We start from the raw sequence: 72,089 nt of genomic DNA on the forward strand, positions 1-72,089 counted from the left end.
TCATACTAGTAAGACTCATAGGATAAAGATATATATGCAAGTGGGTTCAGTCAACTCCTTAAAACTTAATGCACAAATATAATTTAAACTGTAGAAAAGTAGGGGTTATGCACCGGAGCTTGCCTGGGTAAGAGATATTAAAAAGTTAGTATCAGCATCTTCAGATCATCCACATCATCTGAAAAGAAAACCCATTGCATCATCTTCTGGGGAGAATACAATTACACCATCTTCGGATTCCCAATCATCCTTTGATCGATCCGTTGATCCATCATCGTACCTATATGATATGCATGTGATGCAATGCAAAGATGTAATTAATCAATTGCCATCGTGACTCATAAAATACGATGTACGCCTCTCCAGTTAACGAGCTAGTTCTAACGACAACCGTACTTAGGCTACATATACACATTGTCAGTTAAGACATATTTCCCAACAATTCTTTTAGTTATATAACCGAAGTCGTTTCTTTACCCTATTCCATCAATTTAACCTTTATCCGCAATAGGACATCATTATCTAATTAGCAGCTAGTTATTCCGGAGCTACAACAATTACAGTGAGTAACTAATATTGCTAGGAGCCTACTATACAAATTTAAGATTTAACACTATTGCCAATTTATCCGAACAATTCCTACAAGTTATCTCTTTACAATACTACGTATCCTAAGTTAATCATATAGCTCCTAAGATTATTATCAAACTATGTGAATAAAATCTACTAATAGGTAGCTCATGATTTTAGGAACTCAACAAAACTGGTTTCATAATTTTTGGACAACTATACAAATTTATATTGATTGTACAAGTTCACTTTATAAACTAAATTAGAAATTGCTCCTTAAATCGAAAAGGGCCGGTGCAACTAAATTGGCCCAGCCGTGGTGGGGCGCTAGCGGCCCAGCAGCGGCAGCCATAGGCCAACCCAGGCGCGGGAGCACAATGGCCTAGCGGAGGCAGGACCAGTCGGCCCAGGCGACACGTGGCATCGGCCCAGCAGCGGAGAGCGGGGCAGTGGCCTAGGCGGGCGCGCGGCCCAGCCATTGAGACAAGGCACGACACATATGCGAAATGGCCCCTGAACTTTCCATAAATTACAAAAAGGTCCAACTGCTATTTCGTACACCCACTGACAAGTTCATCTACCCCCCCCCCCCCCTCGGCTTCCACCTCGATCAAGTTTTCTCACCTTCGCTTTCATTCCCCAAAAGCAGAGGACGGAACAGGGGAGCTCCGGCCGGGGCTGCACGGCGACGGCGGAAAACCGACCACGGGGCAGCGGTGGGCCCGGCCATGTAAGCAGGCACCAGTGGCATGGCCAACGATGGCCCACAGCACCCTGGCCACTCACGCGCACGGCAACAGATTAGCCGGCGGAGACACGTGCGGCTCCGATGATGGGAGGCAAACGGCGGTGGTCGAGCTCGGCGTGGGTGGACCGACGATGCGCTGCGGCACGGCACCAGCGACGTGGCCACGTTCGGCATGGGCGCGCAGGACTTGGTCCAGCGCGGTGGTGCTGGAGGCTCGGGCGCGCGGGCACAGAGGGTGCGGTAGCGCGGCACGACGTGCATGGGTGCGCGGGGACGAAGAAAAGGAGGAGGAGGACATGGCGGAACCGGTGGTGCGACACTTTGGCGGGAGACGCGCGTGGACCGAGAGCACGCACGCGCTATGGTGCTACGGTCCTGAGCGGCCGTGGGGCTCTGGCGCGCTCACGCGGGGAGGACCGGCGCCGGGTGGCGAGGACGCAGCGACGACGGTGAATGGAAGGCACGGCTCTGCGGCGTGGACAACGGCTAGCGAGGCGCGGCCTCACGACAGCATCGGCACGTGCGACTACAGGCGTAGCCATGGCAGGACGCTGTCACTATGGAGCTGCGGGGAAGGCGCGAGGAGGTGCACAGACCGGTAGAGCTCCGGGTATGGGCACTGCGGGCTCGCGGGCACGGATGATGCGGTTGGCTTCGAGGTGACGAGGTGCTACGGCCCGGCGTGGCAGCGGGACGCGGCAGCGAGGCGTAGTAGCGGGGCAACAACGTAGCAAGGAGGGGCGCCGGTGCGCGGCAACGAGGCGCCTATGCTCGCGTGACGAAGGTGGAATAGAGAGGGCAGTGTTGTGGCATGGAGTCGTGGTGGTTGCGTGCGCTCGCGCGTGATGGCCAGCGACGGCGCTCCTGGCTTCTGACGCGGCAAGGACAGGGAGTGCGGGCAAGAACCGAGGAGGGGAAAAACACATGATGCTCAGTGGGTAAGACGGCACCGGCGCTGGTGGCTCTGGCGAAGGAAAAGGAAATAGAGCAGTCGAGGCAGTCAGTGGCATTGATAGCCCTGCCGAAAAAGACGCGACGAAGCAGGCACATACAAACAAAGCAGGTCACAGACGAGTGAGGACAGACAGAGACAAGCCGCAGCAGGCAGACACAAGCTGAGACAAGCAAGGCAACCAAGCTCAGAGACATTTATGACGTCGCAGAGTGAAACAACAGAACAAACAGCAAGAGAGGGAAAGCAAACAAATCAGTATACGGCAGCAGCAGCCCGGCCCACCATAATTATGGCAATCATCAGAGAAAGGACGCGATGGAGAAGGAGCGGTGGCCCGACGACGGAAGTCAACGATGCGGCGCGACGCTAATAAATTAGTTGATTGATTTCAAACAAGGGGGAACGCACTACTGACTACAAGCGACGGAGCAAGGCAGGAATACGTCCCGTCATCGCTGTGGAGCCATTCGCTCGTAAGTCAAAACTAAACCAAAAATTTTCAAAATAAACACCTAAGCATATATATATATACATCGTTCAACTTATTAACGGATTTTATTTTATTTATAAAAGTTGCTTTTCATGCTTAACCTAATGGAACATACCCTTCGCTGGCATCATCGTTCATCATTCCTAAATATTTCCACGCACTGCGTAATTTAACTTGGGTGTTGATTCGAGTCCACAAAATCTGGGTCACCGGATTCACTTATCGCATCAAGTATATTTTAAATCGAAAATCTGAGAAACCCGTTTTTGGAAATTTTACTTAGGTCTAAATCGCGGTGCTAAATAAGATCGTAACACCGGGGTGTTACAGAGATGGCGCTGCAGGGGCCACATGTCAGACCATGTCCACAACACCCCCTCCCTTCCGAGTTTGGTGCCACACACTCGCCCTCTTCCCTATCGTGCAGGGGTGAAGGTGATAGATCCATCGTGGCATGATCTAGCAGTCAACATGATATCACTATAGGGACGAATAGAGCATGTGGGCCTCATGTAGCTCATTATTTTTTCCCAGCCAAAAACTCCTCAAACAATGATCATTTGAAATAATCTATAAAAATAAGCTCAATACTCTTCTCACTTTAGTAGTTTAGTGCGATTTATTGTCATACCATTTGATCATATTGTTTCCTTTAATATACACTTCTAAAGCCTTTGGTTACTTTTACAAATATATGCTTCAAGGGTGACTCTTCTAGCATCTATTTTATGTTGAATATTATATGGGTTTAGGCCCATATTTTATTTAATAAATCAATTAATTCTGGGCCCATATTAAATGCTGTGGTATAATATAGTTTTAGTCCCATATGAGATTTTGACTGATTATTGACTCAACTTAAATAGGCTACACACGTGTGCACCTATAGAGAAGTTGAAAGAGACCAAAGGCGTGCCACGCGCGAGCGCGTCGCCGAGGCGAGGCAAGCATGACGAGCGATGCATTGCGTGTCGTGTCATGTCGAGCACAGGTGTGGGTTGGTTTTGCCACTTGGGTTGGCTAAGGAAGAGAAAGGGGTACAGGCGCTAATGTGGAGGAGTTACTTACGGGTCTCCGGCATAACCTTCCCTCCCATCTCCCTGTTGCCTTATAGCCATACCACACTTTCCTCCTGTCAAGTTGCATCCAAGTACTCCCCGTCACATCCTCTGCGCGCACGGAGTGTGGGAGAGCAGGCCTTCGGAACCGGTGTTCTCATCAGGACACCTGCTCGGGTGTGTGCAGGCGATCAGATTTTTGGGGAGCGTCTCTGTGACTACTCACCATCTTCTTCATCTCCTCGGATTGGCTTCTTCATCTCCTTCCTGGTGGTGCCTCTTCTTCCTCGGATCATCTCCTCTCTGGTGGTGCCTCTTCTTCCTCGGATCGGCTTCGTCTATTTCCTGGTGGACGTTCCAGGGATGGCACTGCGTACAACTTCCTGCACCAACTGTGGTCCGTGACTTCAAGCAACTCACCATGAGTGAGTCTAGAGCCACCGGTGCCATGAGCATGGTTCCCTCCGCAGGGTACATCTCTATTCTCAAATTGGTTAAGTTCAATCTCTTTTTCGCTATGATCAGTATGATGTTCATTAACACATTTGCTGCTAATCTGAGTAGTAGTAAAATCACACACGTGCACATATTTGTCATCACAATTTTGCCATTATTTTTCTAGATTAATTTTAACATGAAATTGCCAAAATTCCTAACAATCCAAAAACCTGATATTAGGCAATTTTTTATTAGTGGTTTTCCTGCTGCTTTGAAGCCAAATGATTTTGATGGAACAAATTACAAGATATGGCTTGCTAAGATGGTGTTGTGGTTAACTGCTATGAACTGTTGTCACGTCGCACAGGGGAAGCCTAAATAATTTACTCCTAAGGAGGAGCAAAAGTTCTAGGCAGCCGATAACCTGTTTCGAGGCGTCATGAGTAGTGTACTTCATAGCAAGTATGAGAACAACTACATCACTCGCACGATAGGCAAGGATTTATAGGATGCACTTGATGCAAAGTTTGGTGTTTCTGATGCCGGTAGCGAGCTGTACATCATGGAGCAGCTGTTTGACTATAAAATGGTTGACAACCGTTCTATGGTCGAGCAAGCTCATGAGATACAGGCACTGGCTAAGGAACTCGAATAGTTTCCATGTGTGTTGCCTGACAAGTTTGTGGCCGACGGTATTATCGCTAAGCAGCCACCTTCTTGGAAGAATTTTGCTACCTCCCTAAAACACAAGAGACAAGAGTTTAGTGTGACTGAGCTTATTGGGTCTCTTGATGTTGAGGAGAGGGCGAGAGCAAAAGATGTGACAGAACCGCCCAATTTATACAAGATCAAGTACGGTTGTCCCCGCTAACACGTTGACACACCCATACTTTCACTCATATAAACCCGGTAGTCCGCCGAGTGTCCTGAAAGACCTCGGTAAATCAACATTACAACCAAGATCGCGTGATTAAGCAAATACACATCACATACATCGGGTTGCAGCGGAAATAATATTACAAAGGAGTTAACAAATAGTAGTACAAGTTTGGGGTTTCAAAACCGCTTAGTGAAAACAACATAGCTTTCAAATGATTACATTAATATAAGTTCCAAATATATTGCTAGTATAGTGACATCATCCGACAAAAGCATATAGATGAGAAGTAAGTATAGAATCACCGAGCCCACCGGTGGTTAGCCACCATCAACAACAGGTCGAGAACATCACCTGCAACAAGGTGGGATAAACCCTGAGTACTCGAATGTACTCAGCCAGACTTAACCGTCGTAAACCAGAAATAAAGTGACACCAAGGATTATGCAAGGCTTTCTTTAGTGGGCTAGCTGACTTATTTGTGAAAAGCATAAGCTATCATGAAGAAACCATTTTAAGTACTTTGCATCATCTTTATTATGACCTATCCATCTAGGTAAGCACCTGTACTATAGCAATCACTTGATTAACCAATAACATCCAGTTACCAATTTAGATTTAGCATATCCCATACCATCCAGATAACCATCATTGTTCCATAATAATTACTACGATGAAGTAACTCGAGTCAAGTGCTCACTATCCAGGAGCGATGGCGATTCGAATCGATTCCTAACCAGCTGGTGATTTATTCCTTACACAAACCTCACTCACCCGCTAAAGTGAGATATTGATCACCGAGTCAACTTTCCAGGAATCTCGAGTTTGCCAGGAACCACATGTACCCGGGGGCCGACCGACTGCACTTTGGTCTTATCATCTCGCCCCCGTGTCCTACCACACCTGCTCCGGCACAGTGCGTTGCGGGCAATCTACTCGGCCCGAAAAATCTCCCAGCTTCGCGGTCGGAAGGTACTTTATCCGGCCAGCTAAATGTAAGGCATGCGTTCAACATGACTCGAGGCCCAACAACGGTCGGTCCTTAATCGACACAGACGGAAACTAACAGCACCCCAGAACCCTGTCTGGTTGCCTCCAACTTTTTCCGTCCGGTCTCCAATTATCCATCACACATGGTTAATTCCAGGATATCATTCTTTCCATAGCTAAATTCTTTCAGTAACCACCTATAATGTAGGTGACCGGATATCACCGATCGCTACCGGTCTAAGCAAGGCTAAGCAGTTATTCGATCCTGACCTAACAGGGTAAAAAGGTAATAAGGTAGGCAAGGATAGTAATAAATGCATCAACGGTTTCAATCAACTCCTACAACTTAATGCAACAATATATAACTCATATATAGAAAGAATTGCTTTTATAAATTAGGAGACTTATAATGCTCCGGGGCTTGCCTGGGATCCGACACAAGTCAGTTCAGTTAGCTTGCACCATCCTGGTGACATCTCAGATCCTAGCACTCGCTTAGTTCTTCCATCTTCGGGACAGATACTCCATACATCGTCTTCGGATCCGGCTCCAACATCACGTCCTTCACATGGTTCATCTAGCGTACCTAAATGAGATGCAAGATGCATGTGTATGAATATGAAGAATAGTACCATGAGACGCATCACAAATAGCAAGCAAGACAAGCATCGTTTACACTAAACACACTTAAGTACTTTGCGATGCTTAACTTAACATCACACAATCTATCATGCTAAGATAACAAAGAATATTATACATGGCACATAAGTCTCACAAGATCTCAGGTGTATTTAACTTAATTACCAAGGACGTGAACCACACTTAGCAACATGCAAAGCAAGTCAAGGTGAAGCAACAACTATAACCGGAATATGCCAATTTCTGGACTTGCAAACAGCAGCTTCATAAATCAATCATATCTGGAGTTTTATAAATCCAAATGATATGAAACAAGACATTCTGGAAAGATTAGGAAATTATCTACATTTCATCTTTAATCTTCTCAGCATGATTCTCAAGTTAACTAAGTCAAATATACCCATTTACAGAGACTGGTCTACAATTGACAGAAAGCAGCCATTTCTGAAACCCAACTTTAAACAGCTGTAACTCTTAAACTACTTGGCCAAATGACACCAAATTTTAATAGAAGCTAGATACATGAATTATCTACAACTTTTGTATAAACAAGTTTCACAACAAAGCACATTATCATGAAGAACTTTGCTAAGTTCCCAGATCTGTCCATAAACCACATCGGCAAGAAAATAATTATTAACTTATGTTGCAAATACATAATTGGGCAAAACCAACTTTACCAACATGTCACACATGACTAAAGAACACCAGAAAACCTAGTGTCCATGACCAAATAAATTCTTTTAATGCATTTCTTAATTTACTTTAGATAATAAGGTGACTTAATGAACATATACCAAAAGTGCACCATAACTTCTACAAAAATTACAGTGGCTCACATATCCTCTCAATAGTCTACTGTACAAATTTCACTCCATTTGGATATGTATAGCAACCTCTATGAAAAAGACAAGTTGCTAAAGCAAGAATTTATGTGAGAGCAAGATAACCCAATAACTCACTCATACTTCATCCAATACTCATGAAATTTTTACCACACATCAACTATCACATGAGTAGCATGCCACAAAAATTTCACTTCATTTGGAGCCCTAGATCTACAGTTATGAAAAATAACAAATTCAACTAGCATTACAACCTTACTGCACAAATCTATTTTTACCGCAAAATATTTAAACTAAAACATGCCATATTATAGATCCACTGCATAGACAATTTCACAAGGATTCCAAAAAGTCCTCATTTACTATTTTACGAATTTTCTACGATTTACTATGAATTTCCAAAGTTCCTGCAAAATAATTACAAACCAGTCCTACGGCACTATTCACCTGAGTCTATGACAATGCAGATAGGACCCTGAACTTCGTCGAATTGTCGTATGACGTCCCTGGCGGGATTTTGAACAGGGAGGTCGTCGGAGCTCGCGTAATCCGGCCGGAGAAGGCACGTCGTCGGCGGCTGAGGGGCGGGGGAGCACTAGGGGGCCCTTGCGCACCCGCGGGGCTGCTCGGCTCGACCCGAGGTGGCCCACGGCGGCTTGGCCACGCGCGGGCAGCGGCTACAGCGGCGGCGACCGGAGCTTCCACGGCCACGGTGGCGGTTTGCGACGGCGAGCACGAGCGCGGCGTGAAGGAGATGGCGGCGAAGCTTAGGGCGGTGCTTGTGGGGAGTGAGGAGACTGGGAGCGGCGGGAACGGCAGCGGTGGCATGAGCTTCGCGACGGCGTCCATGGCGGCCGCGTTCCGGAGCGCGCGCAGCACCAGAGAGCGAGGGAAGGAGAGTGGGGAGGCGAGTGAGTGCTCGGGCAGCTCGGGCGTTCGCATTTGGAGGCGCAGGGGCAGGGCAGCGCGTGGCACGAGGTAGGACGCGCGTCGGCCATGGCAGGACGTGCTCTGGTGCATGGCGTCCACGGAGACAAACTATCGAGCACGTGGCGCGCGCGATGGAGCCCGACTTGGAGTCCGTTTTTGGGCTAGCTCTGCTCCGAACTGGGCTATGGGCCTTGAAGCAAAAGTCTTCATCTTCTGATGCTCTACAAACTTGATTAAGGGTTCTCGGCCATTAGGCTGTTGGATTAGCAGATAATTAGTACTAAACTTGATAGTGTCAGTGATTTGACAGCGACAAGCAAACATCCAAAATTGATGGTCGAAATGAAATGCAACTGGTGCCATCTTCTTGTATGTTCTTCCCCATCATGTAAGCTCCAACTTTTACATTTGGATCAACTGAAGTTGCTTAGCAAAATTTGGAGAACGCGGAATGCCAATAGTGATGACAATGGATTCCAGACTCAGAAATTTTTCTAAGTGCTGAAATCAGCAGCAAATTTGATCTTGTGACCTTGATTTGACTTACTTCCAAGCTGATCTAGCTCTTAGTCCAAAAACAAAGTTTGTTCTACTCTACCCAATCTTCAACTTTTATTTAAGGTGCAACTCCATGCAAGCACTGTAAGTGGTTGGTCAACATAGGTCAAAGTATCGTCACTATAAAGCTTAAATTAGAGTTATTGACCGATTGAGGCATTTTCTTGACTTCTCCTCAACATGAACCTTTCATGACTTTTGTTGTAGAGTTCATCTAGAGTCATTTGGGCAAGGTTGCAAGATTTGGTTGACGATCAAGAATTCCATTCGCTTTATAAAATTATTCAAGCAAGGACATAACTCGTCATTTCATGTGACTTCTTGATTCCAAACTTCACGAAACTTTTCCATGGATCAATATAGATGGGTATTGATGTGAGACACATGACGATATTCCAATCACACCACCCAAGCATATATCTTGAAAAGGGGTCTATAGGCGAGCACAGGTGCAATATCCAAATTTAGGTTGGGGCTCGTTTCTATAGGTTTGACATCTTCATCATCACTTAATATACCATGTTTTAGCTCAAACCCATTGCTTAACTGGTGGCAAACACCTAGGGTGTTACAGCCCTCCCCCTTAAAGGAATCGCGTCCCGAGATTCGATGCGAAAGACTTTTAAGGGAAGAGAAACATGTCATCCAGTTTCCAACATCAGTGATAGCATTAGGCTACTTAACTTCGGAGCATCAGAGAGGCTAATTTGGTCCTGACACTTTCTGATACTTGCTCTTCGTCGTAAGCTATTGTCTGAAGAATTTCCTTCTTCGGCCTTCATGAAATATTGTTACTTTGGGAGGAATCCAAGATAGCAATGTCCTACGTACTTCGTCCTTGATGTACGAAGAGCGATACAAACGTAGACTAAATACTTGCAGCATCTACTTCCCAAGTGGATACAGCACATACCATATGGACTTTGCACTAGATGATAATCTTCTGAAGGATACTCATTGCAATGGTTCCATGTGTGCAGTTCTCTTTCTCTGATAACCATATTGTATGGTCTGAGTCTGCTGAGTGAGTGGTAAATGTAATAGCTGACTCTGTCGGCTCAACATTCTCGATGATCATTCCTTAGGGAGCCTTCGTATCCAAGTTACAACAGTGATCTGGGTTGAATCTGATGCAACCTCTTGGGTAAAAACACACATAAGGTATCAAAGGCATGTCCACATTGGAGAACCATTGACGTAGAAGGATGTTAGCGAGGCTTGGAGGACAATACAAGTTGCAAGTAATCACAAAACTAGGGACTAGTTCACTACCAAGCAGGTTGAGCGCAATTTGCCTTCGTGGTGCAGTTGCACAACAAGTTGGGTTGACTTGCATCGTAGCAAAACCAGCCTTCTTACTACATTTGTCTTCGAGACTTCCATTCCAAGGCCAATCAATTTCTCAAAAACCACAGTCCGAAAACCCACGGTTTGACACCTCTCCAATTACTTTCGAATTGCAAGGGCATAATTTGACTTCTAGAACACTTTGACTGCTTACGCATTGCTGATCTAAGAGGGCAAAGGCAAGGCACATAGGGGTGCAATTAGTCTTCTCAAGGGTATGGAGGGTTGTCTAATCAGCAATACACCTACAAGTTGTAATTTCTTGGCATGAATTATAAACACAACCGTTTAATGCAAATGATGATCGCAGTCACAGCGAAATTGCAGATTCTGTACCCTTTTGTTTTCTATTCATATCTCACAAACTACTGCTCCAATATGCACAAATTTTTGTGGACATGTAGATCCATGGGTCTTCTAACTACTCACCAAAATTCAACTCAAATGGGCACCGTTTGACCATCCAAACAATTCATAAACCAAAACTGCTGTGTTTGAAAATGGCAGCAAACCAAGCCGACAAGATATCTCTCTAATCCGATGTTTTACTCAACCAATACTCAAACTAACTTAAGACATTGAAGGGTCCTAAGCAATGAATGAGATCACCAAGTTTGGGGTCAATCCAACTTTGTTTGAGTCACTAATCGCCGGCTTGAAGATAACCGGTTTAGTACCATAAAATCTGGATATATTTTGTGTTCTCCCTTTTCTTTGCTTTCACACGTTGAGGTGTGTGTTTTGCACTCTCTAACCTTTCTCATAGCAGTAGCAGCCTTTCTCTAGCTAAGGATGGAGGCTAGAGTTTTCCTCACATGCTTCTCTGGTAATACTTCAACCATTGTTCTAGACACCAACTAGACTATGCACAAGCATTGGACTTGTGGGCTGTTTTCACAGGGCACAAAGCATTAGTCCACCTGTAGGGCATTCCTTCATAGACAAGGAACCATTCCTATATATCCTTCAACACTTCATCCAATAGAGTCCGGGCATATGTGTAATTGGCACCTTGGGGCACAAAGATGCTGACTAAAAACTAGGGACGTGCTTTTGCTAGCTCCTACCTAGCCGATACAACGTCTTGTACTATATACGTGATCGTCCAAGATGGAATTGACTGGATAGCACATTTAGAGAAGAAGTAGCACTTGCATTGGGGGCCAGGCTTGCTGTTTCCTTGATCAACATTGTTCCGTGAAATCTGGCCTTCATAGTTACCAATTAGTTGTTACCTATCTGAAGACTAACTTTCTTACTGGTAACAAATCAGTTGTCCCTCAACACTAAAAATGTTCCAAATCTTCACTCTTGATAATAAAATTTGTGGTCGAAGCCTACAGATGGTCGCCATTGAAGTCAGCAGAAAGGGGTCACACCAAAGAAGGTCGGTTGATCACCTTGCACATAAAGGTCAAGACTTGGACAGGAAGCTCATGAGCACTAGGTGACCTACTACAACACACAATATCCTAGTCCATTTACCTTCCGACTGATAACTTGTTCAACCTTAAGTGTGGTGCACCTTTCTGATCCAATGAAAATGACATAAGTTGCTCACTAGATGATCGACGTCATTACAGGGACAGTCACGTCGAGCAGAGTCACTTGTCTACCACCTCTTGCAGTCTATTTATGTTCTGTTAGTGACCTGTTCTTCAAAGGTTAACCGTTGGATGACTTCACAAGGGAGTCCTATTGCATCTAGTTCGACATATAGATCGCTTGACATAATAAGAAGAGATAACCAAGGAAGAGCTCACGTGAAAATAACATGTCGGTGTAGTTCTGTAATGGATCATGACTAGAAACCTTGATACCAGCGCGTGCCGAGTAGCACAACCTTGTGTGCGCGCCCACAGGAGGCTCTCGGTTTCGTCGCGGCACCATGGATCGCTAATCGTGGCACCATTACTGAACATATAACCTACAAGAAATCTCACATGGCACAAATTGGGTTGCATAGGAGCAAGCACTATGCGAAGGAGGGATAGCAAACAAAGGTAGTCACAAGGTTAGGAGTCAACAAGCAGGGGATCCGAAAATCAAAACACAACGCAAGAAAGCATAGCTTAATTGCCAAAGACAACTGAGCAGGGGACTTCTTGCCAAATTTCCATATACGTCTTGTGTCCACCAAGTGATTACCAAAACTTGGACGTGGTTCTAGGATAGCGCTCTTCAACACTCGTATGCTTACCGAGGACAAAAGGGTGACAACTACGGCACTACCTAGATAACGAGCATCCACATCTACATCATGGTCTTAAGCAAGCATTTCGAAACACTGAATCCAATTAGCTTAAGCGACTATTACTAAGCACAAAGCTCGTACATAATAAGCAGTCACCTATAGTAACACTACTACACCTAAACATGCGAACCTGGTGGTAAGGTACTATTATCTTTTATCTCCTTTCTACTGAGTAGGTGGATATCTCTACAAAACAAGTTTTACCTACATTTAGCAATTTAGTTTTCAAAGAGGTGAACTTTTACTAACTATTAACTTGTCATCTATTTCCTTTGGAAGCAAACATACAAGGCAAAGCTAATCACATCCTATCTTCAAGCACAACTATTCAAGCAACATGGTACCATGCATTTTGTCTAGCTTCACACAGAGAAGATAGTAACATCACATTGATCACAAGTTACTTAGTATTAGAACAAGGTGAGGGAAGCATTTTTATGCACAAGCAAAATCATGATGCATGCTCGTCCTATTCGTCCTCACGAAATTGCCAGCCTAAGGTGGCAATCACATTCTATGTCGGTGGCATAACACGTACTCTCTCGATATATAGCTAGTCGTCAGCTACATTCAATCTACGCATTCGTGGTTAGCGTACCTGCAGGCAAATTCATTGCAGCCCATCCCCACAAGAGATAAATAAGCGCACAATGAAAACAGTAAACTAAGATACTCTCCATATATACATCCCTAGATGTATATACTTCGATATCCATAGCTACCCGACAGATCTACCCACAATTAAGTACCTTCATATATACATGTGTGTAACATGTAAATATTTCAGTAACCACAGCTAACTCTCCCCTAGACCGACAGTTGGACGGTCATACTCTCACAACTCACACTTACCTGGGCGTAGAGGCAATTGATCCATACATTACCATTCAAACGAATGGCATCCATACAATAGCACGCCGTATGGACGACGAAAGTAAAAATTTCGATAAAGTACATCCCCCAAAGTTAGTACTTAGATAGCCACCTAATAGTCCTTAACTGGGCATAAAGGAAGATGTCGCTAGCATAGTTTTGCAAATAAGTTTTGACAAATTTGCCTGTAGCTAAAGTTTTAGTTAAAATAGACCTTTTAAAACCAAAACTTAGCTTTTAAAACTATGTACCTGACAGTATTATGCTTAATCTCGCTCTGATACCAGCTGTGACAGAACCGCCCAATTTATACAAGATCAAGTACGGTTGTCCCCGCTAACACGTTGACACACCCATACTTTCACTCATATAAACCCGGTAGTCCGCCGAGTGTCCTGAAAGACCTCGGTAAATCAACATTACAACCAAGATCGCGTGATTAAGCAAATACACATCACATACATCGGGTTGCAGCGGAAATAATATTACAAAGGAGTTAACAAATAGTAGTACAAGTTTGGGGTTTCAAAACCGCTTAGTGAAAACAACATAGCTTTCAAATGATTACATTAATATAAGTTCCAAATATATTGCTAGTATAGTGACATCATCCGACAAAAGCATATAGATGAGAAGTAAGTATAGAATCACCGAGCCCACCGGTGGTTAGCCACCATCAACAACAGGTCGAGAACATCACCTGCAACAAGGTGGGATAAACCCTGAGTACTCGAATGTACTCAGCCAGACTTAACCGTCGTAAACCAGAAATAAAGTGACACCAAGGATTATGCAAGGCTTTCTTTAGTGGGCTAGCTGACTTATTTGTGAAAAGCATAAGCTATCATGAAGAAACCATTTTAAGTACTTTGCATCATCTTTATTATGACCTATCCATCTAGGTAAGCACCTGTACTATAGCAATCACTTGATTAACCAATAACATCCAGTTACCAATTTAGATTTAGCATATCCCATACCATCCAGATAACCATCATTGTTCCATAATAATTACTACGATGAAGTAACTCGAGTCAAGTGCTCACTATCCAGGAGCGATGGCGATTCGAATCGATTCCTAACCAGCTGGTGATTTATTCCTTACACAAACCTCACTCACCCGCTAAAGTGAGATATTAATCACCGAGTCAACTTTCCAGGAATCTCGAGTTTGCCAGGAACCACATGTACCCGGGGGCCGACCGACTGCACTTTGGTCTTATCATCTCGCCCCCGTGTCCTACCACACCTGCTCCGGCACAGTGCGTTGCGGGCAATCTACTCGGCCCGAAAAATCTCCCAGCTTCGCGGTCGGAAGGTACTTTATCCGGCCAGCTAAATGTAAGGCATGCGTTCAACATGACTCGAGGCCCAACAACGGTCGGTCCTTAATCGACACAGACGGAAACTAACAGCACCCCAGAACCCTGTCTGGTTGCCTCCAACTTTTTCCGTCCGGTCTCCAATTATCCATCACACATGGTTAATTCCAGGATATCATTCTTTCCATAGCTAAATTCTTTCAGTAACCACCTATAATGTAGGTGACCGGATATCACCGATCGCTACCGGTCTAAGCAAGGCTAAGCAGTTATTCGATCCTGACCTAACAGGGTAAAAAGGTAATAAGGTAGGCAAGGATAGTAATAAATGCATCAACGGTTTCAATCAACTCCTACAACTTAATGCAACAATATATAACTCATATATAGAAAGAATTGCTTTTATAAATTAGGAGACTTATAATGCTCCGGGGCTTGCCTGGGATCCGACACAAGTCAGTTCAGTTAGCTTGCACCATCCTGGTGACATCTCAGATCCTAGCACTCGCTTAGTTCTTCCATCTTCGGGACAGATACTCCATACATCGTCTTCGGATCCGGCTCCAACATCACGTCCTTCACATGGTTCATCTAGCGTACCTAAATGAGATGCAAGATGCATGTGTATGAATATGAAGAATAGTACCATGAGACGCATCACAAATAGCAAGCAAGACAAGCATCGTTTACACTAAACACACTTAAGTACTTTGCGATGCTTAACTTAACATCACACAATCTATCATGCTAAGATAACAAAGAATATTATACATGGCACATAAGTCTCACAAGATCTCAGGTGTATTTAACTTAATTACCAAGGACGTGAACCACACTTAGCAACATGCAAAGCAAGTCAAGGTGAAGCAACAACTATAACCGGAATATGCCAATTTCTGGACTTGCAAACAGCAGCTTCATAAATCAATCATATCTGGAGTTTTATAAATCCAAATGATATGAAACAAGACATTCTGGAAAGATTAGGAAATTATCTACATTTCATCTTTAATCTTCTCAGCATGATTCTCAAGTTAACTAAGTCAAATATACCCATTTACAGAGACTGGTCTACAATTGACAGAAAGCAGCCATTTCTGAAACCCAACTTTAAACAGCTGTAACTCTTAAACTACTTGGCCAAATGACACCAAATTTTAATAGAAGCTAGATACATGAATTATCTACAACTTTTGTATAAACAAGTTTCACAACAAAGCACATTATCATGAAGAACTTTGCTAAGTTCCCAGATCTGTCCATAAACCACATCGGCAAGAAAATAATTATTAACTTATGTTGCAAATACATAATTGGGCAAAACCAACTTTACCAACATGTCACACATGACTAAAGAACACCAGAAAACCTAGTGTCCATGACCAAATAAATTCTTTTAATGCATTTCTTAATTTACTTTAGATAATAAGGTGACTTAATGAACATATACCAAAAGTGCACCATAACTTCTACAAAAATTACAGTGGCTCACATATCCTCTCAATAGTCTACTGTACAAATTTCACTCCATTTGGATATGTATAGCAACCTCTATGAAAAAGACAAGTTGCTAAAGCAAGAATTTATGTGAGAGCAAGATAACCCAATAACTCACTCATACTTCATCCAATACTCATGAAATTTTTACCACACATCAACTATCACATGAGTAGCATGCCACAAAAATTTCACTTCATTTGGAGCCCTAGATCTACAGTTATGAAAAATAACAAATTCAACTAGCATTACAACCTTACTGCACAAATCTATTTTTACCGCAAAATATTTAAACTAAAACATGCCATATTATAGATCCACTGCATAGACAATTTCACAAGGATTCCAAAAAGTCCTCATTTACTATTTTACGAATTTTCTACGATTTACTATGAATTTCCAAAGTTCCTGCAAAATAATTACAAACCAGTCCTACGGCACTATTCACCTGAGTCTATGACAATGCAGATAGGACCCTGAACTTCGTCGAATTGTCGTATGACGTCCCTGGCGGGATTTTGAACAGGGAGGTCGTCGGAGCTCGCGTAATCCGGCCGGAGAAGGCACGTCGTCGGCGGCTGAGGGGCGGGGGAGCACTAGGGGGCCCTTGCGCACCCGCGGGGCTGCTCGGCTCGACCCGAGGTGGCCCACGGCGGCTTGGCCACGCGCGGGCAGCGGCTACAGCGGCGGCGACCGGAGCTTCCACGGCCACGGTGGCGGTTTGCGACGGCGAGCACGAGCGCGGCGTGAAGGAGATGGCGGCGAAGCTTAGGGCGGTGCTTGTGGGGAGTGAGGAGACTGGGAGCGGCGGGAACGGCAGCGGTGGCATGAGCTTCGCGACGGCGTCCATGGCGGCCGCGTTCCGGAGCGCGCGCAGCACCAGAGAGCGAGGGAAGGAGAGTGGGGAGGCGAGTGAGTGCTCGGGCAGCTCGGGCGTTCGCATTTGGAGGCGCAGGGGCAGGGCAGCGCGTGGCACGAGGTAGGACGCGCGTCGGCCATGGCAGGACGTGCTCTGGTGCATGGCGTCCACGGAGACAAACTATCGAGCACGTGGCGCGCGCGATGGAGCCCGACTTGGAGTCCGTTTTTGGGCTAGCTCTGCTCCGAACTGGGCTATGGGCCTTGAAGCAAAAGTCTTCATCTTCTGATGCTCTACAAACTTGATTAAGGGTTCTCGGCCATTAGGCTGTTGGATTAGCAGATAATTAGTACTAAACTTGATAGTGTCAGTGATTTGACAGCGACAAGCAAACATCCAAAATTGATGGTCGAAATGAAATGCAACTGGTGCCATCTTCTTGTATGTTCTTCCCCATCATGTAAGCTCCAACTTTTACATTTGGATCAACTGAAGTTGCTTAGCAAAATTTGGAGAACGCGGAATGCCAATAGTGATGACAATGGATTCCAGACTTAGAAATTTTTCTAAGTGCTGAAATCAGCAGCAAATTTGATCTTGTGACCTTGATTTGACTTACTTCCAAGCTGATCTAGCTCTTAGTCCAAAAACAAAGTTTGTTCTACTCTACCCAATCTTCAACTTTTATTTAAGGTGCAACTCCATGCAAGCACTGTAAGTGGTTGGTCAACATAGGTCAAAGTATCGTCACTATAAAGCTTAAATTAGAGTTATTGACCGATTGAGGCATTTTCTTGACTTCTCCTCAACATGAACCTTTCATGACTTTTGTTGTAGAGTTCATCTAGAGTCATTTGGGCAAGGTTGCAAGATTTGGTTGACGATCAAGAATTCCATTCGCTTTATAAAATTATTCAAGCAAGGACATAACTCGTCATTTCATGTGACTTCTTGATTCCAAACTTCACGAAACTTTTCCATGGATCAATATAGATGGGTATTGATGTGAGACACATGACGATATTCCAATCACACCACCCAAGCATATATCTTGAAAAGGGGTCTATAGGCGAGCACAGGTGCAATATCCAAATTTAGGTTGGGGCTCGTTTCTATAGGTTTGACATCTTCATCATCACTTAATATACCATGTTTTAGCTCAAACCCATTGCTTAACTGGTGGCAAACACCTGGGGTGTTACAAAAGACATGCGTGGGAAAGGCATTGAGTCTTCTAGTGCCAATATGGTGCAAAAGAAAAATTCAAATGCATCTCTAATAAGAAGAAGAAGAACAAGCAAGAGAGCAACTCAAAGCCTAAACAAACAATCACTTTTAAGAAGAAAAAGAACAACAAAGATGGTGGTTGCTTTGTTTGCGGGAGTGACGAGCATTGGGCGAGTTCATGCCCAGACCACAAATTTAAGCAAGAGATGAAATATGAAAACATGGTTGTTAGCGAGGCTGAAGGTGAAACATCTGGGTATGGTAATTATTTACCTACCGTTCTTTCAGTTTGTCATTCGCCTGAGTGGTGGATGGACACTGGGGCTAATATTCATGTGTATGCTGATGCTTCTTTGTTTTCTTCTTATTAGGTCGGCGGGACTGGCACCTTGCTGATGGGGAATGGGTCCCATGCGCATGTTCTTGGTGTTGGTACGGTCATTCTAAGGTTCACTTTGGGAAATACAGTGCTGCTAAAAAACGTGCAGCATATCTTCTCCATAAAAAAGAATCTGGTTAGCGGCTCTCAATGTTGTTGAGATGGTTATAAAATTATCTTCGAGGCCAATAAATGTGTACTATCAAAGTATGGAACTTTTGTTGGTAAAGGTTATGATTGCGGAGGCTTGTTCCGCTTATCCTTGCGTGATGTGTGTAATAAGACTGTGAACAATGCTATTATCCCTGATGAGTCAAATATTTGGCATTCACGTCTTTGTCATGTTAATTTTGGTTGTATATCGCGACATGCAACTCTGAATTTAGTCCCGAAATTTAGTTTGGTCAAAGATTCTAAGTGCCATGTATGTGTGCAATCTAAGCAACCTCGTAAGCCTCACAAGGCTACGGAGGCGAGGAACTTGGTGTCATTAGAACTAGTCCATTCCGATCTATGTGAGATGAATGGAGAGTTGACTAAAGGTGGTAAAAGATACTTCATGACTTTTATAGATGATTGTACAAGATTTTGCTATGTGTACCTATTAAAAATAAAGGATGAAGCGTTGCATTATTTTAAGATCTATAAAGCTGAAGTAGAAAATCAACTTGAGAGGAAAGTTAAACGATTAAAGTCTAATCGTGGTGGAGAATACTTTTTAAGTGAATTTTCTAAATTCTGTGTAGAATATGGAATTATTCATGAGAGGACACTGCCATATTCACCATAGTCTAATGGGATTACCGAAAGAAAGAACCGCACTCTAACTGAGTTGGTTAACGCCATGTTGGAGACAGCGGGTATATCTAAGGAATGGTGGGGTGAGGCTATATTGACAGTGTGTCATGTCCTGAATAGAGTTCCTACAAAGAATAAAGAAATCACACCATTTGAGGAATGGGAAACGAAAAGATTAAATCTCACATATTTGCGCACTTGGGGTTGTTTGGCCAAAGTGAATGTACCAATTAACAAAAAGCACAAACTTGGACCTAAAACTGTTGATTGTGCTTTCCTTAGTTATGCTATTCACAGCGTTGGATATAAATTCTTAATTATAAATTTTGGGGTACCTGACATGCATGTTGGTACTATCATGGAGTCCAGAGACGCTACATTTTTTGAAAGTGAATTTCCTATGAAAAATGCAACTAGCATAACTAGTCATGAATCTATAATTCTCCATGAGCAATTTATTCTGATAGAACATTATGAGAAACCCCATGTGCACAATCCTGAGGAGGATGACATTGTAGTCACTCAAAAGAGTAAGCAACAACGGACTGCAAAGTCTTTTGGTGATGACTACATTGTACACCTTGTGGATGATATACCAAGAACCATAGAAGAGGCATATTCCTCTCCTGATGCTGACTTGTGGAAGGAAATAGTACAGAGTAAGATGGATTCAATTATGTCTAATGGAACTTGGGAAATTGTTAAACGTCCTTATGGATGTAAACCAATAGGATGCAAATGGGTGTTCAAGAAAAAGCTTAGGCCTGATGGTACACTTGAGAGGTACGAGACAAGGCTTGTGGCCAAGGGTTATACCCTAAAAGAAGGTGAAGATTTCTTTGATGCTTATTCACCTATTGCTCGATTGACCACTGTTGGCATTTCTTAGCATCACTCTTTACTAGGTTGTCATCCCTATCATAATGCCAGAAATGCGTGGTTGGTAATTATTAATGACACATGTAAACTTTAGAGAAAATTATATATATATTAAATTATTCGTAAGCACATAAATAATATACCATTGTAGCATTTCATCCGGGAGTATACCAAGTATCGTTATTTATATTTTATCCATAGGGAGGAGCTATGGAGTTATGTTGGCATAGAGATATTGACAAATATATATACTTATGATAAAATCACTCTCATGCTATGGCAGGGGTAAGTCAAGGGATGAATAAATGATAAGTGTAAGGTAATAATGGTATTCTAGATATAAAAATAGAGACTCATAAAATGTAGTATGGCTAAATAGGAGATTCGTTAAGAGCAAAAGATTCCTAAGTCATTCCTTATTTACTAAGTCTTTTGTATACCCAAGTATATACACTCTTATCTAGAGTATAACTAACTTTGGATCTATGCATAAGGAACATTACTAAGGAAGATCAAGAACAGAGCTTGTCTCCCTTTGCAACCGCGTTCTACTTGCTCTACAAACGGGGAGTGGACTACAAAGGACTCAACGGGAGTGTCACATCCGCGATCTACCATATGACCCAGAGTGCTGAATGCATCCACAGGCAAACAATATCTAAGCACCATGCTTACATAATGTTGACCACTTAACTCACTCAAGTACTGAACTAAGAGGTTTGTTAATATATGCATAAATTCATCATCAATCGTAATTATATCAAGCATATAACTAGAGCAAACTAGGAACATAATAAATAGCAACATAATATTGAAGTAGCACAAAGTTATAAATATAGAGATACAATGGCTATACCAGTCTCTAGATAGCAGATCTGAAATCCTGAGCAATAGCCCACACTCTTCTTGAACCTTGCTAGCTAGCCTATACTAGAACTTTGAAAAATTGGAGCTCTACCCTCTTCTCTTTGGAAACCCTAATTACTGGTCTGATCTTGACTTATTGCAGCGTACTCTGGAGGGGGGCAGGGGTTGATTATATATGCCAGAGCGTCCAATGTGAGCCCTCGGATCAAACCGACTTGAATAAACAACATAGATGAAATCCTTAAGGCGGTGGAGAACCGACGTAGCAACAGGGCTGATAGGTGGGGCCCACAATAGCTGAGCGGCCTCTACGTGGGGCCGAGTGGCCCTACCTATCACCCTCTCATCCTCTGCTTTGGTGACGTGGCTTTTAGAGTCCTCTGGAACCTTCTAGAGTTAGTTTTACAGCGGATAAGCGCAATTTAATTTGACGTTTTGATCCCCCTTAACGATTTTCTGAAATAACCCTACTAAAAACACAGATTCACCAAAACTCATGGAAATTGTCAGTTTAAACCCCTAAGTCTATGTTGATGATCATTTTTATGCATTATTTCAAGTTATATTGAAGTTTATAATGAATGATAACTACCGTCAACAACCACAATTCGAGTGTTACTTTCTCTAGCTGTCTCTCATGGTCTTATCATTCATCAGATTAATGTAAAGGCGGCTTTCCTAAACAGAGAGTTAGAGGAGGAGATCTATATGGATTAGCCTAATGAATTTGTAGCAAATGGTCAAGAGGGCATGGTGTGTAAATTATTGAAATCCTTATATGGCCTGAAATAAGCTTCTAAGTAGTGGCATGAGAAGTTTGACAGAACATTGACATATGCTGGCTTTGTTGTGAATGAAGCTGACACATGTGTGTACTATCGATATGGTGGAGCGAAGGAGTGATCTTGTGTTTATATGTTGATGACATACTGATCTTTGGAACCAACCTTAATGGGATTAAGGAGGTTAAAGACCTTTTGTCTAATAATTTTGAGATGAAAGACTTGGAAGAAGCTGATGTTATTCTTAATGTCAAGCTGCTAAGAGAAGGCAATGGTGGGATTACACTTTCACAATCTCACCATGTGAAAAAGGTATTGAATCGCTTTGGGTTTAGTGACTGTCAACCTGCTCCTACGCCTTATGATCCTAGTGTGCTATTAAGGAAAAATCGAAGAATAGTAAGGGATTAATTGAGATACTCACAAATTATTAGTTCGCTTATATATCTGGCTAGCGCTACGAGGTCTATTATCTCATTTGCTATGAGCAAACTAAGCTGGTTTGTGTCAAACCCGGGAGATAATCATTGGTGTGCTCTTGAGAGAGTACTGCACTATCTCAAAGGTACTATGAGCTATGGCATTCACTATACCAATACCCGAAGATACTAGAGGGTTTCTGTGATGCTAACTAGATATCTGATACTGATGAGCTTTATGTCACAAGCGGATATGTGTTCTTGCTTGGAGGTGGCACTGTTTCCTAAAAGTCTTGCAAGCAGACTGTTTTAACAAAGTCAACTATGTAAGCAGAACTCACAGCATTAGACACCACTGGCGCTGAGGCCGAGTGGCTTTGTGAACTCTTTATGTATTTACCGGTGGTAGAGAAACATATACCAGCTATTTCTATGAACTATGACAACCAAACTGTGATAACTAAGGTAAACAGTTCTAAGGATAACATGAAGTCCACAAGGCATGTTAAGCGGAGATTAAAATCTATCAGAAATTTGAGAAACTCCGAAGTGATAGCGTTGGACTATGTCCACACATCTAAAAATCTGGCAGATCAATTCACTAATGGACTATCACATAATGTGATAGATAGTGCTTCGAGTGAAATGGGCTTGAGACCTACGTGAAATCTATCATGGTGGTAACCTGTTCTATGTGATCGGAGATCCTCTGAATTAGGATGGTGAAACAAGCCAGGGGTAGGCTGTGAGAAAAGACCCTTAACTAAACACATGTCAGATGCAATTCTTTCCTTTTTTGTAAGGCAGGTTGGTTTTATACCTTGATGTGTTTCAAAGTGGCTTGTTGAAGCAAAAATGTTGTCCTACATAACATCTTTTGAGAAACACACCTATATAAGTTCGACTGCTAGTCACAGTCTATGAGATTTGGGTGATCTCTAGATACTCATGAATGGGCCAGAAGTATGACTTATATGCTCCAACCAGAGAGGATGCTTTTTGCAACCTAGTATCATTAAAGGGCCAGGGTGAAACTTATTTCGCACAAAGCTGTCAATTCAAGGTATAGTCCATTATATAGTTGAGTAAGCGTAACCTTTGCTCTAGGTGGAAGTTCAACTTAACAGTTTCTATCGAAACACTGCTATATCAAATGACAGAGAGAATTAAGAGCATTTCTTATGCGCCCTAGAATTTGGTGGGGATTGTTGAATATTATATGGGTTTATGCCCATATTTTATTTAATAAATCAATTAATTCTAGGCCCATATTAAATGTTGTGGTACAGTATAGTTTTAGTCCCGTATGAAATTTTGACTGATTGTTCACTCAACTTAAATAGGCTACACACGTGTGCACCTATAGAAAAGTTGAAAGAGACCAAATGCGTGTCACGTGCGCACGCACGCCGCCGCCACCACCGAGCGGAGCAAGCGATGCGATGAGAGGGTTGGTTTTGCCACTTGGGTTGGCTAAGGAAGAGGAAGGGGTACAGGCGCGCCATACACTACGGTGGTGATTACTTGTAATCACTTTGACTCTTCGTCTCGCCGATCTCTCTGGCATAAGCTTCCCTCCCGTCTCCCTATTGCCTTACGGCCATACCACACTTTCCTCCTGTCGAGTTGCATCTGAGTACTCCCCGTCCCATCCTCTGCGCGCACGGAGTGTGAGAGCAGGCCTCCAGAACCGGTGCTCGTATCAGGACACCTGCTCAAGTATGTGTAGGCGATCAAGTTTTTGGGGGAGCGTCTCCACGACTGCTCGCTGTCTTCTTCATCTCCTCGGATTGGCTTCTTCATCTCCTTTCTGGTGGTGCCTCTTCTTTCTCGGATCGGGTTCGTCTACTTCCCAGTGGACATTCGAGGGACGACACTGCGTATATCTTCCTGCACCAACTATGGTCCGTGACTTCGAGTAACTCACCATGAGTGAGTCTAGAGCCTTGAGCATGGGTTCCTCCGTAGGGTATATCTCTATTCTCAAATTGGTTAAGTTCAATCTCTTTTTCACCATGATCAGTATAATGTTTATGAACACATTTGCTACTAATATGAGTAGTAGTAAAATCACACACGTACACATATTTGTCATCATAATTTTACTATTATTTTTCTAAATTAATTTTAACATAACATTTTATGGCCCCGTTCGGCTTGCTGAAACTTAGCTGAATTGGTTGAAAACACTGTTCTGGCTGAATTGTTGTGAGAGAAAAACATTATTCTGGCTAAAAAAATAAGCTGAATAGTGCGGATTATAAGGTAAGCCGAACGGGGCCTATACCTGCAGCCAGGGATCCGAAGGAGGCCGACATCATCTCCTTCAGCATGCATGTGAATTCGAAATTCGAGAATGCTCTAGGGCTTACCACTACCGGAAACAGTCAATTTGCCGAGTGTTTATTTGTTTGCCGAGTGTATTCCCTCGGACACTCGGCGAATAAATTCTTTGCCGAGTGCTATCCTAAAAACACTCGGCAAAAAAAAAACACTCGGCAAAAATGGGAGTTTGCCGAGTGTCAAATAAAATACACTCGGTAAATAGAGGATTTGACGAGTGTTACGAAAAAACACTCGGCAAAGGAAGGTTCGTCGTGTGTCTTAAAATTAACACTCGGCAAAGTTAAAAAATAAATAAATAAACGCCCACAATAAAAACCCTCTCCTCCCAGCCCTTCTCGTCCCGCCCGCCCCTCCCATCCCGCACCCACCCAGCGCCCCTCCTCCACCGCCCCCTCCCTCGCTCCCTCCCCTCCTCCTTCGCCGCCCCTCCCTCCCTCCCCTCCTCCCGCCGCGCCGGCGGCCGGCCCCTCTCTCCCTCCCCTCCTCCTCTGCCGCCCCCTCTCTCCCTCCCCTCCTCCCGCAGCGCCGAGGGCCGGCCCCTCCCTCCCTCCCCTCCTCTCGCCGCACTGGATCCGGCCCCTCCCCTCCCTCCCCTTCTTCTTCCCCGCCGGCGGCCGCCGGATCCGGCCCCTCCCCTCCCTCCCCTTCTTCTTCCCCGCCGGCGGCCGCTGGATCCGGCCCCTCCCCTCCCCTTCTTCTTCCCCACCGGCGGCCGGCGGATCCGACCCCTCCCCTCCCTCCCTCCCCTTCTTCTTCACGGCGATGGCGCAGGGCGGCTCGGCCCCTCCCGGCGATGCGTCGTGCGCCCAGCGGCGGGGGGCCGCGCGCGCGACTGCGACGGCCCTACAACGGCGGTGCCTCCCGAGCCCGAGCAACGGCGGCGGATCCGGCTTGGGCATGGCGTGGCGCCCTCTCTCCTTCCTCTGGCGGCGGATCCGGTGGAGGCATTCGCGGATCTAGTGGTGGAGCGGCGGTTCTGGCTCGGGCGCCCTCTCTCCTTCCTCTGGCGACGGATCGGGTGGAGACGCTCGTGGATCTGGTGGTGGAGCGGCGGATCCGGCTCTGGCGCGGTGGTGGTGGCTGGCGCACCCTAGGCGTGGATGGCGGCGGCGGAGCTGGTGGTGTGGGCGTGGATGGCGGCCTGCCTTTTATTTTTTTATTTTTGAAAAAAAAAGTTTGCCGAGTGTTTTTTTTTTTGCACTCGGCAAAGTCTTTGCCGAGTGTCCGACAAAAAACACTCGGCAAACATGCGTTTGTCGTTAAAGGGTTTGCCGAGTGTCTGTGTCTTCACCGAGTGCCCCCAGCACTTAGCAAAGCTGGCGGATCCTGTAGTGTACGGACCAACAATACACAAATCAGATTCCTTTAGAAACTTGCCTGGTCATGAAGCACCACCATGCAGTGACCAGGGATGGATATGGGCCTCAAAAAATCCGATTATCCCTATTAAATTTTTCGGGCCAATTCAATCTGGCCTAGGTGTGGCCGCTGGCCAAGTACAGCCCAACAAATGTCAAACAGCCTGCACCCGCTCGTCTCTCACTCTCCTCGTCCTCTCCTCAACTCTCCTCGCGCTCTCGTCCCTGGCAAACGTTGGCGGCGTTTAAATCGACAAGCGACGCGGACAAATCTACTGTGGGCACGGCTAATAAATCGACCGGTGGCCACTCGATTGGCAAGCAGCAGCAGCACGCTAGCATGGCCAAATCAAGCAATGGGGCAGCGCCAGCGCGGCTGCTGGACGCCTGGACTACGGAGGCTGGCCATGGCCCACGGCTGGAGGAGAGCACAGCAGCCAACAGTCTAGCTCTAGCCTTCCATGCTTGCAGCAGGTATAAGTTTAATGGTACAATACTTATTTAACAATAACAATTGTTCTTACTTCATTCACACTTATTTAATAATAACAATTGGCTAGAACGACATGTGAAGATCATAATCAAAATATCATTTTGTTTAATGGTAAAATATATGCATAATACTTTTTTCTTCGGTTACAACACACAAATGATAGGGATGGCAACGGGTTTATACCCAAGGGTATCACCTACCAATGCCCATCAGAATTTTTCATACCGCAAGAAACTCATGCCCATATATATGGGTGCAATTTTGTGCATATACCTATGCCCATGCGTGTAACGGGTACTCATGCGTTGTTCATGTTCGAGAAGGATGTAACACATGTATTAAACTATGACTATATACGAAATAGACAAATAGTAGAACAACAAATATGTGATAAATGTAATAGAAAAATGGTATATATGCTGCTCCTTTATATGACACTAGGAGGTGTGCTAGTTGGACCATGTTTTCGAATGTATTAGGTTGAAAGATGGCTTTGAATTATACATGCATATCGAATATACGTGCCCATGGTTTTACAAGTTCGGATAGAGCGTAACCATACCGTATCCATGGTCCCAATGGGTATGGATTTTTTTCTCTTATTAACATAGGTAAGTAAATTAGCCTACACGTATGCCCTCATACAGTAAAAGCTCATTGAATTTTGGGTCGTGGGTACCATTGTCATTCCTAAATGACAAAAACTAGTATTTCATCAGTTCCAAATTATCGCATTCTGTCTTTTCTAAATATATAGCTTTTACAATATATGTAGACATAATCTATATCTACATACTTCCTTCCGTTCTAAATTATAAGTTATTCCAACTTTCTTAGAGAGTCAAAGCATCTCAAATTTGATTAAAATTGTAGATAAAAACTACAAGATTAATGACATCAAATAGGTATACTATGAAAATGTAATTAATGAAAAATCTAATGTTACTTATTTGTTATCATAAATGTCATTATTGTATTATATAAATTTGGTCAAACTTGGGATTTTTTTGACTCTCAAAGAAAGTTGAAATAATTTATAATTTGGGATGAAAGGAGTACATAGAAAAAAAAAACTACGCACTACCCTCTGTTCTAAATTATAAGTCGCTTTAACTTTTTTAGTCCATTAGTTTTGTGATGTATCTAGATATAATATATGTCTAGATACATAGCAAAATTCATGTAGGGTGAGTCTAAACGTTCATATACAACTTTTCTGATTTACTAGGGCGCCACTAAGATGTGTTGTATTAAACTTTTTTCTCTACATTAATATAAAGACGTATAAATCTTTTACGTGAAAAAATAACTTATAATTTAGAATAGAGAGAGTATTTAAAAAAGCTAAAATGATTTACGTATAATTTAACTTACAACTTTGAGACGGAGGGACTATAAATAAACATGGTCAACTGAAGGCACCCGCTGCTCTGGATTTACTTTTACAACCTGGCTGCTCCAGGGCATGTCCCATCTGTCAGACGGTCAAACCGGGTCGGCACGATCCGGGAGGCGCCGCGGGGAGGGGGGGTGACGAACGGCGCTCGGGTGCTGGTGGTTGGGCAGTAGGCAAGGCCGTACGCGGAAGAAACCGCGGCAGCCTGCCCAGCGCAAGAAAAAGGCGGAACCGAACGGAAGCAATCAAAGCCAGCCGCGGCGCTCTCTTGCCAAGTCCCAACCGAGAGGTGAAAGCGTCGTCCCGTCCCCATTTCGCCGCCGACCCCCGCAAAGCAGAAGGCTTTTGCTTTGCGCGTCCTCCCAGTCCGCGGCTAGCGGTCCCCTCTTTCCTACCGAGCTCGCCGGCGTTCCCCTTTCTGCTGCTGCCGGTGGTGGTATGGCTCTCCTCCTTGCCCTTTTGATTTGGAATCGTTATTGGGCTCCTGTTGTGGGGAATTTGGGCGTCGATTGAAGCTAAACCTGTCCAGGTTGCGGGGGATCCTGGCTTGTGATTGGCCGAGTTGAATGGAGTCAGTCGAGATTGATTCCAATGAGAGCTCTGCGACGTATGAGTCCCCTGTAGGGGTTTGGTCTTGTCTTTATACATTTTGCGGTGGCAAGTTATCTTTTGCTACCTCCTTGCGCATAGGTTCAACTCAGAACGTCGGCCTAGATTACTGAGCTAATTAGGTGTTCCGAATTCGTTTGCTGTTTGGTGGGTAACCTAGGATAATCAGCGACGAACTGTAGATGAACTTTTTGTTCAGCGACGAGTCATGATGATACTGGAAAGCAAAATCTATTGGGATCTTGCCCCAGAGTACAGGTAGGCAGGATTCCGTGAAAAAAGTGATGATGTATACCTCCTAACTTCTTCTACTCCTAATAACCTTATCTTGGTTCATCTGCAAGAAAAAAAAACTAATCATGGTTTGTCAAGAAGAAACAGATTGGTGCTCCAATTTGTAGCCTCAGAATGCAATTTTGCCTCCAGAACAATACTAGTCTCCGTGCTCTTTTCATAACCTAGGCTAGCACAGGAACTAGCACATAGTTAAATTTCATTATCCATGAGAGATGGACATCAAATTTTCTGTGGCATCATCATGGCTCCTTGTGCCTCAAGCGCAATATCAGTGCCTCTACTGTACATATATAGTTATACATCTGGGAGGCCATTGTCATCCTGTACATGAAGATTTAAGTATTACATACATGGAACATCACTGTAAGTCCATATGGATAATTGGTTATACACCATATGTTAAAAGCATGCTGAAATACTTGGGAATGGATGCAAACTGTGCTTGAGGAGAAAGATATTTGAGATGCCATCAGACATCTCTGACATTTGAGTACTGTAGATAAGTGTGGGCACAAACAAGTTATGCAAATCATTGTTCCTCTGCCAACAACACCATGTACATAGTAATAAACATTTTACAGTAAACTTCATTCAGCTAGGCCTCTCTCATTTTCTCTGCATATGCTTTTCAATTCCCTTTCCTTTTGTGTGTGTGTGTGTGTGTGTGCGCGCGCGCCTCTCCATTGAAGTTATATAATTTTTCAGCCTACACTTTGTAGGTTCTGTTTCCTTGATATTAATAGTTGTACATGTAAATTGCATTTGCATGTTTCTTTCTTTTTTTTTAGATATTCAATTTCTTTGAACTCTTCAAGATGTTTTGTAACACATTTAGCGTATCAATATTACTATAAAATTGTTTATCCTGGCAACTACTAGGTTGGAGATGACACATATGTTTCCAAGGGAAGGTGCCTCATCTAGCTCAACCTCAATGAGCAGCCAGAGGAGTGAAACTGATGATGATAGGATGATTGCAATGGTTCTCTCCGAAGAATATACCAAGTTAGATGGTGCTATGGCCAAGCGTCTTACTAATTTATCATCGATTCCTGTAAGATGTCTCACGAATTTTATGTTACTTGTATTTTCCTTTGCCTTTTCCTTTTCTTCCCTGCACAGAAGGCTATTTGTTTTATAGGCACACACTGTCTTCATTTCTGGTACCGATAAATTGATTAAAGAAAGTTAACATCACTGGCTTCTTATCTGGTACTCATTTTTATCTGTACATGTGTAGCATGTTCCCCGGATTAACACATACTTCCCGACATATAATGATGCCACTATGGACCATTATCGCCTTCTTGATAGGTAACATTTCATGAACTATAGTTTCCTTTATCTGCCTAAACATTCACATTATTTTGTTAGGAAGTAGATTGCTCATTTTTCATGAAGGTGTTTCAGTATTTTTGCCTTATTTTGCAATCATTAACTTCTTCATGTTTATTTGTTTACATTGGTTGACTCCATCCTCTTATTACTAATATTTTAAACATCTGGAGATCTCTGTCCTTGACAATGTACAATTTTTCTCGCTCAAACGAATCTTTAGCTATTGAGTTAAAGCCTTAAAGCACAAGGCTTTGTGTTAAATTTTGTTTTGGGGTTGTACCTGGGATGTCGGGAAGAAATTAAAGGAAACAATAAATTGACATGCAAGCTGTGGGAGATTCAACTTAGGATGTGCTTCCCACCATTTATCTCCATCTTCTAAAACATATAAATTGGATCTGTTTCTTTCTAAAATTTTCATTTCCCTGGGTATTCTGCATTTTCAAACAATATTTAGCGATATCTTTACTATGCACATTGTAGATATGGAAGTTCAGTCTCTTGTACCTTGCGCCTGTTTTGTTTATAGATGAAACATCAACATGTGTTCACAATTAAGTGTTCTTTGTAGGCTAAATGCATACGGCTTGTTTGAGGTGAGAGTATCTGGTGATGGAAATTGTCAGGTACACCAACTTCTTGTGCCCATTCAATTTCTTTGATACAGCAACAACAATAACAAAGACTTATATTGTCCTAAGCAATTTCTCAGGCCCATTCTATTTATTCGATGAAATTAGACAATCTTGTTAAACTCTTGATCATATGTTCATGTGGTTGTGTTTTGTTCATGTAGTTTCGTGCACTCTCGGACCAACTATATAGATCACCTGATTATCACAAGCATGTTCGAAAGGAGATTGTAAAGCAGGTTTGTCAATCACCTGGCATTATTAGAAGTACCATTTTTTAATTTATGTTACCAATTTCATTTACCTTTTTGTTATTTTTTATCTGTCTTAACTATATTATTATGTTTTTTTCATGGTTTGAAGTATTATAAAAAACATTTTTTGGGTCATTATTGATCTGATACTTCCTTTTCTGCGAAGCAAACCTGCATGCTTACATGTACTTAACATCATAATCATTTTTAGGATGAAGAGAAAGTTGTATCACTCATCCAGTAAGGACGCATGAATAAATGGAAGTGGTATTAACTGTGTTAGTTCAACCAGCTTTTTAACAGGGATAATAACAGTACAGGAAAACCCCAAAACATCATCTATCTGAGAACAAAACCAGCAAATTAAAACATCTTCTATCTAAAAAAGAACAGAGGAAGTATTCAGAAATATAATTTTCTCACCATTGGTCTGATGATTTTCTTTCCTGAGAGGCCTGCATGCTTATATGTGCTGTTTTTCTCATTTTGCAGCTCAAGGAATGTAACTCCTTATATGAAGGTTACGTTCCAATGAAATACAAACATTATTGCAAAAAAATGAAAAAGTATGTATTTTGCTAATATTAACTTTGCCGCTTCATAATAGAAGTCCCTGAATTTGTGTTTTTCTGACTGTGGTGTCATTGAAAACTATCTTCTCCAGGTCTGGTGAATGGGGTGACCATGTCACACTACAAGCAGCTGCAGACAAGGTTAATTCTCTTTTTTATGCTATGTTTCTAACATCATTTGCTCTACTGAATTTTCATGCAACTTATGGCATCATTGCAACACATTTAGCCATTGCGCTACTATGCAAATGATTGCTTTTATTTTCGTATCTTACTGAAATACAAAACAAAGATAACATATGTTGTCTATGGTATAGCCTTAGAATAGAACCTTAATGATCTTGTATTGTTGCAGTGCATTTAAATTCATCATATATCAATTCATATTTGCATTGTGCTTCACTAAAATCACCATACTTCTGAGGCAAACACATACTCATAGTTTTCTACTCTATAAGGGCAGTCTATGTTCATATTTACTGTTGAATATGAGTTGCCTGGAGTCTGGAGAAAGAATATGTCTAATTTTTTCATGTACTTTTGGCAGTTTGCTGCAAAGATATGTCTTCTTACATCATTCAGAGATACCTGTTTTGTTGAAATTGTTCCTCAATATCAAGCTCCACAGAGAGGTAAGGTTCCTTTGTTATACTTATTAGTGACTACTAGCAGATCAGCTAAATAGAAAACTCTGCATACTGTTCAGTCCACACTGAGCAATATGCTATTTCAGCATTATTATTAGTTTATGCATTAACCTTCATGATCACTGCACACTTCGCTAAACATAGGTGGACATAAAAGTTATGTAGCTATGTTTACTGACCCTAAAATCCTATGCCTTTTCAGAGATTTGGCTGAGTTTCTGGTCAGAAGTTCACTATAACTCACTGTACGATGCTCGAGGTCAGAACCACATATACTTAACATAACTTGCTTATGGAAAGTCTGAAATACATTAATGTGATGTCTTGCTATGTATACCCATCTTTTAAGAAAAGGAAGTACTTGTTGCTGTGCAGATCTCCCTAGCAAATATAAGCCTAGAAAGAAGCACTGGTTGTTTTAATATCAATGCGGGAGTTTGCTTCATACTGGTGGAATCATATTGCTTAGACCGTTTAGACCACCGTCCCCCGGTGGCAGCCTGGACATTAGCTCCTTGTGGCTTTATACCCTATATAGCTCTGCATCAATGATCCATTGTGTTGCTCGGTACAGCTACAGCATGATCCAGGCATGGAGCACTAGATACAGTTACAATGCTGAACCTGAGCCTTGTGAATAGATACTCCTTTACTGACATATACAGGTTGATTGTAATACCCTGTCCTATTCGTTCATTGTTATATTCTTTACTTATACAGCTACATATTAGTGCTCTTCATCAGTTCATTATTCACTTCATTTTTGGAAGAATTCATCATTGCATTCTTGGCCCAAATGATGTTTCAAAAAAAAAAATCTTGGCCCAAATGTTAATTGCCTTTTGCTGACACGTTTTATGGTGCATGGCTTGTCTGCCTGAATCTGTTTATCATATTTCATGTCTGGACTGGGTGTACACAGCAGTTGTGGTACAGCCTGCCAAGTGGTGTAAACCCTGAGTGACTGATTCTAATGCTTTACAGTAGGTATATGAAGTAGTAGTCACTTGTTATTATTGGATTATTATCGCTACTCGAAATGTTTGTTGTCTGTACTACGAGTGGCGTCTTTCAATGGGGATTTTTGGCACTTGGCCTGGTGTTGTTTAGACTTGAGCTATGTTTAGGGTGGTGAAATACATGAAACAGGGAACAATTAACTGCACTATAAACATACGATACCCATCGCCAATGCTGGGAAGCAGGTGTCTGTCCACCTTGGACGCTCCATTGTGGGCTGCGACGCTAGTCCAACTACCCCTTCAAATCTGTCCAGGAGTTTTTCAAAAAAAAAAAAAAGAATCAGTCTTCCTGCCTCGTGGCCCTCTTTCTTCCCCACCGCATCGCACCCCGCGCGCAGCGCTGGGCAGCGTGACTACTCGCCGGACACCAGCGCAGCCGTGCGCCCCCACTGCCTCCTCGCTGCTTTGACCTGGCGTCGCGCCGCCCTCCTTGCCCACCTGTTGCACCGCCCACGCTTGCTGCCCTGCGCCCCGAACCGGAGGACCACCGGCTCCTTGAACTCAGTGTGGCAGCGAGGACCATAGGCTGCTCTTCTTCCGAGATCCGTCTATCGCCTCCTTAAACTCGATGTGGGCGCCATCTTCTCCGCTTCTCGCCCTGGGCCGCTGCGTCCAGTGAACTCCACATGCTGACGAGCCTCCATTCTGCCAAGTAGCAAGGAGATGTTGCGCTGAAAGCACATGTTGCAAGCATGTGTTCCAAGTGTTTCAGATATTTCAGAGGTATGTTGCAAAATGTTTCATACATATGGTGCGATGGTTGTGCATGTATGTTGCAAGCTTCGGCTCTCAATGTTTCATCTGTTTTTTCAGACGTATGTTGCAAGTTTGTTTATTTGTGTGTTGGATATGTTTCACAATGGTTTTCAAGTGTTTTCATGTGTTTTTACAAGTGTTTCAGATACATGTTTTAATTGTTTCATCTGCCTTCAGACGTATTTTGAAAGTATTACATCTGAATGTTTTAAAAGATCGTGTGTTGCATCTCCCTCCTCGCTTTTTGCTGCCTCGCCTCGGTGCCTCCTCCCGGCGCCGGCTGGCATCCGCCATCCCTTCCCCCTCCTCTCGATGCTGGCAACGTTCGGGGTGGTGCAGGCCCCGCGTGAGCGTGGGAAATAGCTGCAGATGCGGGCGTCTAGACACCCTGAACGTCCGGGCGCTAGCTAGCCCGTTTTTTTTTTTCCAAGGAAGCAGTTTTCCCTTCTCAGAGGCTTCTAAGCATATTTCCTTCCGCATACGGCTATTTTCTCAGACTTCTAAACCAAAGAGGCGGGCCTTCCGAACGAACAACAGGCCATAGCCTGAGAGTCATGGTCCGTTTAGCAGAGGAAAAAACAGCCCAAGTAAACGATAGGCCTTCTCCAGTCGATGTCCCACAGATATAAACCGATAGCCCAGCAGGCAGCCCACGACTAGAGTTCTCTGCCTCACGTACATCAGCAGCGAGCCGCCGGCGCGAACATTGTCGTTCGCCGCTTGGTTCTGCCGCTCTCTACTTCTCGTAATCTCGTTTCTATCCATATCCATCCCAACAACCCCACTCTCTCCTCTAGGCCTATTTGAAAAACAAGAATTTTACGAGAATTATGTAAACATTTTCAATAAATCAATTTAATTTCACAGAAAATATAGGCTATAAATTTTTTCCACGTTCTAAACAGGCCCTTAATTGGAATTACAAACTTCCATGAAAATTTCTAATGTTTTGAAACATGGTTTTTTTTTTTGTTTTCTGTTTTTTCTCTATGAAAATAAAATAATTTCTGTACAATTACTTTCATAGTTCTAATGAATTTCTTGCATTATAGTTCTCCCCTGCCCCCCGTTTTTTTTTTGGTGGCGGGCGGGCTGTTGCAGCTGCCAGACGTTATGACTACAGTGATTGCAAGAGCAAGAGAGAAGGAAAAGCTAAGGCCTTGTTTTGGATACAAAGTGTTTTTGGAGTTATAGAAAATACCATAGTTTTGTGATTTTTTTTTATTTTAGAGTGCCATAAAGTGTTTGGTTGCAACAAACTTTATGGTTTTAAATACCATGGTATTGTTAAAACTGTAGTTTTTTGTGTTTTAAAAACTCCACTCTATACCTCTTTTTCCTAAACCACGGTTTTTGCACATCAATATTTCTAAAACTACAATTTCTTCATACTATAGTTTCTTAATACTACAACATTCGAACAAGACCGTAGCTAGAGCCGCTGTTTTTATGCAGCCAACACCCCCGATATTACAAACGTCAGGGGTTATATTGGTGGATGGCAGTGATAGGCTACTGGGCCAACCTCTCCGTGCCGTCGAATTTGAGGAACGAATATACAAGGAGCAAGCAAGTCAAAGACGAAATATTAGGGAGTTGCAAAGCTCAGTAGTCTGACATTGCTTCCGTTTGCAGTTACCAATGTGGTCAATATGGACTAACTGAACAAGATAATGAAATTTGAGAAGAAACTTCCCTCGTTGTTCTAAGGTATGTTTTGTTTAAGTAGCGAGATGATTCATTATCTTGTCACTTTTTTTTGCTTTGTGAAAACTAACGAATTATCTATAGCCATCACATTCATCACAGCTAACTATTACAATAACCATGAGGAGAAATTGAGTCATTCATAACCAATATCATAAGATGAACTCATGATGCAAAACCTCATTGTATTTGTGCAAAATTCATGTTGCTGAATGCAAGTGACTGGGCAATAATGGCGAGGACAGAGGGATCAAATCACGGAGGAAGATCTCTTATGATCATCAGTATGTGTATATATATATATATAGCTATCGTGGTAATCCCTCCGGTCACAAAAACATGTAGTTTAAAGATAAAATTGTGTCCAGAGTATTTTTTACTGCTCCAATACTTCTTTTTCTAAAAATTACACGACGTATCTAGCCAATTATTCTTTATTAATTATTTTTGTCTTGGGCCTGACCCGTCCAAGCCCAGCGAGTGTCCAGTCCTCACCCAAATCCAAAGTAATATGTCTCAGATCCCCCTTTCTTCGATGCCTGCTCGTTTGATTTCCTCGTTGAAGGAGACCGGGCGGCTACCATTCCCGGCGATTGTTCTTTTGTGCTGGTAGCCGGCGGACCGAGCACGGCAGCACCTCCATTCTCCGGATCACGCAGTCGCGAGAGCCGGGAGGCTGTGATGTGCGTTTGCCATTGCGGGTGCGTCACACGCCATGGGGAAGCACCGCACGCTGGCAGCATCATGCTTGGCCACGCGCACGTGAGGAGCAGTGTCGTCTCGGCGTCGTCGATCCAGTGCTCTCCGTTCAATTCCCTCAGTAACAGATGCAGTATCGAAACCTGTCTGCACCTTGGCATTCCTCTGCACCGTCCTATCAAACATCTAGCTCTCATCGTTCAGCCTCCCCATCAGAATGGTGTGCCTGACCAAATCAGGAAGCACGCGTCTGTGCGGCATCACATCCAACTCCAGCGCATCCTGCTCTATGTCCCGACGACGAGACGATGCCGCTCCTATCATGTGTGTCGCCTAGGTCCGTGCCATCCTCCTCCATGGACCCGACGCCAAGACCACACGCCCCTCTCCACTTCTCCAGCGCGAGCAGAGACGATGATGGTACCCTCTCGTGGGGTCGTGGCGGTTCTAGCACACTCGGAAAAGAAATATGGAGTTTGGACTGGGTTTGGATGAGCCAGGCCCAGGTGTGACACAGATGAAAATAATTAAAAAATATTTAATTAATTAGGTGAGCTGTTTTGAGATCCGTATAAGTTTTAGAAAGAGGAGTACCGGATCAGTTCCGGTATTTTTACATAGATCATTACCCTAGATCTCAGTTTAAAAAAGGAAAGTGTGATCATAATGACAGTCAATTTCTTAACAAAGAATTACAAGGAAGCAGTCAGCAACTCCGGCCCCCTACATCCAACCGCGAACAACTCCCGTCCTTGTCCAGCACCGTGCGGCGCCACATTGTGGATTTCTCGGTCACGATCGAGAAATCCTAACCGTTACGAAATGAACCAATGGACGGCATGCAGGTCTGCAGAAGCGCAGACTGCAGTCCGCGTACGCGCACGGCCACCGTGTCGCGCCTGAGGACGTGGAAGGAAAGAGCGACCTTTTCCCCTTGGATTCCTCGGTCAGACACGCGCTTTTCGTGCGTGACTCCGGTGCCCGGCGTGCAGGCTGTGGGTGGCCGGCGACGGAGCTGGTCCTGCGGCGACTTGACCGACCGAAGCGCGACGTGCCTGGCACCGTGCGTGCGCCACGCGGAGACTTGATGCACGGCCGCCGCGGAGACGTGAGCGGAAGGAGAACCTGTCGGCGAGTATATTGTTGAGTCAATGGGTGGCAGTCAATAATCATCACTGTGGACAGGAGTGGTGGCAACTGCCAACCGGCAACCACTATTGGCAATGGGTTGGGCGGTGGTGCCGCATTCGGTGAAGAAAGTTCAAGGCCCACCCCTCTCGCTTATAGATCCTTGGTGCAAGTGTTCGATGCGATCAATCACACTTAGTTAGAACTCACAACATTCCAGTACCATCTATGACATCTTGACTTCTCTCCTAAGGGCCTCTTGGAAGGCAGAGGCAGATTTTTTAGAGCCAAAAGCCCAAAACCAGTATAAACATAGGCACGAAATATTTTACATGCTAGGTCCAGAAAAGTTGTTTAGATGTATACTAATTGTTGGGACACGGTTGTGAGTCGCGGAGGCCAAGGTTCGCAGCAGCAATAAGAACCAGCGGATAACGGATTTTATGAGCAACATGCAGGGAAAGAAGATGGAAGCCTCCACCCGGTCGGCCACTCTGGGCGAAGGCCCGGCAGCCACGGCGAAGGCACCCGAACGCGGGCGTAGGCGGAGGCTCTTGCGGCTTAAGCGGAGGCCACAGACCAGGCGACGACGCGAAGGCCCTGGTGAAGGCACCCCGGGCGGAGGCTCCGGGGACCAAAGGAGCACCCGCGGGGTGGCGATGTTGGGCCGTGGGCTGCTGACGGGCTCGCGGTAACGGCCCAATGAGCAGAGGCGGTTGAAGAAGATACCCAAACCGCCCCGAGCAACTTGTCTCAACATAGGAGTATTCCAGGAATGTACTACAGTTGTTAGAGGATAAAGTTGTAATATAGAGCGATAGCGAACAGTACCCTGTAAAAGGTGTCCTTATAATGGGTTGGTTGGTGAGAGTATTTATAAAACCCTAACTGGGCCTGAGCCCACGTTCCACTCCTCTTACCTTCGCCCGGAACACTCGACCGGGTGAAGGCTCCATTGCGTTCCATCTGCTAGAAACCACCGCTAGTTTCCCAACATTGACGCCCATCACGTGTTGGCCAAGCAAAAACCGCGATGGCAAGAAAGAGAGCAGCCTTCGCAAGGGCACCCGTAGACCCTACACCAAGGGGAAGACTCAGGCGTAACACTCATAGCGCCTACGCTACCGCCACGGAAGACCAAGTCACAGAGGAGCCGGCCGGCGAAGACCAGCCTCCGGCACCTGAAGAACAGCAAGCCCCAAATCCTACCTCAGAGCAAGAGCTTCAGCAGCTGCAAAGCATGCAGCGAGAAAGGGAGAGGGTCGCTGCAGCCTTCGCCGCAAACCAACTGGCAACCAAAACATCAGCCCAGGTAGCGGAGATCAGGCAATAGCTAGCCGTCTTACAGGCCGAAATACAAAGTATGCAGCTAGGGTTGGGCAAAATACTCGCGGCTTGTCAACTCGCTCGACTCGTGGCCGGCTCAGCTCGGCTCGACTCGGCTTGTTTTAACTTTTTCACGAGTTGAGCTGCCCTCTATCTCGCTATTTTAACAAGCCAGCTCGCGAGCGGCTTACGAGCGGAAACGAGCTGGGGCCTATCAGCCCACGACTATAAATCCAGAAGATGATGATACTGACCTAGAAGTGTACACCTATTATATTGTTATGTAATCCTTATTTTTAGCTATTTCATATAAATTTTAATTTTATAATTGTTGTGGTACTTAAATATTGATTTTATGGATTGTTTTCCAGGAAGAAGATGATGATGCTGACATTGAATCTGTGTACTTTCCTAAGTTTGTGGTGGCAAGCAACTAGTTAGTATGTTGGAACTGCATGATCATGGATGGACTAGCTATAATCACATGGTTGATATTTTTGATGAACCTGATATGCATTAATCATGTATGGTTGCATAATAGTGGACGTCACCTTTGGGAATTAACGTAGCATAAACATTATAAACATGTGTGTCCTATTTTTTTAGAAGCTCGCGAGTTAAACAAGCCAGCTCGAGCTCGGTAACGAGATGAGCTGAGCTGCCCCTCTAACTCGTAATATTAACGAGCCGAGCCGAGCTGGACCGAGCCAAGCCGAGCTGGCTCGATATCCAGCTCTATATGCAGCCTCCGCAACCTCCTTCCAACACACCCAACCAGCTTCACTCTGCAAGTCGAATCCAACCCATCCCCTCGCCAGATATAACAGCTCAGCCAACCTTCAGCACACCCTACATCTTACCACAAATCCACAGAACCATTGATTCCAAATCGCCACTATTCAAAGGCATCCAGAACTCACCTTGGCCTCCCTCCTATAAATCCATCATCTTACCCAAATTCAATGGAAGATCAGACCCGTGCCAATTCATCATGAGCTTTGAGGCAGTAGTAGCTTCCACCGGTGGAAATGAAGCGGTGCTAGCCAAATCTTTCATCATCGCAGCTGAAGGCGACGTGCTAGCCTAGTATTTGATGCTGAAGTCAAGTTCTGTGTATTCATAGAAAGACCTTCGCGACAAAATCTTGACAAATTTCAAGGGATTCACAAGTAAATCCTTGACTTCCACAGATCTGTTTCAATGCAAACAAAATCAAGTAGAAGTCTTAAAAGACTACTTTCAGAAATTCGTGCAGATGAAGACAAAAGCACCCAATGTCCCAGAAGACGTTGCTATTGAAGCAGCGATCAAGGACCTTTGCATAGGACCCTTCGTAGCTCACCTAGCCAGGGAAAAGCCAACGACCATCGAAGACCTTTACAACGAATTTGAGAAGTATTACAGATCTCACAATGACCTCCATAGAAGGCTAGAAGAGCATAACCAGAGCAAGCAGTTCTAGGGCAACGGCAGGAACATCTAGAGGGGCAGCAGAAGCCAAGGCCAGCCGCAACAGCAAGGGCATAGCCAGCAAGTCTTTAATATAGAACAGCAAGGAAGCAGCCAGCAGGGGCAGCAACCAGCGAAGGCAAGGGAAATGGCCAAAGCAGGAACTAGAATAGAAACCAAAACCAAAGGCATCAAAGGCAGTACTGTTTCTTTAATGCAGAGAATAAGGGGCACATTACCAGGGATTGTTCAGATGCCAAGGAGACCCAGGAAAGGATCAAAAGCAGAGCAAATCCGCAGCCCCGCCACAACAACCCCCAAGAGAGGTAAACATACCTTCGTAGCATCTTCTCAGCAGCAATACTGCCCAATATACCCAACCCTAAACTCCACCCAAATTCACCCATCCACTTTAGTTGCCGCCAACTGTATGAATTTCCTACTCGCATGGCGACCAAGTACTCAGCAGCAGGGGCAAACTAGCAACCAATGGGCAGAAGCCAACCTCACCTACATAAACCTGAGGCCTCCGCACATAACATTCATTAAGGCCAACCAGCCATCTCAAGTACACAATAGATAGTTAGAGGCATTGCCTCTGCCTCCACCAACACAGCTGGCAACACCCAAAAATGAACACAACCTAGAAAACCAACTCAACCCTCACACACCACTACCTACCATTGGCATTATACTGCCTATAGCCGGAGGCTCCTCGATGGAGTTCTAGGCAAAGAAGCAGAAGAAAGATCACCTCAGATTGATCAACAACGTAGCAGTTCAAGGCCTAGTGTGCTACATAGATTGGTCAAAGACGTCAATCACCTTCTCAGAACAAGATCTGTAGTTGGAAAGCTACCCTCACACTGATGCCATGGTGACCAAGGCTAACATTGCAGGATGGGAAATCAATAGGGTTCTTATAGACTCCGGAAGCTCTGTAGATATTATCTTTGTCAATGCCTTCGACTAGATGAAGCTAAGTAGGAGTTAGTTGCAACCTTTGGACTCACCATTAATTGGTTTTAGAGGAAAGTGGGTCAATGCATTAGGAAAATATCCATGTCAGTCTCCTTTGGAGGTTAGGAAAACGCAAGAACATAATATGTGGCCTTCGACATAGTAGATCTCAACTACCCTTGTAATGCCATCTTCGGAAGAGGATTTGCAAACAAGTTCAATACAGCCATCCATATGAGCTATTTGTGTATGAAAATGCTAGCTTTGTATGGAACCATTACAGTCCACGGTAGTCAGAAAGTGGCAAGAAACATAGAAAGAGCCATCTACAAATTGTAGCGCAATATCAATTCGATCAAGGCAATCAGAAGCAACTCACATGAAAGGTCCTAATATGGCTAGAGGGGGGTGAATAGCCTATTTAAAATCTACAAATCAACTAGAGCAATTTGATTAGTATAACAAATAGCGAAATGCAAACTTGCTCTAGCTCTACAAGGGTTGCAAGCCACCTATCCAACAATTCTAGTTGCTATGATCTCTAGACACACAATTTGCTAGGTCACTACTAACTAAGAGCTCTCACACTTGCTACACTAAAGAGCTTCACTAGATGAACTTAAAACAACAAAGCAAGCTCTCAAGTCTAGTTACACCAAAGAGCTTGCTACAACTAGTTTGCAAGAATATAAATAAGTGAGTAGGGTGATTATACCGCTGTGTAGAGGAGTGAACTAATCACAAGATGAATACTAAATCAATCACCAGGAGAATACTAAAGGGCAAGAGACAACCAATTTTTCTCCCGAGGTTCACGTGCTTATCGACACGTTAGTCCCCGTTGTGTCGACCAACACTTGGTGGTTCGGCGGCTAAGAGGTGTTGCACGAACCTCGTCCACACAATTGGACACCACAAGAACCTACCCACAAGTAAGGTAACTCAATGACATAAGCAATCCACTAGAGTTACCTTTCGGTGCTCTGCCGGGGAAGGCACAAGACCCCTCACAATCACCATGATCAGAGCCGAAGATAATCACCAACCTCCGCTCAATGATCCTCGCTGCTCCAAGCCATCTAGGTGGCAGCAACCACCAAGAGTAATAAGTGAATCCCGTAGTGAAACACGAATACCAAGTGCCTCTAGATGCAATCACTCAAGCAATGCACTTGGATTCTCTCCCAATCTCACAAAGATGATGAATCAATGATGGATATGAGTGGGAGGGCTTTGGCTAAGCTCACAAGGTTGCTATGTCAATGCAAATGGCCAAGAGAGTGAGCTTGAGCTGGCTATGAGGCTCAAATAGAAGCCCCACGAAATAGAGCCGTTGGCTCCTCAGTCAACTAAAAAACGGGGCGACCGGACACGCTGTCATATCGACTGAACGGTGGACGTCTAGTCACGCGATGTGTGCCATGTGTCTCTGCTTCAAACACTGATCGCCCGATCTCAATGGTCATCAGTACATTTAAGTTATGACCAAATACGCTGCTTCGAAGTGATCGGACGTAGGACCTCAGCGTCTGGTCATTTCCAGTAAGGTTCCATTCGCGAAAAATCACGACTAGACGCGTTCAGTCATGCCCGACCGGACTCACCTAGCGTCCGGTCACACAACATCTCCTCTCTGCAGCCACGTCAATGGGACTAGATGCATCTAGCCAGCGTCTGGTCACTTTCAACACCAGCGTCCGATCGAAGACCGATGCTAGCGCGTTCTCTGCTGCCACTGACCAGACGTAGGACCCTAGTGTCCGGTCACCACATGACTAGCGTCCGATCACTTACAGTGACCACGGTCTTTTATGTATAGAGTGAAATTCCTAACCCTTGCTCAAATATGCCAACCACGAAGTGTATCACCTTGTGCACATGTGTTAACATATTTTCACAAACATTTTTGACATAACATAATTTGCAGGTTCTTTTGGCATAACATAATTTGGCAACAATCACATCAGAGATAATAAAGAAGTTCTTTTGGCATAACATAATTTGCAGGTTCGAAGTGCCAAGAACCTTAACAGTTGACAATGGGAAACAATTCGACTCAGACAAATTCAATGAATTTTGCAAAAGCATAGGCACCAAGATAGCCTTCGCCTCGATCTAGCACCTAGAGTCAAATGGAGTGGTGGAAAGAGCTAATAGAGTAATATTCTCAACAATATCGAGGACCTTATTCAACCTTCGCAAAGGCAAATGGGTAGAAGAACTGCCGAAGGTTGTGTGGTCCCATAACACCACAGCCTCTAGAACAGCAGGCTTTACACCGCTCAAACTCTTATATGGTGAAGAAACAATGATGCCCAAGTAAGTCAAGCATCAGAGTGTCCGCATCATAAAACAAGCCCTGACAGAAGATGAAGAATACTCCAAGAAAATGATCGAAGGCACAACATTGGAAGCAGTGGAAAACATCACAAAATACCAAGAGCAAACCAAAAAGTGGAGAGGCAGTCAGGTAGTCAGAAAGCTCATATGAGACAGAGACCTAATCCTAAGAAGGAAGCCTAGTGCGGCCAATATGGGAAAGCTCCAACCTAAATGGGAAGGTCCATACACGGCGAAGGCCACCGGAAGAGCAGGGTCATTCTTCTTGATAGATGGCGAAGGTAAAACAACCACTCATACCTAGAATATTGATAGTTTGTGTAGGTTCCTACATCTAAAATTTAAAAGGTGGCCTTCACGGAACTATAAGCAAAGGTCACCACACCTCTTCTAGTTTTCATGTTTTCTTTACATTTCATGCAAAAGGGCCTGTAGTCTTTTCCTGACATAGGGGGCTCCTAGCGGAGGTGAGGTTTTTAATGAGGCAGGACCCATGTAAAAACCTCTAAAAATATAAAGTCCCCCAAGAATACCATGAAAAGCAAAAGTAAAAAATGGCTAGCAGCGGAGCCACAGCTTTCGACAACAACATCACGACAAAGAGGACCTTCCATTGCTTTATCTGAAGGCTCAAAAGCATGGAACGACCTCCACGGCTAAATTAGCCTACAACCTTGACAAAGCCCTATCCACATTCAGGCATCAAGGATTCATCAAAACAGCCAAAAAGCCAAAAATCCTGACAAAGACCTACCTTCGTCGTAGGCATCGAGCAAGAAAACACATGGTGAAGACCTGTCCTTATCAAGCACCAGAGACTATCAGGGATTAATAGGGATTAATAGCTAAAGTACAGCAGGAATAAAGGCCAAAGATATGCTAGGTACAAAGTAATCCGATGGTCTTATTACGACTTTAAAACATATCTTAGCAATAAACATCGGCCAACCACCAAGATTTATTAAAATGTACAAGTAGTAGACTATAAAATCCAACGCCTTGCCTAGCACCAGCCCCAGTTAGTGCATTTTCATACCCTGCCTCCAGAAGAGTGCTAGGGGGAAGCCAAACCAACCTAGAGCCAATGCACTATAAAGCAAAGCAAGAGAAAAATGGAAGCCGGAGTTTCCTTAGAAACGAGAGACCAGAAGGTACCGTATGGAGACTCATAAATCCAGCAGCTCGCGCAGCCCAGCGAAGGCCATGTTGAGGTTGTACGCATCCTCCACTTGGTGTCATACAACCTCCACGGGGCGTTGTATGACCATAGTCCGGTAGCTAGTAGTCAGTGTTATAGGTTGCGGGAGGGTATCGCATGAAGGCTCGTAACATCCCCTTGCAACCAAAGACACCATCTAGTGCAACCTAGCATCAATCATGTTTGATGGGAGCGCAACTGCTCCAGCATAGCCAAAGGCAAAAACAAAGCAATCTAGGCACAAGCGGAGGCCATGTCCAAGAAATGCGCACGACGCATCGGAACTCCCAACGCTCGTCGGGACTTCTGACTCCTGGAACTCACGACACTTGTCGAAACCTTCGACGAACCAAACTTGAGAACACAGAAGATGTCGCTGTGACCATGCTCATACCGGGCGGCCACAGCAAGGAGAGTTAGCTCTTGTGTCTCTCTCTCACTCAAACCTCACATGGGTTGGCTTGAGCACTTACGAATAATCATCTATCAACATGATGCATCCCTCTTAATAGCACGACATACCTATTTACTCAAGATCAAATGAAAAAGAAATTTAAACCTCTTGAGTTGTTTTTCTTCAAATCCAAATGCCATAGCTCTCAATCTTCATCAAGTGAGAGTGTCAACATGTCAACTTTGATTTTCTTCTTGAGCATAGCCATCTTGAGTATGTGACTTGATTCCATTCAATAGATGTGAATTTACTTCAAACGTATCAAGTCACTTCCAACAACTTATCTAATATAGATTTGATTCTCCACCTCAATATGATTATCATGGCTTGATTGGTACTTCAACTAAATGCAAGTACTTTCTTCCTCAGCCTAGCTAGGTTCTTCGGCCTCTAAGCCATCATTTGCCCTTCACCCTTGCTTAGTACCTCGAAGCCTTTCCTTGCTATCTTCATCACCTCAAGCCACCAAGTCACACCTTGTGTTGAATCATCCATTAAGCTCATAATTCATTCTTTCATTTGTATAGTTGTCTTTTAATGTAGCAAGCTACAACTATGAGAGCATTCCATATGCGATCCCTCATGTCTCACTTAATTATTCATGTGCTTGCTTTCATATGATTCATCGAAATCCCACAATGAATAAGCCTTGTATGAGTTTCATTTGTATTGTTGTCTTATGTTTGAACTAGATTGTTTATACAACAACACATCATTTTGGCTTTCATAAAATACCTGTGAGATTATCCATTTTCTGTCCAACACTTAGCAAACAGGTTAGACCTTTAATCTCATTGTCATTCAATCATCCAAAACCCACTAAAGGGCTAGATGTACTTTCAATGATGATATGAGCTAGGTTGGTGCAATCCAAGTGAGGAGCATAGTGGCACTCAAATGGTGATGTTGATCACATGAAATGATGAGATGGCCACATGTGATGATAATCAAGTGCTCAACTTGGAAAAGAAGAAAGAGAAAAACAAAACCCTATGGAGATCAAGGCAAAGGTATAATTAGGAATTTTATTTTAGTGATCAAGACACTATAGAGAGTGTGATCATATTTAGGATAGATGGTCATACAATTAAGAGGGGTACTTAACTAGACAATTCGGTCATCTAGTGCCACTAGGTGTTAGACTTCATGCATTGCATTTAGGCAAACACCAAGAGTAACACTTTGAGAGTTAGCATCGCTTGGGGGGAGTAGCTCGAGTTGACTTGGATCAAAACATGACAAAGTTTGCAACTCAGAGAGCTAGTGGTGGTGCCTAGGGTGGCATCGCCACCCCTTGTCCGGTGCACCATCACCGTTGTGGTGGTGCCCACCAGGACCTAACAGAGAAGGGCCGCTAGTGGGGTGGTCATCGGACACGGCTGGTGTTCACCGCCATGGGCACGGTTGTGCACCATCACTGCTTGTCCGGTGCCACCGCCCTATTTCACCCGAGGGCAGCAAGTTGGATTTATAGCCAAGGGGGGCACCGCCATGGTCATCGCCATGGGTGTTGCAGTGCACCACCCTAATTATCTAGAGAGGGGTGTTTTGGGGGGCTCGACTAGGGTGGCACCGCCACCCCCTGTCCTGGTGCCACCATTGCCCCTAGTCTAGTGACCAAGTAGTTGTTGGTCGACCATTGGGGCACTATCACCCCCTGTCCGGTGACCGCACCGCTCTGTCCGGTGCCCTTGCAGAAAGCAGCTCCAAGGGGTAACGACTCTATTTGCTTGTGTTGCTATAAATAGAGGGTGTGGCCAGCCTTGGCCACTCTCTTGGCACCTCTACACTTGTGCACACCCTTTGGAAGCTAAGCAACACACTCCACTCACTTGTTCACTTGATTTCATCATCTTGAGCGAGATTGGAGAGCCTCTAGTGCATTGCATTGAGTTGCATCATCTTGTGGCACTAGTTGGGTGATTTAGGCTGGTTGTGAGTTTGTTACTCTCGGTGTTTGCCGACACCTAGATGTCCCGGTGATTGGAGGATCATTGAGCGGAGTTGGTGATTGTCTCCGGCCTCGATCGGTTGCTTGTGAGGGGTCTTGTGCCTTCCCAGGCGGAGCGCCAAAGGCAACTCTAGTAAATTGCTCATGTCATTGAGCTACCTCACATGTGGGTAAGTTCTTGCGGCGCCTCTTGTGGTGGGCTAGGTGTGTGATAGCTATTAGCCTACGAACGACAAAGTGTTGGTCGACACAATGGGGACTAGCATGCCGGCAAGCACGTGAACCTCAGGAGAAAAATTAGTTGTCTCTTGCCCTTTGGCATTCTCCCAGGTGACTGAATTGGTGTTCATCTTGTGATTGGTTCATTCCTCGATGCGACGGTATAATCATCATACTTACTCTTTTACATTCCTTGCAAACTAGTTGTCAAGCTCTTTAGTGTAATTAGTTTTGAGAGCTTGTCTTGCTTGCTAGTTTAGTATCACCTAGTGGAGCTCTTTAGTGTTGACTTGTTGAGAGCTCCTAGTGAGTAGTGACATAGCCATTGTTTGTGCCTAGTGATCATAGCAACTAGAATTGTTGCATAGGTGGCTTACAACCCTTGTAGAGCTAGAGCAAAATTACATTTCGCCATTTAGGTTACTAACCACTTGCTCTAGTGTGTTTGTAGAAAATTTTTAATAGGTTATTCACCCTCCCCTCTAGTCATTTAGGACCTTTCAAGTGGTATTGGAGCTGTGGTCACCATTTGATTGAAGGCTTCACAACCTCGGTGTCAAATTGTGGCTCAAGTTGTGTTCAACCATGTGAGAGGGGGGGGGGGCAAACCACCGTTCTTTGATGGCGCATGTTATGATTATTGGAAGAGAAAGATGAAGATGTATCTTAGTTCAATTAATGAACAAGTATGGGATGTGATCGAGAGTGACTATATGATTCTTGATCCGGACAATCTCACCAACATCCGACAAGGCCAACAAGCAATGCAATATAATGGCTCTCAACACCATCTAAAATGTCATTGATTCCAAGGTGTTTGAGTAAATCAAGGATTGTGAGAAAGCTAGTGAAGTGTGGAATAGATTGGAGGAAGATCTATGAGGGCACACTGGCGGTGAAGAGTGCCAAGCTATACATCCTAAAGGACAAGTTGACAAGCTTCAAGATGAAGGATGATGAGAGCATTCCGGAGATGTTCCATAGATTGCAAGTAATTATCAATGACTTGAAGGCTTTGGGAGAGAAGATCAATGATGATGATGTATCTCATCGGTTCTTGATGTGCTTACCTCCTAGATTTGAGACATTGAGATTGATCATCATTAGCGGAGGATTGAAGCAACTCACCTCTAACCAAGTACTAGGTGATGTCATAACACAAGAGACATACCGTGTGAAAAGGGAGAGGGTTGACAAGGATGACAAGAAGGAAGATGAAGACAAGAATAAGAGTGTGGCAATCAAGGCTAGCTCATCATCCAAGAACAAGGGCAAGTCCAAGAAAGAAGAATCAAGTGATGATGAAGATGCTAGTGACATTGATGATGATGCCTGGCTCTCTTTGTATGCAAGTTTGGAAGATTTATGAAGAAAAAGGGCTACGGTGCAAGAAAGAGAAGAGACAACAACAAGAGCAAAGAATATGTGAGGAGATGCTACAATTGCAAGAGCCCCGATCATGTTGTAGCGGATTGTCTCTACAATAGTGACAATGATGAGGATGAGAAGAAGAAGCACAAGAAGGACAAGAAAGAAAAGAAGAAGAACAAGGAGAAGAAGATGACCTTCTAAAAGAAGAAGAAGGGTAGAGGCTATGTGGTCACTTGGGATAGTGGTGGATCTTTAGATAGTGATGGCTCTAGTAATGATGGCAAAAAAATCTATCAAGAAAGTACTAGCAAGCATCGCCATCAACAACAAGCCTTCCATCTTTGACACTCCATCGACATGTCTCATGGCAAAGCCTACCAAGGTAAAATATGATGTGAATGATGATGATTGTGAAAGTGATGATTGTAGGAGTGATGATGAGGAGTACACCAAAGAGGAGCTCATGGACATATGTGAGCAAGTGCGCACTTGCTTTGAGATGAAGAGAAATGAGTGCAAAGAATTGCGCAAGAAGATCAAATCTTTTGAGCAATCCTTTGATGAGCTAAATGCCTCTCATGAGAGTCTAAGGGAAGACCATGAGATGTTTGGCAAAGCTCACTCTAAGTTTGAAAAGGCTCACTCCTCTCTCCTCAAGCAAGTCAACGAGGAAGAAGCCAAGAAGGAGCAAGTGATTGTGTCATATGATGTGGGACTAACATGTGATATTATTGATGAATCTTTTTATAAGCCCATTATTGTTGCTCTACCACTTCTACTTCACCTTTGGCTTTGAGTGATTGTTTCACTTGTGATGCCTCACTAATGGTGGAAAATGAGACCCTCAAGAAGGAGGTAAATGAGCTCACTCATGCCTTAGGCAATGCCTATGGTAGAGATGCCCGCTTGCTAAAGTGCTTGGGTAGCTAAAGGTCTTCTCTCAACAAAGAGGGATTAGGCTATACCCCCAAGAAAGGCAAAGCGGCCTTTGTCACTTCCAAAGCTAGATTTGTGAACGGCAATGGTCGGTTTTGCAATAAATGCAAGCAAGTTGGACATATAGAGCAATATTACAAGACTAACAAGAACAAGCAACCTGATATATCCTCAATTAGATTTGATTCTTGTTACATGCTTGTTAAGGGTGCCAATAGTGTGAAGGCTAAGTTCATTGGTACACCAATTGTGGGCCCAAAGAAGAAGGTCATTTGGGTACCAAAGACCTTGGTAACTAATCTTCAAGGACCCAAGAAAGTTTGGGTACCTAAAACGAATTTGTCTTCTTTTGTAGGTCAATTATAAAGCCGGACGAAGACATTGGGTGCTTGATAGCGGGTGCATACAACACATGACTAGTGATTCAAGAATGTTTACTTCAATCAATGAGAATTAGAGCAATGGGATTGATAGTATCACATTTGGTGATAATGGAAAAGGCAAGGTCAAAGGGCTTGGTAAGATTACAATATCCAATGACTTGAGCATTTCCAATGTGCTACTAGTAGAGAGCTTGAACTTCAACATATTATCGGTAGCTCAATTATGTGATCTTGGTTTCAAGTGCATATTTGGTGTGGATGATGTAGAGATCATAAGAGTAGATGGCTCTAACTTGATATTTAATGGATTTAGATATGAGAATCTATACTTGGTTTATTTTAATGCTAGAGAAGCTCAATTATCAACATATTTGCTCACTAAATCTAGCATGGGTTGATTATAGCATAGAAGGCTTGGTCATGTTGGTATGAAACAATTAAACAAGTTGATCAAGTATGACTTAGTTAGAGGCATTGAAAGATGTCACATTTGAGAAGGATAAGCTATGTAGTACATGTCAAGCCAGGAAGCAAGTTGGTAACACATATCCTAAGAAGAGCATGATGAGCACATCTAAGACATTTGAGTTGTTGCACATGAATTTATTTAGGACCAACCACATACACTAGCATTGGTGGAAGCAAATAGGGATTTGTGATAGTGGATGATTTCACTAGATATACATGGGTGTTCTTTCTTGTTGACAAGAGTGATGTGTTTGCAACCTTCAAAACATTAATAAGAGAATTCACAATGAGTTTGAAACAACCATCAAGAAAGTGAGAAGTGATAATGGAAGTGAATTCAGAAACACAAGAGTGGATGATTTATGTGATGAGTTTGGAATTAGACATCAATTCTCGGCCAAGTACACTCCTCAATCAAATGGCCTAGTTGAGAGGAAGAATAGAACCTTAATTGACATGGCAAGATCAATGTTGAGTGACTACAATGTGAGTCATTCATTTTGGGCCGAAGCAATCAACACGGCGTGCTATAGCAACCACCTCTATTGTCATCTCATGATGGAGAAGACACCATATGAGCTCTTGAATGGAAGAAAAACCCAATATTGCATACTTTCGGGGTTTTGGTTGCAAATGCTATATATTGAAGAAAGGCACAAGATTGAGCAAGTTTGAGAAGAAATGTGATAAAGGTTTCTTGCTTGGTTACTCTACTACTAGCAAGGCTTATAGAGTTTGGAATTTGACTAGTGGTACTCTTGAGGAGGTTCATGATGTGAAATTTGATGAAACTAATGGTTCCCAAGAGGAAGATGAGAATCTAAATGATGTGAGAGGCATTCAATTGGTCAATATAATGAAGAACATGGACATTGGTGATATAAGGCCTAGAGAGGTGATTGATGTTGAAGATGACAAGAATCAAGTGCCCTCTAACTCAAACGTGCAAGCTAGTGGTTCTCATGATCAAGTTTAACCAAGTGCTAGTGATGACAAAGTGCAAGATCAACAACAAGTGGTTAGTTTATCATCTCAACCAAGTGATCAATCAAATGCAAGCAATCAAGTGCAAGTGCTCCAACCAATCAATGTTGCAAGAGATTATCCATTGTACTCTATAATTGGTGATATCTCTATAGGTGTGTAAACAAGATCAAGATTGGCATTAGTTTATGAATACTTCTCATTTGTCTCATCTATTGAACCAAAGAAGATAGATGAAGCTTTAAAGGATGTTGATTGGGTAAATGCTATGCATGAAGAGCTAAACAACTTCACAAGAAATCAAGTATGAGAGTTAGTTGAGAGATCTAAGGATCATAATGTGATTGGAACAAAATAGGTCTTTCAGAACAAGCAAGATCAAGATGGGATAGTTGTAAGGAACAAAGCAAGATTAGTGGCTCAAGGTTACACTAAGTTGAAGGTCTTTCCATTGGAGAAATATATGCCCCGATTGCAAGATTGGAAAGCAATTAGGATCTTATTATCCTATGCTTGTGCCCATGACATCAAGTTGTACCAAATAGATGTGAAGAGTGCATTTCTCAATGGGTACATCAATGAGCTTGTGTATGTTGAGCAACCTCCCTGTTTTGAAGATGAGAAGAAGCCCAACCATGTCTACAAGTTGAAAAAGGCTTTGTATGGATTGAAACAAGCACCTAGAGCATGATATGAGAGATTAAGGGATTTCCTACTCTCTAAGGGATTCAAGATGGGCAAGGTTGACACCACTCTCTTCACTAAGAAGCTAGGAAATGACTTGTTTGTATTGCAAATCTATGTTGATGACATTATTTTTTGATCAACCAATCAAGATTTTTGTGAGGAAGTTTGGAAAGATGATGGCAAGTGAATTTGAGATGTCTATGATTAGAGAGCTTAGTTACTTCCTTGATCTACAAATCAAGCAATTGAAGAGTGGTACATTTGTGAGTCATGGCAAATACATCAAATACATGCTCAAGAAGTTTGGCATGGATGATGCTAAAGCAATTAGTACACCAATGGGAACAAATAGAAGCTTGGATAGTGATGCTAGTGGTAACATGGTGAATCAAGAGATGTATCAGTCTATGATTAGAAGCCTACTCTATGTGACCGCATCAAGGCCGGATGTGATGTTTAGTATATGCATGTGTGCAAGATTTCAAGCCTCACCAAGAGAAAGTCATTTGAAAGCAACAAAGAGAATATTGAGGTACTTGAAGTATACACAAAATGTTGGATTGTGGTATCCCAAAGGAGCATGATTTGAGTTGATTGGATATTCGAACTCCGATTATGCAGGATGCAAAGTTGAGAGAAAGAGCACATCGGGCACATGTCAACTTTTAGGATGATCACTTGTGTCTTGGTCATCAAAGAAGCAAAATAGTGTAGCACTTTTAACCGCCGAAGTGGGAGTATATTTCAGCTGATAGTTGTTGTGCACAATTACTTTGGATGAAGGCTACTTTGAGTGACTTTGGAATAAAGTTCAAACACGTGCCATTGTTATGTGACAATGAGAGTGCAATCAAGCTCACCAACAACCCGGTTTAACATGCAAGAACAAAGCACATTGATGTTCGCCATCATTTCATAAGAGATCATCAACAAAAAGGGGAATATTTGCTATTGAGAGTAGTGGGCACCGAAGATCAACTTACCGATATATTCACTAAGCCACTTGATGAGAAGAGGTTTTGCAAGCTAAGGAATGAATTGAACATACTTGACTTCTCCAATATGTGTTGATGCACCCCTATTATATGACATGCCTCTCTTTCGAGCAAAAGCAAGGTAAAATTGATTGACATGTCATTCATCCATTGCTAAGGATATTGTTTAGTGCATCTAGTCATTCCTCACATGTCTTAGGCTCATTCATGAAAATCAAATGAATTTGATGCTTTTATGGTACCACTATTGCTTGTATGCTTGAAATGATCTAGTGGTAGCATATGACATGTTTGTGGGCTTGTAAACCTAGTGTTTAATCTAGAAAATGAGTTATAAGTGTTTAACTCAACATGGTATATGATAACCCTTATTTAGAGGTGTGAAGAAACTTGCCCTTGGATCAAACCGAGTTAAATATCTTTTGGAAATGATCTAGATTGAACCAAATTAGGAAAATAATCCACACTTCACATGGTTTCACCCCAACCTATCTAAAATTTGAGCTCACCTTTTGTGCTAATTGTTGACAAAGGGGGAGAGAAATTCACAAAAATAGTAAGATAAGGGGAGCAAACAAACAAATGAAATGTAAGGGGATCAATTATAAAATTTGAAGCACATAAGTAGGGGGATCAAGCTCATAAACTTGTATGTTGCATTTGTATGTGCATTACATATGTTTGCTTACATGGCACATGTTCTAAATTTCCTATTCATGCTTGTGTGGTATGTGCTAGATTGTAGAAAATGATTGATGAAACTGAAACTAGCATGCATAAGAATAGGAAGAGTAACTAGACTTGTGCTTATCATGTAAAAGCTAGGACCCTTTCATATAATGTTGATTTCACTGGGGTTTTCTAGTTTTTGTGAATGTCTAGTTACTAATGGTGCTAATGATGGTGTATATTGGCAACTCCAATTGGTATCACGCTTCAATTATTTGGCTAACTACGCATTGACAGATGCGCAGGCCATGTGCACCGAACGCGTCCGATGGGTGACCAAATGCGTCCGGTCACCTACGTCCAGTTGCTGTTTGATCACCACGTGTACCAATTCAAACAAAGTAGCTATTGCTGCCATGAGTACCACACTCAACTACGACCGAACGCATCTAGTGTGGACGACTTGACATAGGACGGGCATCATTTGGTTGAGTCTAGAGACCTCCCAGAGCTACTCTGGGTCCACCGGATGTGTTCGGTCACACCGGACCGGACGTAGGAGACTCACCATCCGATCGAGTCTAGAGAGCTCCCAGAGCCACTCTGGGTCCACCGGACGCGTCCGGTCACACTAGACTGGACGTAGGAGACACAGCGTCCAGTCAAGTCTAGAGAGCTCCTAGGGCCGCTCTAGGCCGACCGAACACGTCCAGTCACACTGGACTAGACAGGAGACTTAGCGTCTGGTCGAGTCCAGAGAGCTCCTAGAGCCGCTCTGGGCCGACCGGACACGTCCGGTCACACTGGACCGAACGCAGGAGACTCAGTGTCCGGTCGAGTCCACAAAGCTCCTAGAGTCGCTCTGGGTCGACTGGACATGTCCGATCACACTAGACCAGATGCTGCCAGAGTTCGATCAATTATAGCGATGAAACCCGAGAGTTGCTGGTTCACACCGGATGAGTCCGGTGTGGTGACCAAACACGTCCGGTCGCATCTCTACAAACTTGAACCGAGCTAACTCACATTGACCAGATGTTGAATAGTAACTTCTCAACATCCGGTCGCTCCTCTGAGCTAGAGTCTGGTCATTAATACCGGACGCGTCTGGTCGCCATACCGGACGTGTCCGGTCACTCTATGACCAGCACGACTAACTCATTTTCAACTCTATCTTCTTCACCCTTGCTCAAATGTACCAACCACCAAGTTTATCACCTTGTGCACATGTGTTAGCATATTTTCACAAATATTTTCAAGGGTGTTGGCACTCCACTAGATCCTAAATGCATATGCAATGAGTTAGAGCATCTAGTGGCCCTTTGATAACCGCATTTCGATACGAGTTTCACACCTCTTAACAGTATGCCTATCGAACCTAAATGTGATCACACTCGCTAAGTGTCTTGATCACCGAAACAAAATGACTCCTACCACTTATACCTTTGCCTTGAGCCTTTTATTTTTCTTTATCCTTTTCCAAGTCCAAGCAATTGATCATCACCATCATCATATCATGATCTTTATTTGCTTCATCACTTGGAGTAGTGCTACCTATCTCATAATCACTTTGATAAACTAGGTTAGCACTTAGGGTTTCATCAATTCACCAAAACCAAACTAGAGCTTTCACTGGTGGTGTCCGGTGTAGGCAACCAGTGCCCTCGATGGGCAACCAGTGCACCCACAGCCAGCTCATCAGAGGTAACGGTTGGCTCTTTTTGGCTTGGAGCTATAAATAAGACCACTTGGCCGTCCAAGGCCACTTCCTTGACCTCTATTTAGTTGTGCAAACCTCTTGAGAGCTGAAGAACACATCCACTCACTTGCATTACTTTTGATCACATTTGGAGTGAGATTGAGAGCCTCTAGTGCATTGCATTGAGTTCTTATATCTTGTGGCACTAGTTTGGGCTGGTGGATCTCTTGTTACTCATGGTGATTGTCATCACCTAGCTAGCCCAATGACTGAAGGATCATTGAGTGAAGGTGGTGATTGGTTCTGGCTCCAATTCATTCTACTGTGAGGGATTCTTATGTCTATTCCCCACGGGAGATTCACAAAAGGCAACTCTGGTGGGATCATGGCTTGGGTAGTGGTTCTTGCAGGCGCCCTTGTGGTGGGCTTGGCATGTGATGCCAATTAGCATGCGAACCACTTAGTTTGTACTCGCCACAACATGGACGTAGGTTGCCAACAAGCAACCAAACCATGAGGATATATCTTGTGTCATATTGTCTCTTGCCTAGTTCGATATAAAGCTCTATACTTGCAATTCAATTCATTAGTATAATGTGTAGTGCTTGTTTGCTTGTGTAGCATAGTCTCTAGTTGTAGTTGTAGTTAGCTTAGCTTCTCTAGTTGGTAGCTTTGCTAGTTGTAGCTAGGTTGCTTGAGTAGCTTGAGTGCTTGCGTGCGAAACAACCTAGAGATCATAGTAACTTATTTACTAATCAATGTTGATCTAGTGCTTTAAAGGAATTTTTATAGACTATTCACAAGCCTCTAAGCCATTAGATCCTATCGAAGCCATGGAAACTATTAGCTGTGGCCATGGCGAGCACAGCTACGGTGAGCAGGAGGCGCTGCTCTAGCCGGCCACACGCTCTCCCTCATAGGACCTCTTGCCCCAACATGCCTCCTTTGCCGATCCCATGCGCATCCCTCACCCGTGTTTTTTTTTTTTCTCTTGACACGTGGGTCTGGGTGTTTGTGAGACTGAGAGAACGCCAGAGCCAAGGGCAAATCTAGCAATTCCAATGAAAATTCCTTATGTGAATCTAGAGCTGCTACATTAGCCAAATAGTTTCCTGGTAGGATCCATGGTGAATCCTAGATCCAGATTAACTTGTTTGAGTGGTGAATCTTAAAGTCTGTTTGGTTGCTTGCATGACCTTTGATTTGGACCTCCATAGCATAGTTGATATCCCTAGTTGGTTACCTACACACATGTTCATATGTTGGCTACAACTGTCCTCAAAGTAAGCCCAACCATGCCTTAATTTGGCCATATCTAGCCCCAAGATATAGTCTGTCCACTTACACAGGAATACAATCACATGTAAAACATTATACAACTTCCTATCTTGGCAAACCAAATAACAACAAGTTGCATTGCCTTGTCTAGATTAAGGATATGCTACATAACCTCTAATGCATGCAATGCAATGCTAATGTAAATAACTAATCAGGCCTTGCTCCAGCAGATCTCCTTTAGGAGCTCCTTTCCTTATCATGTTTTAGAGATATTTCAAAATCTACCTCATGTCCCTCAAACAAAGGAGACACCAACACATCTCCTACCTGTGGATCTCACTCCAAACTACTCGATACGCTGCTGCTAGCTGATTAGTTGAGGTCACCCCTCGCCAGGCACCCATGGCTGAGCCTTGCGTCATAGCACGCTGTCGGTCGTTAGGCGCCCATGGCTAGGCCCAAAGTGCCACCCGCCAATGATCTGAGGCTCGTGGCCACATGCATGTGGCCAATTTTTTAAAATAATGTATGATAAATAGGCTTGATGTTCATTATAAGAGCATATAATCAGACATCAAATCATGGATACTGATAGATTAGGGAACAAGACAACGCAACAAAGTTATTTTCCCTAATAATAATGCTAATAGTTTGTGGTACAACACAAATTTGACAACTTGTGAGTAACTACCCAATACCCAAATGTTATCAATTATTATCAGAACTATACATCCCAGACATTTTATTACAATACAAATAAATGGAGCACCCTAATTAACATTACTTTTGTGTTGTAGGAAAAGGATAACTCATTCTTACAGTGTCATCTCGGCAATGTCAGTGTGTGGCCAGCTAGTAATTGTTTGTTGCACCAACCAACATGGAGGGCACAACAATTAACAAAAAAGTGTTCAATACATAATATAATTGAAATATGTTAGCTAAGCTACCAAATATTTTTTGTGCCCATTGACGGTAGTTAACATTCATCATAAACCATCAATAAAACTTGAATAAATGGCTAAAATGGGTCACCAACATAAACTTAGGTGTTTAAACTGACAAATTCCATGAGTTTCAGTGAATCTATGTTTCCAGCAGGATTTAATTAGAAAACCGCCAAGGAGGATCTATTCGTCAAAGGAAATTTCGGAATTCTGTAGCGTAAACAGTGTGGGAAGACTCTAGAAGACTCCAGAAGGTGAATCACCAAGCGGAGCCCGTGTCCCTGACATGTGGGGCCGGTCACCACCAGTAGGCTAGCCAGCCTATGGGCCCACATGTCAGCCTCTCGTCGCTATGTTGGTTCTCCGCCGCCTTAAGGATTGCATCTCCGCTGTCTATTCAAGTCGGTTTGATCCGATGGCTCAGGATTGATGCTCTAGCCTATATATACCTGCCTACACCCAACTCTAGGGCATCCATGCATTTTGATCCTGAGAGCCTAAGGGCTAGAAACCCTAATCCATATTTTCACCAGGATCAGAGCTAGCAATCAAGAGAAGATTAGTCCTCAATAGGATCTAGTCTTGTATTAGAGATAGAGAGATAGAGTGAGAGAGAAGAGTTTTGGAGGAGTCCTGGCCTGTCGGTGCTCTCTACGGCTTGTACCCTAGCGGAATTAAGTTCTTGTTAAGCTTGCTTCTGAAATGTCTCTGATAATCGACTTCTAATTCAAGTAAGCATCTTGTTCATATTGTTCTTCAGGTTTGTGACTCTCTTTTGAGTACTTTAATCCTTGTATCTCCTGGGTTAAAGTAGTATTCCTAGTGTAAGTGTGGTGCTTAGACTCGGTTACTCATGGATGTACCCTATTTTCTGGATCGGTGGTAGCTTGTTAGGGTGATCTTATGGCCTCGTTGAATCCTCTATAGTTCACCTCCCGCTAGTAGGCCTAGCAGGACCTTGTTACCATAGGAAACATACTATGCCTATGTTTTCATTAGTAATATCCCTAGAATTAAACAATAGAAGACAAAACTTATCGAAGTTAGAACTAGAAGACCTTAACAACCTCCTCTACGCTCCTATTATCTAGCCTTGGTTGTGAAGTTCGGATAAGTTAGATTTGGTTATTCTCACATATGTTTCCTTGAGTTTGATATAAAACTAGATACTTCTAGTGAAGTGCTACATCGGTATAATATTCGTGCACTTACGGATTATTCTATGTGCGTTAATTTATACCAGCAAGCATTTTTGGCGCCGTTGCCGGGGAAATGGTTGCTAAGTTAACTTCGAACCTAGCTTATCCTTGTATCATTATCTTTTATCTTTTCTTTTATCTTTACCATGGATCTTGAATCCACCCCTATCTACCAATATGGTGCACCCACGAGCGCATGCCTACAGTCGCAAGAGTCTTCAAATCCTATCCTAACACCTAGCTATGAGCTACGCCCGTGTTTAATCAACATGGTTTAGGATCAATCCTTTTTGGGCGAAGATGATAAAAACCCCTATTCTCACCTAAATGAGTTTTGAGCATACGTGTATGCTTGCGCATTGCAGGCATGTCAAACGAAGCATTACAATGGAAGCTTTTTCCTGTCTCTTTGATGGGAAAAGCAAAACGCTGGTACAATCTCACCATAGGGAGTAGACAAGGAGATTGGGAAGCCCTGTGCTCTAGCTTTTGCTTACAATTCTTTCCCATCTCTAGGGTAGTCAGCCTTCATTCTGAGGTTCTATCTTTTAAACAAAAAGAAAAGGAATCTCTAGGCATGGCATGGGAACGCTTTAATACTCTTATTAATATTGGCCCTGACCTTGCCATTCAAGACCCCATTCTTCTTCAGCACTTCTATATGGGTCTTGATAGGAAAACCTTGAGACATCTTAATACGGCTTCAGGAGGTTCATTCTTCTTGCATGTCTCCACCAATTGGGGAGAAGCATTCTTACCAAAATCTTAGAGAACACCCCTGAAGAAGTAGAAAAGAAGCCGTTAGAGGAGGAATCCTAGATAGCTAAACCCAAATCTGTGATAGAACCGTCTAATTTATAAGAGCACAAGTACAATGGCAGCCCGCGAAGTGGTCGCAATTTATACTTAAGCCCATATAACCCGGTAGTCCGTGAGTACCACGAAGGGTCTTGATTAATCGCCAACATATATCCAAGATCATACATGATTCAACATACATGACACATGTTACATAAAGTTCACAAGTACCTCAACATACATCAGAGTTCAAATGCAATTATTACAATACCAAGTTCAAATATAAAAGCGGAAGCAATATAGTTTTAAACCAACACCACATACACTTGTTCAAATACCAGCCAGTTCATGATCAATCCGACAAAAGCATCATAGATGAGGTAACTCAGAAGAGCCTTGCCAAAGGCCTCAATCCTTATCCATGGCGGGACAGAAGCAGTTCTTACAATACCCATGGTAAACTGTGTTATCTGCAACAAGTGAGAAATAAACCCTTAGTACAAGAAAGTACTCAGCTAGGCTTACCATCATAACCAAAATAAAGTGACTTCAAGGATCATGCAAGGCTTTATAATGGAGCTAGCTTGACAAACATTTTGCATAAAAAGCCACTAGTTGAGCTATACATTTTTAATTTGATTCCAATTTAATTGTAGCTATTCATCTCTATATTAGCATCTAACTTGTGCCAAACATGTGATGTATGATTATATAGCATAACAATAATAACCATAGCCGGTGGTAACATTCCCATGTTCATCATAACCATCAAATTCCATAGTTCAATTACTACGATGTTGGGACTAGTCGAGTTTCTCACTATCCGGGAGAGACGGCGATTGAATCAGTGCAACAAGCTGGGTCGTTATTCCTAACACAAACCCCACACTTCCTCCGTCGGGGTCCCGTTGGGTCACCTTTGGTACAACTCAGATGCATATTTCAACGGGTTCGATCAACGCCGCACCCTTAGGGACACTACAGATGCCTGGTCGATCAGGACTCTAACCTACCCTTGGCCTCACACTGGCTCCCCACACATCCTACTACTCTTGTGTGCGCACTCTAACAGAACAAGGCCCGGCCTGAGTTAAGCTACTTGGCTTCATGGTCGGATTGAGTTATCGGCCAGCTCAGTGAGAGGCATGTGTTTAATCTTGACAGAAGCTTCAACAACGACATGGTCCTTAATCGACAACAGATGGAATCACATGAGTCAACCTACACCTAGCCTCTGCCCGACCTCCAGTTACATTATCCCATGGTTCTTTCCATGATAGCAAATATAGCCAACCGTGCTCCAGTATCCACCTATATCTCATAAGTGACAGGAAATCACCTGACTTCTACCGGTCTAAGCATTGCTAAGCATATGTTCGATCCTAGACCTACATAAGGTTCAAGGTATATTTTTGGACAAGGTAGTTCTATCCATCAAGTGGTTCCAATCAACCCTTATAACCTAATGCATCAAACAAAAAGGACTCAAGTGATATTTGTAAAAAATATAGGAGGCTTAGAATGCTCCGGGGCTTGCCTTTCAGAACAAAGAGATCGTCCCCTTGTGCTGAGCGTCGTTTCTCTAGAGATCATTCCATTCGCTCAAGCCAATCTTACTTCACCCAAGCTATCCATCATCCAGTGATCGCTCCGCTGCCGCCATGCTCGCTTCTTGAAGGCAAGCCACGCCAACAAGAACCTCGTCTAGACATCTAGAAGCTGATCAAGGTGACGAAGGAGATCAACCTCCTTCCACCAAAGGAACATGAGGTGTTGACTGGGGTCAAGACCAATAAGTTTGGGAGATGTTACTGTGAGAGTATAAGTCGGTCACCCCACGTACTACCATTGATGGAGTCCGAGCTATGCCGGAGCAGATCAAGGTTGTTCCCCCTAAGAAGAGAAGGTGCCATCAACTCTTCTAGAAAATGATGAGAAGCGTCCACAATGACTATTGCCTCTTGGAGAAGAAGATTGAAGATTTGAGCGAGTTTATCTATACCTTAGAGCAGAGGATCGACGAATGAAACACATTTATCGCAAGAGCCTGCAACATGATTTAATGCTTTGAATTATTTTGTTGCTAAGATGAGGAAGTGAGAATTAGGGTAGTTAATAATAAGGCATGTAGTTGTTAGGTCAAGTATTTTAAAGATAGTATGTTTAGGTTACTCGCTTAGCTCAGATTATTAGAGTGGTTGAAGTTTGTGTTATCTGGTCAAAAGTTTGTGCTTAGTGTTATGTTTGTGTATAAAGTGCCTTATGATATTGGAGTCTTAGTATTATTATCTACTCTCTATTTCTTTTGAATATGTGTTTTGTCTTCATATGTTGTTGCATAATGGTATACAGGAAAACAAGTGGTGGGGGAGACACAGACCGCGACAACAAGACGGAATTCAATCGCTAAAATCATGAAATTTAGAAAGCAATGGACCAAAAACCACGCTTGCCAAAGTTGGACCAAAACGGGCCCCGGGAGTGGGCTGCCCGGCCTCCTACATTGACCACAGCCAGCCCAGTCCAGCTCCGTCCCGCCTCGCGCTTCATCCACGGTTAGGTTTGTGGCCCATACAGTCTATTTTCACATATTAATGCTTTCCGTTTCGAACCAAATTAAAAACTCCTTTGATAAAATAATTTAAATCTGGGAAAGATTATTTCAGTCATGACTAATGGATAGACTCACATATACTTTTTCTAGAAGTTATGTTACTATTGGGAACTGTTATTAGGGACCCAATGTTACTTAAGTTGTTGTGGAAAGAGATATAGTAGAATAATGAAACTTGATTTATTGATGTGTTGTTATTGGAGAATTTTATTTCAAAAAATAAAAAGAATAGTTACACCTCTCCTTTGTGGTAAGCAATATCCCACTAGAGCCATATATAGACTAGAGAAACCTTCTACATATGCTACTTTCTATTGTGTCGAGTTTGGTCAAACCTTGTGACCCTCGTTGAGAAACTAATCATGCTCTCAAGATCAAGATCACGTACACTCCATATATATCTACTGCTCCTATACTAAGAGTACACAAAAACATGTTTTTCATCCACCAAAAAATGTTCTACTCCTACACTAGGAATAGACACAAAAATATGTTTGTTCGGATAAATATTCCAAGTTCTTGTAAATATCTCTCTTGAAAAGTTTCAATTGCAGAAAAAGAGGCATGGGCTATGCAAAAGTTATTCATAAAAGAAAGAAAAAAAGAAAAAAATATTGAAAAAATGGACAAGTGCCCAAGATATCTAAAACAATGGATAATTAGATGCCCGCCTAAAAAAAGATGATAAGAGATAGCCCATGTTTTCTTGTAAAGTGTTTTTCAAGTTTCATACAAGAGACATATGTTGTAAAGATCATAGTAGAATTAGGTTAGCCACCATATATAGTATCTACACACATGCATATCTTGATCTAAGAGTATGACATTTTTATCCTTGGATCCTTGTTTTGACTTTACAATATATGCAATGCAAGTATGTTCTCATTTTTATCTTACTTGAGCTCCACATAAGCTTTTTAGAAGTAGGCAAAAAGAAGGCCAAAGTCATCAATGCCTTGGTAAGGACCCAAAAATACTACATATATTGAGAGTACTACAAATGGAGAAGGTAAGCTATGTTTTGTTTTAAAAAATCTTAAAAATAGTTTCTCTAATTGATTTGACTGAAGGAAGATGGTGATCTATTCAACTGTTCTCATTCTTCAACCGCCCAAAGTTCATGTTAGACACTTTGAATCCTGTAGTGCATGTATGTCTGGGAATGGTTTTATGCAATGTTTTCCTAAACGGTAAACGGTCTTTACACGGTCGCCCATCGTTTAACGTTTAGGCTGTTTACACGGTGTTTAAACGAAGTTAAATGATCTAAACGATTTTGTACTTTTTTAAAAAAAAAAACATATAATTATATATGTGCATGTAAACAATCAAGAATTCTAGCATTTATACATATTTATCCGAGTAAAAATCAATTATTTTGGTTTGTATATATATTTATGCATGTGAAAAGAACCAAATATAGATATTTATCATGTAACATATCAAGTGTACACATTTATAAATATAATAAACTTAAGTATACAAATTTATCCATACAAAACTGAACTAGATTTACCTCATGTTCGCCTAAACATCTGTTTAGCCCGTTTAATACCGTTTATCTCTGTTCCGTTTAGGCCGTTTAGACCGTTTTTTTATGTTTTTTGACCATTTAAACAGTCAACCATTTAATTTCTGTTTACCCCCTAAACAAAATAGTTTACCACCGTTTACCATTTAGTGGCCATTTAATTGGCCGTTTAGGCCGTCTAGGCGAACACTGGTTTTATGTTGATGACTTGTTCTAAGGTTTTATCTTAAGTAATCCCATCCTTTTATCAAGGACAAGTAAAAGCCTAAGTGTGGGGGAGTTTGTTGATGGTAGTTAACATTCATCATAAACTGTTAATATAACTTGAATAAATGGCTAAAATGGATCACCAACGTAAACTTAGGGCTTTAAACTGACAAATTCCATGAGTTTCGGTGAATATGTGTTTCCCGCAGGATTTAATCAGAAAACCATCAAGGAGGATCTATTCGTTAAAGGAAATTACGGAATTCCGCTACGTAAACAGCGTGGAAAGACTCTAGAAGACTCTAGAAGATGAATCACCAAAGCGGAGCCCATGTCCCTAACATATGGGGCTGGGTAGCCCCACCTGTAGGCCAGCCAGCCTATGGGCCCCACATGTCAGCCTTTTGTCGCTATGTCGGTTCTTCATCTCCTTAAGGATTACATCTCCACCGTCTATTCACGTCGTTTGATCCGATGGCTCAGGATTGATGCTCTAGCCTATATATACCTACCTGCACCCCCCCCCTCTAGGGCATCCATGCATTTTGATCCTGAGAGCCTGAGGGCTAGGAAACCCTAATACATAGTTCCACTAGGATCAGAGCTAGCAATCAAGAGAAGATTAGTCCTCATATAGGACTCTAGTCTTGTATTTAGAGATAGAGAGATAGAGAGAGGGAAGAGTTTGGAGAGTCTTGGCCTATCGGTGCTCTCTCTATGGCTTGCTACCCTGGTGGAATCAAGTTCTTGAGCTTGCTTCTGAAATTTCTCTAATAATCGACTTCTAATTGAAGTAAGCATCTTGTTCATATTGTTCTTCAGGTTTGTGACTCTCTTTTGAGTACTTTAATCCTTGTATCTCCTGGGTTAAAGTAGTATTCGTTGTGTAAGCGTGGTGCTTAGACTCAGTTACTCGTGGATGTACCTTATTTTCTTGATCGGTTAGCTCGCAAGGGTGATCTTATAGCCTCATTGAATCCTCTATAATTCACCTCCCGCAAGTAGGCCTAGCAGGACATTGTTACTATAGAAAACATACTCTGTCTGTGTTTTCTTTAGTAATATCCCTAGAATTGAACAATAGAAGACAAAGCTTATCAAAGTTAGAACTAGAAGACCTTAATAGCCTCCTTTACGCTTCTATTATCTAGCCTTGGTTGTGAAGTTGGGATAAGTTAGATTTGGTTTTCTCACACACGTTTCCTCGAGCAGTAAACATAGACGTTTCCCCTCGATCACTAGTGTACTCCCAGTGAAGTGCTACATCGGTATAATATACGTACGCTTGCGGATTATTGTGTGTGTATTAATTTATACCAACATGCCCATGGAATAAACATGTTAAAACAATGTTTTGAGTCTAGCATGCACATCAATGATCAATAACACTAATCATAGTGCACCACATAATTTATTTGGATGAAATCAACCTTATATAAGGCAAAGCATGCTCCTATCCTTGAATATGATAAATCATAAATTATTGTCTCTCTGAGTTATGACAACCTAAGATTCATATCTATGACTTGGATAATAAAATATACAAAATCAAGTAGCATGATATTGCACATGTAATGTATTGTTATCCGAATATGACATGATAATAAAAGTATTTGTTTTGCCTATTATATAATAAAAGTGACTTATGAAACCATAACACTGTGAACCCACACCTACCTAAAATCTCGATGAATCAACCAAAATTATGGAAGTGGTATAGAGACCTTGAGAAATAATGGAGACAATTTACGTTCCCTAGGTAATATGGACCAGACATGGGAATTAACCTTAGAAAAAATGGATGTACAATGAAGCAATATCTAAATCCAAACCACATTAGTTCAAAAATTGAATATGGAAGCCAGAATTGCCCTATTGATCCTTAGAATTGCATGGCTACTCACGTCAAGGACATGATAAAAACAATGATTTAGAATATGGTTCTAGTCTCAAATCCTAGCAACTAATGAGACAAAGAAATTGTTTGCTTGTATACCAAATTTGGTATGGAAGGCATGCTTACTAGACTAACCTAGAGATCCCTTCATGAAGGCAAATGATGCTAGATAGACATGAGTTGAGCAGTTGTGGACCGGGGAGCCACACCACCATTCCATTCTTATGGTCATGCACAAGAGGCACTATGCAATTCTAGGTTGTGGTCCATGAGGAGGGAGGGGCCATTGTTGTTGGAGAAGGGAAAAGGTGAACGTGTTATGTCGGTATCCGAAGCAAGTATGCCACCACATCCCTTGGAGCCTCCTTGTGTTGTCGTCCTGATCATCGACTATCATGTCACTATGTTAGATCTGACGAGCCATCAGTCAGCCTACACTAATCTACTGCATGGTGGTTCACACAAGTGCTTTGCAGCTATGAAACCTTGTCCTAGGTGTGGACGATAGCACTAGTTGGGATGGATGGAACTAGAAGGTTTCATGTGTAGAACTATGGTATCTCAAAAGTGAAGAAGAGCAGGTGTAGAGAGTTGTAGGATAGCCGCCCCTACTTGCTCTTCTTCATCATTTATCAAATCAGGTAGGGTGTGGAAGTGGCACCACATGTTGGTGGATAGACAGGGTGGGCTCTCACTTAGTGGCGGTGGCGGTGATGGAAATGGTGATGGCGCTGCAGGGCCACATGTCAGACCATGTCCACAAACAACACCCCCTCCCTTTCGAGGTTGGTGCCAGCACTCGCCCTTTCCCTACCGTGCAGGGGTGAAGGTGATAGATCCATCGTGGCATGATCTAGCAGGCCACATGATATCACTATAGGGACGAATAGAGATGGGGCCTCATGTAGCTCATTATTTTTTCCAAGCAAAAACTCCTCAAACAATGATCATTTGAAATAATCTATAAAAACAAGCTCAATACTCTTCTCACTTTAGTAGTTTAGTGCGATTTATTGTCATACCCATTTGATCATATTGTTTCCTTTAATATACACTTCTAAAGCCTTGGTTATTCGCAAATATATAGCGTCTCTTTTATGTTGAATATTATATGGGTTTAGGCCCATATTTTTTATTTAATAAATCAATTAATTCTAGGCCCATATTAAATGTTGTGGCACAATATAGTTTTAGTCCCATATGAGATTTTGAAGATTATTTTGACTCAACTTATAGACTACAAATGTGTGCACCTATAGAGAAGTTGAAAGAGCCAAAGACGTTGCCATGCGAGGTGGCGAGCGATGCATTGCGTGTCGTGTCGTGTCGAGCATGGGTGTGGGTGGTTTTGCCACTTGGTTGGCTAAGGAAGAGAAAGGGTACATGCATTAATGTGGAAGAGTTACTTACGGATCTCAGCATAACCTTCCGTCCTATCTCCTGTTGCCTTACGGCCATACCACACTTTCCTCCTATCGAGTTGCATCCGAGTACTCCCCATCCCATCCTCTGTGCATGGAGTGTGGGAGAGCAGGCCTCCAGAACTGGTGTTTGCATCAGGACACCTGCTCGGTGTGTGCAGGCGCTCAGGTTTTTGGGGAGCGTCTCCATGACTACTCACGTCTTCTTTATCTCCTCAGATTGGCTTCTTCATCTCCTTCCGTGGTGCCTCTTCTCCTTGGATCATCTCCTTCCTGGTGGTGCCTCTTCTTCCTCGATCAACTAGGTTCTCTTTCCCGGTGGATGTTCCAAGGACAGCACTGCGTAACTTCCTACACCAACTATGGTCCGCGACTTCGAGCAACTTACCATGACTGAGTCTGGAGCCACCGGTGCCTGAGCATGGTTCCCTCCGCAGGGTACATCTCAATTCTCAAATTGGTTAAGTTCAATCTCTTTTTCGCTATGATCAGTATGATGTTCATCAACATATTTGCTGCTAATCTCAGTAGTAGTAAAATCACACACGTGCACATATTTGTCATCACAATTTTGCCATTATTTTTTGGATTAATTTTAACATGAAATTGCCTAAATTCCTAACAATCCAAAAACATGATAGTAGGCAAATTTTTATTAGTGGTTTTCCTGCTGCTTGAAGCCAAATGATTTTGATGAACAATTACAAGATATGGTGTGCTAAGATGGTGTTGTGGTTAACTGCTATGAACTGTTATCATGTCGCACAGGGAAGCCTAAACAATTTACTCCTGAGGAGAAGCAAAAGTTCTAGGCAGCCGATAACCTATTTCGAGGCACCGTGTTAGTGCACTTCATAGCAAGTATGAGAATAACTACATCACTTGCACGATAGGCAAGGATTTATGGGATGCACTTGATGCAAAGTTTGGTTGTTTCTGATGTCGGTAGCGAGCTATACATCATGGAGCAGCTATTTGACTACAAAATAGTTAACAACCGTTATGTGGTCGACCAAGCTCATGAGATACAGGCACTGGCTAAGGAATTCAAACAGTTTCCATGTGTGTTGCCTGACAAGTTTATGGCCGACGTATTATCGCTAAGCTAACCACCTTCTTGAAAAGTTTTGCTACCTCCCTAAAACACAAGAGACAAGAGTTTAGCGTGACTGAGCTTATTGGGTCTCTTGATGTTGAGGAGAGGGCGAGAACAAAAGGACATGCGTGGGAAAGGCATTTAGTCTTCTAGTGCCAATATGGTGCAGAAGAAAAATTCAAATGCATCTTTAAAGAAGAAGAAGAAGAACAATCAAGAGAGCAACTCGAAGCCTAAACAAACAACCACTTTTAAGAAGAAAAAGAACAACAAAGATGGGTTGTTGCTTTGTTTGCGGGAGTGATGAGCATTGGGCAAGTTCGTGCCCAGACCGCAAATTTAAGCAAGAGACGAAATCTGCAAACATGGTTGTTAGCGAGGCTGAAGGTGGAACATCTAAGTATGGTAATTCTTTACCTACTGTTCTTTCAGTTTGTCATTCGCCTGAATGGTGGATGGACACTAGGGCTAATATTCATGTGTGTGCTGATGCTTCTTTGTTTTCTTCTTATCAGGTCGACGGGACTGGCACCTTGCTGATGGGGAATAGGTCCTATGCGCATGTTCTTGGTGTTGGTACGGTCATTCTAAGGTTCACTTCGGGAAAGACGGCGCTGCTGAAGAACATGCAGGATATCTCCTCCATCAAAAGAATCTGGTTAGCGGCTCTCAATGTTGTCGAGATGGTTATAAAATTATCTTCGAGACCAATAAATGTGTACTATCAAAGTATGGAACTTTTGTTGGTAAAAGTTATGATTGTGGAGACTTGTTCCGCTTATCCTTGTGTGATGTGTGTAATAAGATTGTGAACAATGCTATTATCCCTGATGAGTCAAATATTTGGCATTCACGTCTTTGTCATGTTAATTTTGATTGTATATCGTGGCATGCAAATCTGAATTTAATCCCAAAATTTCGTTTGGTCAAAGATTATAAGTGCCATGTATGTGTGCAATCTAAGCAACCTCGTAAGCCTCACAAGGCTACGGAGGCGAGGAACTTGGCGTCATTAGAACTAGTCCATTCTGATCTATGTGAGATGAATGGATAGTTGACTAAAGGTGGTAAAAGATACTTCATGACTTTTATAGATGATTGTACTAGATTTTGCTATGTGTACCTGTTAAAAATAAAGGATGAAGCGTTGCATTATTTTAAGATCTATAAAGTTAAAGTAGAAAATCAACTTGAGAGGAAAGTTAAACGGTTAAGGTCTGATCGTGGTGGAGAATACTTTTCAAGTGAATTTTCTAAATTCTATGTAGAACATGGAATTATTCATGAGAGGACACTACTATATTCACCATAGTCTAATGGGATTGCCAAAAGAAAGAACTGCACTCTAACTGAGTTGGTTAACGCCATGTTGGAGACAGCGGGTCTATCTAAGGAATGGTGGGGTGAGGCTATATTGACAGTGTGTCATGTCCTGAATAAAGTTCCTACAAAGAATAAAGAAATCACACCATTTGAGGAATGAGAAAAGAACAGATTAAATCTCACATATTTGCGCACTTGGGGTTGTTTGGCCAAAGTGAATGTGCCAATTAACAAAAAGCACAAACTTGGACCTAAAACTGTTGATTGTGCTTTCCTTGGTTATGCTATTCACAATGTTGGATATAGATTCTTAATTATAAATTCTAGGGTACCTAACATGCATGTTGGTACAATCATGGAGTCTAGAGACGCTACATTTTTTTGAAAGTGAATTTCCTATGAAAAATGCACCTAGCATAACTAGTCCTGATTCTATAATTCCCCATGAGCAATTTATTCTGATAGAACATTATGAGAAACCCCATGTGCACAATCCTTAGGAGGATGACATTGTAGTCACTCGAAAGAGTAAGCGACAACGTACTGCAAAGTCTTTGGTGGTGACTACATTGTGTACCTTGTGGATGATATACCAAGAACCATAGAAGAGGCATATTCCTCTCCTGATGCTGACTTGTGGAAGGAAATAGTACGGAGTGAGATGGATTCAATTATGTCTAATGGAACTTGGGAAATTGTTAAACGTCCTTATGGATGTAAACCAATAGGATGCAAATGGGTGTCAAAGAAAAAGCTTAGGCCTGATGGTACAATTGAGAGGTACAAGGCAAGGCTTGTGGCCAAGGGTTATACCCAGAAAGAAGGTGAAGATGTCTTTGATACTTATTCACCTATTGCTCGATTGACCACTGTTGACATTTTTTAGCATCACTCTTTACTAGGTTGTCATCCCTAGCATAATGCCAGAAATATGTGGTTGGTAATTATTAATGACACTTGTAAACTTCAGAGAAAATTATATATATATTAAAGTATCCGTAAACGCACAAATAATATTCCATTGTAGCATTTCACCTGGGAGTATATCAGGTATCGTTATTTATATTTTATCCACAGGGAGGAGCATAGAGTTATGTTGGCATAAAGATATTGACAAATATATATACTTATGATAAAATCACTCTCATGTTATGGCAGGGTAAGTCAAGGGATAAATACATGATAAGTGTAAGGTAATAATGGTATTCCAGATATAAAAATAGAGACTCATAAAATGTAGTACAACTAAATAGGAGATTTGTTAAGAGCAAAAGATTCCTAAGGCATTCCTTATTTACTAAGTCTTTTGTACACCCAAGTATATACACTCTTATCTATAGTATAACTAACTTTGGATCTATGCATAAGGAACATTACTAAGGAAGATCAGGAACAGAGCTTGTCTCCCTTCACAACCGTGTTCTACTTGCTCTACAAATGGGGAGTGGACTACAAAGGACTCAATGGGAGTGTCACATCCGCGATCTACCACATGACCCAGAGTGCTGAATGCATCCGCAGACGAACAATATCTAAGCACCATGCTTACATAGTGTTGACCACTTAACTCACTCGAGTACTAAGCTAAGAGCTTTGCGACCATATGCATAAATTCATCATCAATCATATCTATATCAAGCATATAACTAGAGCAAACTAGGAACATAATAAATAGCAACATAATATTAAAGTAGCACAAAGTTATAAATATAGAGATATAATGGCTATACCAGTCTCCAGACAGCAGATCCGAAATCCTGAGCAATAGCCCACACTCTTCTTGAACCTTGCTAGCTAGCCTATACTAGAACTTTAAAGAATTGGAGCTCTACTC

General features: G+C 42.9%; 1 protein-coding gene across 1 annotated transcript; it reads left to right on the forward strand.

The window, feature by feature from the left end:
* Positions 1 to 28,314: 28,314 nt before the first annotated feature.
* Positions 28,315 to 33,283, forward strand: LOC136496736 (OVARIAN TUMOR DOMAIN-containing deubiquitinating enzyme 12-like). The gene is made up of 10 exons (XM_066492494.1): positions 28,315 to 28,630; positions 29,980 to 30,154; positions 30,341 to 30,414; positions 31,010 to 31,064; positions 31,235 to 31,309; positions 31,817 to 31,890; positions 31,989 to 32,037; positions 32,444 to 32,528; positions 32,746 to 32,802; positions 32,919 to 33,283. The coding sequence occupies exons 2-10, from the start codon at positions 29,987 to 29,989 to the stop codon at positions 32,963 to 32,965; spliced, it is 684 nt and encodes a 227-aa protein (XP_066348591.1). The 5' UTR covers positions 28,315 to 28,630; positions 29,980 to 29,986; the 3' UTR covers positions 32,966 to 33,283.
* Positions 33,284 to 72,089: the final 38,806 nt, after the last annotated feature.

This window comes from Miscanthus floridulus, chromosome 12 (genome assembly GCF_019320115.1).
Source record: "Miscanthus floridulus cultivar M001 chromosome 12, ASM1932011v1, whole genome shotgun sequence".
Taxonomy (NCBI): domain Eukaryota; kingdom Viridiplantae; phylum Streptophyta; class Magnoliopsida; order Poales; family Poaceae; genus Miscanthus; species Miscanthus floridulus.

What these genes read in the sequence shown, in the direction of transcription:
- LOC136496736 (XM_066492494.1), top strand. Translation starts at nt 29,987, where the DNA reads ATGACACATATGTTTCCAAGGGAAGGTGCCTCATCTAGCTCAACCTCA. An exon ending in GAAAGGAGATTGTAAAGCAG is followed by an intron (nt 31,310 to 31,816) that starts GTTTGTCAATCA and finishes CTCATTTTGCAG; the next exon opens with CTCAAGGAATGTAACTCCTT. An exon ending in TATTGCAAAAAAATGAAAAA is followed by an intron (nt 31,891 to 31,988) that starts GTATGTATTTTG and finishes TATCTTCTCCAG; the next exon opens with GTCTGGTGAATGGGGTGACC.